The sequence below is a fragment of the Leopardus geoffroyi genome, chromosome C1, assembly GCF_018350155.1.
Source record: "Leopardus geoffroyi isolate Oge1 chromosome C1, O.geoffroyi_Oge1_pat1.0, whole genome shotgun sequence".
Classification (NCBI taxonomy): domain Eukaryota; kingdom Metazoa; phylum Chordata; class Mammalia; order Carnivora; family Felidae; genus Leopardus; species Leopardus geoffroyi.
In genome coordinates, this window is record NC_059328.1 from 155,069,831 (window position 1) to 155,141,919 (window position 72,089).

General features: G+C 37.1%; 1 protein-coding gene and 1 long non-coding RNA gene across 5 annotated transcripts; one reads left to right on the forward strand and one right to left on the reverse strand.

Moving 5' to 3' along the window:
* The first annotated feature begins 6,889 nt into the window (after positions 1 to 6,889).
* Positions 6,890 to 7,423, forward strand: LOC123599013. Its single transcript, XR_006712932.1, has 2 exons — positions 6,890 to 7,001; positions 7,258 to 7,423. It is a non-coding gene; the product is annotated as an uncharacterized LOC123599013 (long non-coding RNA).
* A 51-nt stretch (positions 7,424 to 7,474) lies between these two features.
* GALNT3 (polypeptide N-acetylgalactosaminyltransferase 3) lies at positions 7,475 to 51,606 on the reverse strand. Of its 4 annotated transcripts, none has more exons than XM_045480065.1 (12): positions 51,382 to 51,606; positions 37,232 to 37,310; positions 31,586 to 32,209; positions 27,073 to 27,245; positions 22,323 to 22,472; positions 20,444 to 20,678; positions 19,841 to 19,958; positions 18,141 to 18,341; positions 15,756 to 15,887; positions 15,444 to 15,545; positions 9,919 to 10,071; positions 7,475 to 8,817 (listed from the first exon to the last, which is right to left on the reverse strand). In XM_045480065.1, the coding sequence occupies exons 3-12, from the start codon at positions 32,098 to 32,100 to the stop codon at positions 8,695 to 8,697; spliced, it is 1,902 nt and encodes a 633-aa protein (XP_045336021.1). In that variant the 5' UTR covers positions 32,101 to 32,209; positions 37,232 to 37,310; positions 51,382 to 51,606; the 3' UTR covers positions 7,475 to 8,694. The 4 variants fall into 4 exon arrangements, with proteins under 4 accessions (XP_045336021.1, XP_045336020.1, XP_045336019.1 ...); XM_045480064.1 differs by lacking the exon at positions 37,232 to 37,310 and adding an exon at positions 40,903 to 40,993; XM_045480063.1 differs by lacking the exon at positions 37,232 to 37,310.
* Between the last annotated feature and the right edge of the window lie 20,483 nt (positions 51,607 to 72,089).

Sequence of the window (72,089 nt, forward strand, 5' to 3'; positions counted from 1 at the left end):
TGAATTTCATTGCTCCCTACCTTGCCCTCAGGAAGGTTCCATTTTAGTGGAGACAAAAGACAAGTTCACACACAAAATAAGACAATAATTTCAGGTAGTGGTAAATGTTATTAAGGAAAAACACAGGGCGGTGCAATAGTGATTGAGTTACTTTATAAAGGGTGGTTTCTGAGAATATGTCATTTGAGCTGAGATCGGAAACATAAAAATACTGTTATGAAAAACATCCAAAGAAAACATAGGCTCTGAAGAAAGAACAAACTAAACTTAGGAGACAAATAGAAGAGACACCTGCTGTGTCTCACTCGAGTGCAATGAGCCAGAGAAAAAGCAGTTGTAGACAAGACAGGAGAAATAGGCAAGAACTGGATCATCTAGGGTCTTGTAGGCTGAAGCCAGGAGCACAGTTTTTTTTATTTTAAGAACATCTGGAAGCCCTTGGAAGAGTATAACGGCAGGGGAGCAATGTGTTTTTTATTTAAAAAGCAAACTTTAGTTGCTGTGAAAAAAATCGGCTACTGGAGTGAGAAAAAAAGCAGGGAAATTAGTTAAGAGATCATCTTGGTCTGTGTGAGAGATGATGGTCTGGAGAAGAGCAGGAGGGCTGGAGATAGAAGCTTGTGGACCATAGAAGCCCAGAGAGGAAAGAGTTTCAAAAAATTCAAAACTGAGGTTGTAGTCAATCATTTCAAATGCTGCTGAGCTTAGATATTTGAGAACAGAAAAAGAAATATTGGATTTGGCAACTTGCAAGTTGTTAGTGACAGAAGATAGATGGAAGTCATTGAAGAATGAATGAAGGCTTTTTTTTTTAATTCAGAATACCAGATTCAACCCTCTGGTCCCTTCCAAACTTCCATGAAAATGACAATAAAGATGTAACAAAAATTCATAAACCCATAGGGAGAAAGAGCAGGGGAGGTTCAACGACAAAATTTTGGAGTTTGCGAAACAAATCAATTCGTAGTAAGTGTCAACAGAATGGAGAAAGGTTAGTCCAAAGCTAGTAGGGGAGGAAACAGGGCAGCAATCAATCCATTTTTCAGTGCAAGACCACTAGAAGATCAACCACTGGTGGTACCAGGTGCCTCTGGAAGTGAGGGGAAACATGGAGTTGGGAGAGGAGGACTAGCTACGACTCTACCCATCCCATCCCTTGATCCTCTCTGATACCCAAGGGGAAGCCTAGAGAGTCACTCACTGGACAGTGCAAAACAGGAGGGTCTCTAGAATAGGGAACTTCAAGTGCAGTTGAGGACAGGAGTCTTATATTGAAAGCCCTCTTCTCCCAATGACAGTTAGGTTTACATCCTCCAGAAAGGTGATTGGAAGATTCTACTCTATGAATCTAACTAGTCATTTTGTTTCCCAGTATAAAAGTCCCATCAGGTCACCCTGTAAGAAAGACCACAGTCAACAAGTCCTCTCCATATACAGATCTTTCCAGTAAGCATTCGATATTCCTTTGTTAAAGATAAACAGGCAAGAAACACCAGACATTTGAGGAAAATATCTATTATGAAATTCAGAGAGTAAAACAGATAAGAAAAAACTGCAGGTCAGAAGAAACAGTTATGCAAATTGATGAAAACTTTAAAATAAAATAAAAAAAAACTACCATTAATATCCATACAAAGATGAAGGAAAAAAATTACATTCATATAGTATAACAAAATCTTATACAGGAAGCTTTCAGAGAACAAGAATGTGTTCATGGGAATTATAAATGATAAAAATTTTAAAATTCAATGGAAGGCTTAGAATACTATATCAAGAATACCCCCTAAGAAATAGAATAGGCAAAGACATGGAATAAAGTGAGCAAAGGACCCTTCCAATTATATTAGAAGATCGATATATTAGAAGTCTGATATAATAAGATTTCCAGAAGGGAGGAGTTAAGATGGCAGAGCAGCATGGAGATCCTGAGCTTGTCTCATTCCTGAAATGCAACTAGATCAGCACCAAACCATTTTGCACACCTAGGAAAGTGATGTAACAAAAAGCCACAGAACTTGGCAGGTATGCAGTGCAGAGGTGTGAACTGGGAAAACTGGGGGAGAGAAAAGCCACAGAGGAAGGGAGCTGCTTTCGCAGACAGAAAAGAGAGAAAAAGAAAAGAAGAGAGTGCAGCACATCGGGACCTTGCAAGAAAAACACTCCACACTGACAGTAGCTGGGAAAGAGTGAAAACACTCGCAGGGGACTGAACAAGAAATCTGTTTCCCAAAACCATTGATGGGGAGAAAGGAGAGGGTTTCAATGCCACCAGGATTCTATAAATAGTGGAGTGCAGAGTCTGAAGTTTCGGAGCTCAGTGCCTGGTGGTGCTCTGATGAAAAGTAGGGCAAATCTCCAGAAGCAGTGAGTCTGATGGATCCGGATCCATATAGCACACAGGGAGAAGCCAGTCTGCTGCTTAGAGTACATTTGGTAGAGGCCATACGGCCTCAAAAGATATAAGGTGACAGAATGGATAAGAAAATAAGACCCATCTATATGTTCCTTACAAGAGACTCATTTTAGACCTAAAGACACCTGCAGATTGACAGTAAGGGGATGGAGAACCATCTGTCATGGCAATGGTCATCAGAAGTAAGCTGGAGTAGCCATACTTCTATCAGACAAACTAGATTAAAAAAAAAAAAAAAGACTGTTAATAAAAGATGAAGAAGGGCATTGTATCATGATTAAGGGATCTATCCACCAAGAAGATCTAACAATTGTAAATATTTATTCTCCCAATGTGGGAGAACCCAAATATATAAATCAATGATCAAAACACAAAGAAACTCATTGATAATAATGCCATAATGGTAGGGGACTTCGATACCCCACTTACAACAATGGACAGACCATGTAAGCAGAAAATCAACAAGGGAACAATGGCTTTGAAAGACACACTGGACCAGATGGACTTAACAGGTGTATTCAGATTATTTCATCCTAAAGCAGTAGTATACACATTCTTCTTGAGCGCACATGGAACATTCTCCAGAATAGATCACATACTGGGACACAAATCAGCCCTCAACAAGTACAACAAGATTGAGACCATACCTGACATATATTTTCAGACCACAACACTATGAAACTCGAAATCAACAACAAGAAAAAATTTGGAAAGACCATGAATACTTGCAGATTAAAGAACATCCTACTAAAGAATGAAAGGGTTAACCAAGAAATTAAAGAGGAAATTAAAAAGTACATGGAAGGGGCGCCTGGGTGGCTCAGTCGGTTAAGCGTCCGACTTCAGCTCAGGTCACGATCTCACGATCCGGGAGTTTGAGCCCCGCGTCGGGCTCTGGGCTGATGGTTCAGAGCCTGGAGCCTGCTTCCGATTCTGTGTCTCCCTCTCTCTCTGCCCCTCCCCCGTTCATGCTCTGTCTCTCTCTGTCTCAAAAATAAATAAATGTTAAAAAAAAAAATTAAAAAAAAAAAAGTACATGGAAGCCAATGAAAATAAAAACACGACAGCCCCAAACCTCCGGGATGCAGCAAAGGAGGTCATAAGAAGGAAATATATAGCCATCCAGGCCTTCCTAAAGAGGGAAGAAGAGTCTCAAATATACAACCTAACCTTACACCTAAAAGAGTTGGAAAAAGAACAGCAAATAAAGCCCAAAACCAGCAGAAGGGAAATAATAAAGATTAGAGCAGAAATCAATGATACTGAAATTTTAAAAAGAGTAGAACAGATCAATGAAACCAGGAGCTGATTCTTTGAAAGAATTAACAAAACTGATAAACCCCTAGCCAGGCTGGTCAAAAAGAAAAAGGGCCCAAATAAATAAAACCAAGAATGAAAGAGGAGAGATCACAACCAACACTGTAGAAATAAAACAAAAATAAAAGAATATTATGAGCAATTACATGCCAACAAATTTGGCAACCTGGAAGAAATAGACAAATTCCTAGAAACATACAAACTACAAAAACTGAAACAGGAAGAAATAGAAAATCTGAAATGACCCATAACCAGTAAAGAAATTGAATCAGTAATCAAAAATCTCCCAATAAACAAGAGTCCAGGGCTGGATGGCTTTCCAGGAGAATTCTACCAAACATTTAAAAAGTTAACACCTATTTTGAATCTGTTCGAAAAAATAGAAATGGAAGGAAAACTTCCAAACTCATTCTACGAGGCCAGCATTACCCTGATTCTAAAACCAAAGACCCAACTAAAAAGGAAAACTACAGAGCAATTTTCCTGAAGAACAAGGATGCAAAAATTTTCAACAAAATACTAGCAAACTGGATCCAACAATACATTAAAAGGATTATTCACCATGATCAAGTGGGATTTATTCCTGGGATGCAGGGCTGGTTCAATATCCATAAATCAATCAATGTGATACATTAATAAAAGAAAGAATAAGAAACACATGATCCTCTCAATAGATGCAGAAAAAGCATTTGACAAAATACAGCATGCTTTCTTGATTAAATCCCTCAAGAAAGTAGGGATAGAAGGAATATACCTCAAGATCATGAAGGCCATATATGAAAAGCCCACTGCTAATATCATCCTCAATAGGGAAAAACTGAAAGCTTTCCCCCTAAGGTCAGGAACACATGACAGGGATGCCCATTATCACAACTGTTAATCAACATAGTGTTGGAAGTTCTGGCCTCAGCAATCAGGCAACACAAAGAACTAAAAGGCATCCAAATTGGCAAGGAGGAAGTCAAAACTTCACTCTTCATATACGACATGATACTCCATGTGCAAAACCCCAAAACTACTAGAACTGATACATGAATTCAGCAAAGTCACAGGATATAAAATCAATGTACAGAAATCGGTTGCATTTCTATACACCACTAGTGAAGTAGCAGAAAGAGAAATCAAGGAATCGATCCCATTTACAATTGCACCAAAACCCATAAAATACCTAGGAATAAAGCTCACCAAAGAGGTGAAAAATATATACACTGAAAACTATAGAAACCTTATGAAAGAAATTGAAGAAGACACACAAAAAAATGGAAAAATATTCCATGCTCATGGATTGGAAGAACAAATATTGTTAAAATGTTGATACTACCCAAAGCAATCTACATATTCAATGCAATCCCTATCAAAGTTTCTCTCCAAAATATCATTGGTACAATACCTCATTTCTAGCCTGTAAACTTCTTGAAGATAGGGACCATTTTGTGTATCATTAGTCCCTGGTGCCTACTACAATCACATAAACACACAAAACAATTCCTAAATATTGTTGAATATTAGAGAGCAATAGTGTCTACATATGTGTGCAGGAAAAAAAACTCTTCTCCAATGCAGTTAGACTGATAAGTGATGGATAATTTGAAAAATGTAGTTAAAATAGAAAACCATAAAAAAGATATGTATCAAATATTTTTAATTTAAAACACATACGTTCATTCCTACATTTGTATGCATATTAGTTTCTTCACAAACATTCTATTGTAAGGCCTTTTGTGTATATTAATTTCTTCACAAACATTCCATTGTAAGGTCAAGGCCTTTTATTTAAGTATGAACTGGCTTATGAGAATTATGCAACATCTTTCATGCACAAACCACACTAAAAACGCATCATTTGAAGATGCTTTGTTTTTTTAAAAGTAAATTGGAAGCAATTTGAGTAGACTCTTCTGAGATTTTTGTTTTCTCTAATTCTCATCCAAACATAATGTAGCAGCATTTTTAAAATAATTTTATTATTTTTTAGTTTTCCCATTCAATCTTGTTTTCTTAGAAACAACAGTTCCCTATATTTTCGGATGGTGTACACAGTATTTATAATTAAACTGCCTATCAACAGTAAGGCCAATTCTCTGGCAATCTAGTGTCTTAAAAATTCATCGTTAATGGGGCGCCTGGGTGGCACAGTCGGTTAAGCGTCCGACTTCAGCCAGGTCACGATCTCGCGGTCCGTGAGTTCCAGCCCCGCGTCGGGCTCTGGGCTGATGGCTCAGAGCCTGGAGCCTGTTTCCGATTCTGTGTCTCCCTCTCTCTCTGCCCCTCCCCCATTCATGCTCTGTCTCTCTCTGTCCCAAAAATAAACGTTGAAAAAAAAAATTAAAAAAAAAAAATAAATTCATCCTTATTGATTGTAGTAATAGGCAAGTTTAGTATGTTGCTTATTTTCTCTCGTGGCTAGTCACATCCAGTTGTAAGTCAGCCCACCCAACAGGTTAACCCTGGCAGGTTTGGCAGTGTAGAGTTCTTGGGACTTGGTCCTCTGGAAAAAAGGCAGCATGCCAGGTTTTGTAAAGCAACTATACCATTTGCCACGGTCACTTGAAACTGAACAAAAGCTCCACAATTTCACACTTGTGTATATTCAAATATCTCAGGTAGATGGCAACCAGACTCCATAAATAAATGCTTGTTACCACTGTTTCAAAACTGAGACTTTTAAAAGCAACTACCTCTATCTTGAAGGGTAAATCCCTAGTGAAATTTGTTATGTGACACCTGAACAACAGTCTAAGGCTTCCAAATTAGGTAAGAAGGACTCTCCTTTGATGCATTTAATACAGCCATAATAAAATCAACTAAATAGATTTTGGGTGAGTCTTGACATGACAACACATGACTAATACACAGAGTGCACTCAGATTTTTTTTTTTTTAATTTCAGACTTGTTTTGTGAGATATAACAAAATAAGAGCAGTATTTCTTACTCTAGAATAACAAATTGAGAAATTGTGCATTTAAGTGGGCATCAGTGTGTATTTCACAACACATATTAGTTGTATTTAGCTACAGTAATAAAAATACCTTTACTTTTTAAAGAAATATCAGATATGAATGGCAAGCTGTCACATCATGAAATATAAGAAACAATGTCACTATGCTATTTCAAAATTATTTGTCTGTCTTTCTGCTCCACAAGATCTAAGCTCAAAGGCAACATAAGATTCATTCTGCCTACCTTAACTTTGGGTACAAAGTTAGATACATGATAAATATTAGTTGAATTGAAATATAAGTTGCCATTGTAATACATTAAAGAATGCAGGTCTTTTTTTTTTTTTTTTTTTTTTTTTAAATTTTTTTTTTTTCAACGTTTATTTATTTTTGGGACAGAGAGAGACAGAGCATGAACGGGGGAGGGGCAGAGAGAGAGGGAGACACAGAATCGGAAACAGGCTCCAGGCTCTGAGCCATCAGCCCAGAGCCTGACACGGGGCTCGAACTCACGGGCCGCGAGATCGTGACCTGGCTGAAGTCGGACGCTTAACCGACTGCGCCACCCAGGCGCCCCAAGAATGCAGGTCTTTTAATGTAAGTTCAAAGTCACAATGAGGTGATGGGACCAATAATTTTAAAACATTTTCTTTTGTACAATTGAGGCTCAGTAAGGCTTAAAATACGCAGCCAATCATACTTTACTTCTTAAATAAGAACATAGGAGATCTCTATATAAAATGACTGAAAGGGGAAAAAAAAGTGTTAAATCTCCTAAGCAGGCATCACATTTTTTTTTAAAAAAAATTACTCTATCAGATGCTCAAGGAAAGTTATCAGAAATTAGTACAAAATGTTCAAAATATCTAACATAGAATCTTCTCCATTCCCCATTTTTTATACGATTACCATGAAATATTTGAGTATTCCTTAAAAATATCTGATGGCTCTACGATAGGTACTTAGAAATTATATACAAAATTCATGCCCTCCCCCATCCAATATGAATTATATATTTTATCCAAAAGAGGAAAGAAATTTAAATCAAATAATTACAACAGTGATAAGGATTCATTTTATTGTGTTTTCCATATAGACAGAGGTTTTTTTGATGAAGAAAAATCTTTACAAAGATCATCTATAATTGAATCAGCACCAAATAAAATTTAGCTTTTAAATGAGTCAGGTATTCTACATTTGGAATTCAGTTTCACAAACATTCAAGGTTAGTGACTTTTGGTAAGAAAAAAAGACTAGCAGAAAGGAAAAAGACACCTTTTCAACAGATAGTAACATAGTTTTTTTTTTTTTTTAATTGCTCTGGGAAAACACAGTATAGTTATTTAAGAAATGTCTTTTAAGCAATATTTAAGTGCTTCAAGTCAAGAGGTCTTCAGACTAAAAAATATTTTAAAATTTGCCAAGATACTGCAGCATCAAAAATATTCTCCTTATTCACTTAATTTCATGTTGAAGGAAACATTTGACAGATAAGTAAACAAAAGGCAAAAAAGTTTACCTGCATTTTTATATAATAAATTTTAGATCTATAAAAATTTCCTGGTTTGTACACAAAGGCCAATGCTTGACCTTCATTGATCCATTTCTATGTAGTTAAAAAAATACAGTATCAAATCTTTCTCCCTCCCCCCAAAAAACTAGAAGAAATATTTTAAATTGTGAGCGTGTGAATGTAGCTATGCATATCTTTAAGTGCACAAAATACACAAATATCACTTTACTTGGAAAATTATTTTCATCATACTGTAAACATCTCTTTCCCTAAATCTGGACATTTCAAAATAGTCTTTGGTATTCTTAGCTATTGTGCTTTGAAATGGAAACTTAAAAGATTTCTTTAGCAGTGCTACATAGACATTTTAAGATATAAATAAGAAAAATGCACTTGGAATAAGTTATAATTAGCTGCTTTTGCATAATTTTCAACAACTACAGTGTATGCTTAGTCACAGTTTTATGAGAAAGAATATCTTCTTTTTCAACTCCTTAATTTTAAGGAACACTTAATCATTTTGGCTAAAAATCCATTTTTGCAGTGGATCTGACGGATTGCATGACACTAAGCTTGGATGCTCTCCATTTGCTGAAAGGCACATTTTTAAGAACGGATTATATAGAAGTTGATCCTACAATAAAAGGAAACACAATAGGCATTACATTTCAAGACTCATAGCTAACTGATAAATATGGAAACTACATTATGGTCTCATGGACGCTAAAGGGAGACTCACATACCAAATGTACATTGTTCTTAACTTTTAATCTTCCCCAGATCAACTATGTCATAAAATCTTGTTGGTTTTTGGCATTTTGGCATTTATGCCACTACTGTTCAATTCATAGAAGGTATTACATAAATAAAGAGATGTAGACAGAGTGAGGGCTGAATCAAGTTTTCAAACAAGAAACATTCCATTGGGATATCCATAAGTGACAAACTCTTTTAAAATATTATGTTATAAAAATCAGTCTCTTATAGTGTTCTGGTAGGGCACAAAACACTTTTTAGGTAAGAACTGCTATGTTCTAGCTAAGCCTTAAAACAAAAACAGAGGGGCACCTGGGTGGCTCAGTCGGTTGAGCATCCGACTTTGGCTCAGATCATGATCTCACAGTTTGTGAGTTTAAGCCCTGCATCAGGCTCTGTGCTGACAGCTCAGAGCCTAGAACCAGGAGCCTGCTTCGGATTCTGTGTCTCCCTCTCTCTCTGCCCCTCCCCCACTTGTGCTCTGTCTCTCTGCCTCTCAGAAATAAAAATTAAAAAAACAAACAGAAAAACAGAAAAGATATTTTATATATTCTTTCAATTCTAAATTCATAAAAAAGTTCTAAAATAGGTGAAAAGAATTAATTACTGTAGGTGAGGAAAATATAATGATTTTTTTTCTTTCTGTCAGGATAAAAAAAATGTGGCTGTTGTCAGAAGCCTTATAAGAAACTCTTAAAAAGACAGATATGGGCAACTATTATTAATAATTCACAAAAGTGTTGATCTGTATAAATCATGCTTTCACTAAGCAACTTTACTATTATTTTGCTTCTAAGAGTATTTAATTCCTAGATATATTCTCTTTATCACATTGGTAGATATACACAATAACAAAGTTAACAAAGAGAAATTCTGATGGATAACATTAATATGCCATGTTTCATTCATTTTCTCAGATAAGCAATTAGAGCTAATCAAAATAATTACATGGAGAGGTGAATTAATTGCACTCAGTTACCTTTTGGATCTCCCATATCTGTTCTCCACTGGCCACTGTCTTGTGACCTTTGTAGGCACATGCCCTCAACTGAACAAGACCTTGAGCAGCATGAAGACATAATTCCTTCTGGATATTATGGCGAATTTCACGTTGAGCCGAGTATTCAAAATACTGTGAAAAGAAGAATGCTATTACTGACTTGTATCCTCAGTTGCAAAATAATGGTCCAATGGTAATAATAATAATAATAATAATCATCACTGAATAATGAAGTCGTGTGTACTGAACAAAATAATACAATAAAAGTAGGCATTAGAAACATAAGCTGAGCTTTTATGACAGAAGATGCTAAATGCTTTTCCAGCGTATCAGCAATAGGTAGTTACTTAAGAATGTATTGTCTTCCTCTCATATCAGAAATAGGAGGTTATCAGGTGGGATGGAGGCTAGCTAGGACAGGTACAGCATGGAAAAGGATCTGGAAACTTCTAGCAAGCATATTAATTGCCTCTTCCTCTCTGCAAGTGTTCCTTTTCTCTTATTCCTCTCAATTAATGGCATTTTCATTTACATTAGGAACAATTCTCCATGTCTCAGTTTCCTTGCCTGTAAAATGGGTAATTTATTTATATTTTTTCTTTTTTCGTTTTGAGAGAGAGAGAGAGAGAGAGAGAGAGAGAGAGAGAGAATGAATCCCAAGCAGGCTTCACACTCAGCATGGAGCCTGACACAGGGCTCAATCTCACGATTCTGAGATCATCACCTGAACCCAAATCAAGAGTCGGATGCCTAGCTGACTGAGCCACCCAGGCACCCCTAAAATGGGTAATTTAATAGTTCCTACCCTACAGTGTTATGAGGATAAAAGGGATAATAAGTGTAAAACACTCAGAACAATAACTGGTACATGGTAAGCTTTTAATTCATTTTAGCTGTTATTACTAGGATTGATGTTTCTCTCTCCCCATATGTCCAGTTACATAGCTTCTTAGCTCTACCAAATTTCCTTCTCAGACGTCACCATCCCACTTTCCTTGGTGCATCACTTCTCTTATTCAGGCACTCAGAGTCTTTACTGTAATACCTCCAGAGACCTGCAGTCTCTGCCCCCAATAATCCAATTCACCCTGCTGCCAGTCTTTCATAACACTGATTCAATCTCCTACCTCCCTTACTTGAGTGAGTCACTAATGTTGCTAAGAGAAGTCTACACTCCTTATCTGGTACGTGAATTCTTCCGTTTTCAATCTTATATCAACCAATGCCTGAACTGTATGCTATATTCTTTCCGCACAATTCTACCAATGCAGAGCATATGCATCCATAACTCTAAGACTGCTTTACTGTGCTGTGCCTGAAATATCCTTCTGGATCCTTCTCTGCCTAGCTAATTCCTTTTTAGCCTCAAAAAGCCAATTCAAATGTTACTTTGCTTCTTTAGTTTCCCTGAACTTGTCCTACTGAACAAAATTACACCCGTTTCAGGGTTCCCGTGGCATATCAGAAATAACTTTTATTGCACTCTGTCGGAATTGTGTGTGTAGCTAGCTGGCTTCATAGACCAAAGTCAGGCAGTGTATCTAATAATAACATCCATTACAAATCAAATATTTCACAATGTTGACATTCCAAAGATAAAATAAGTGAACATAATGGATTTTTAATAATGAAGTGATTAGTCTTAGCACTAATATTTATTGAGCCTTTATTATGTGCTAAGCAGGGGCTGTTTTAAACCCTTTATGTGTATTAGACTAGGCACTTCACAAACATTAGCTGAATTAACCTTGAGTTCCCCTGATCTTGGCCTCATGCTTAATTTAGCTCCTTCCATAAATATATCCATCATTTTTATAACTGATAGTTCTTCAGATGGAGACACTGAAAGAATAGGAGTATAGATCATGAAAATAGTACTTTGGTTAACATTCCTCAAGAAAGATAAATCTTAGAATTTCAAAGATGGTGTGAAAAGTTGGTCCAGTATCTTAGTTTACCCATGTTATATATTTTTTAATCATTAAAAGGTAGTTATAAAGAATAGGAAAGAGTTGAAGATACTTAAGCAACCAAAAGAATGTATAATTAGCTAGCTGGGGATAGTGGAGAGACATAAGTTGGAACCAGGACAAATGCCCTGGAGTAGAAAGTAGCAGCAGCAAAGCATTACGTGTTACAAAGCCAATGACTTACACGGCATTATTGCACCAATATATTTGATCAATATAGTCACATTATCAAATTACTTATTTTGTAAATTTTTTTTGAATGTTTATTTATTTTTGAGAGAGAGAGAGAGAGAGCATGAGTGGGACAGGGACAGAGAGAGAGGGAGACACAGAATCCTTAGCAGGCTCCAGGCTCTGAGCTGTCAGCACAGAGCCCAACGTGGGGCTTGAACCCACGAGCTGTAAGATCATGACCTGAGCCAAAGTTGGACGCTCAACCGACTGAGCTACTCAAGCGCCCCTCAAACTACTTATTTTTACTTGGCATACACAAATACTGTTATAATGAAGTTTTAATGTTATAAAATTGTCATTATCTGGTCAAAACAGTAGAAGGGAGCATGAAGAAATGATTAAGTTGGATGACAGATCAAAAACACTTAGCACTAAAGGAACTAAAATTTGCAATGTAGTTTAAATGCAATGCTTGACTTAAAATAAAATTTAAAGGAAAGAAACCAAAATAAAATCGACCACTGTATTACAGTGCTAGAAACCAGAGTTATCTTCTTAATATTTAAACCAGGACCCACACCTGGGTGGTTCAGCCGGTTGAGCATCCAACTTTGGCTCAGGTCATGATCTCACAGTTTGTGAGCTCATGGGGCTCACTGCTGTCAGCAGAGAGCCAGGTTAGATCCTCTGTCCCCCTCTCTGCCCCTCCCCCACTTGCATGTTTTTTTTTCTCTCTCTCTCTCACACACACACAAATAAACATTTAAAAAAATGAAACCAGGAAATATTATTCTCCTTCTCAAAACTCTCAGATGGCCTCTGTCATATTCAGAACTAAATCCAAGTTCCTAGGGGAGGTCTGCAAAACCTTCAATGACCAGGCCCTTTATCGGAGGTCTTCCTGAACCTCTGAAAACAAATCCCCCCTCCACCCTGCTCCTCACATTCAAATCACCCATCTACCTCACTTCATTTTTCTTTATGCCCCAAATTACATATGTTTATTTCTTCTCCTTCAAGAACACAAGCTCCACAAGGTAGGATTTTTCAATACAACAGTGCTAGTTACATTACATGCTCTAAACAAATATTTATTGAAAGAACATGTGAACTACTTCTCCATCCCCCAAGTTTTATTATTTTTTAATTTATTTTTATTTTGTTAAGATTATTTATTTTGAGAGACAGAGACAGTATGAGTGGGGGAGGGGCAGAGAGAGGGACAGAGAGAAACCCAAATAGGCTCTGTGCTGCCAGTGCAGAGCCCAATGTGAGGCTCAACTTGGGAAACTGTGGGATCATGGCCTGAGATCATGGCCAAGAGTCTTATGCTTAACCAACTGAGCCACCCAGGCACCATGCCTTCCATCTAAATTTTTAAAAGACATCTATACTGTATTTATAATTTACAAGTTATTTCAGAGAAAAGACTATAAAAACATCTTTATGGCAAGGACAAGAGAAAAACAGATAAACAATGTATAAGATATTTTCAACTCTTATGATAAAATAAATGTAATGGTAGAGGAAGCTTAGGAAAATTTGTAAGTATTTACATTTAGTGATAAGGTTTTTACAAATGACTAAATACTTCTTATTGTCCAAAAACTTAATTTTAACTAGCATGGTCCAGTATTATTTCCAAAAAAAAAGTACAATTATTTATTTTTCTTCTAATATATAGAAGGCAATGTTATTTTAAAACGTGTGTGTGTGTATAATATATATATATATATATATATATATATGCACATATGTAGATATATGTGTGTATAGGTATATATGCATGTGTCTATACCTGTGTGTATGTGTGTATGTGAATCTCCATCACATTCTGTAATTATATCTCAATCACTAGCTATGGATTCCGGGCTTCTGTGTTCTCTACCCTCAGTAGATTAGTTGGTTTGATGAAAAGGGATTAGAACTAGAGTAAGCTGAGGTTAATGACTAGGAAGAAACATGGTAGAGGATGGACCAGGAGATAAACTGATACTTTCTTAAAGCTGACATCACCAAAGTTCCATCCACTTAAAATAGGACATCGTGAGTATTTAATAGTACGAAAATCCTCCACACACATCTTGAACTCTACACCAAAATGCCTGCAATTCACAGAAGAAAGACATACCAGCTCTCCTCCTTAGAACCCCCCTTCACATTCTTCCCATCCTGTTCTCACTCCCACCAGCCATCTCATAACTCCTATGTACCTTTCAAAAAATGTTTTCAAATGTCATCTTTCCAAGGAAAATGTATGGCAGCCAGTCTAATTCATTCAGATGCCCTCCCCCATACTCTGGAAGCACTCTGAATGCTTTATCCCAGACCTTATCATACTGACGGTAACCATTGGTTTTGAAATATAGATTTCTTGAGGGAGACAGAATCTAAATTTCTTGAACCCAGCAGAATACCTTGCATGGAGGGGTCACTCAGTGAATTTGTTGAATGAACAAATGAGAAGAGTTCAATCTTTCCAGGAGTTAACTTGTAAAAGGCAAGGCAAAGAAGCTAAATGCTAAAATTGTATGTTAATAAGTTCTCTATCCATAGTAGGCCAAACAGTGACACTTGACATTTGTCTTAATTGCTAAAACAGTCAAAGTGTGGTAACAAGCAGATAAATCATCAGTCAAGGATAATCAAGAACATGCCTTTTTTCATTAAAAAAATTTTTTTTAATGTTTTTTTAAATTTATTTTTGAAGGAGAGAGAGACAGACCATGAGCAGGGGAGGAGCAGAGAGAGAGGGAGACATAGAATTTGAAGCAGGCTCCAGGCTCTAAGCTGTCAGCACAGAGCCTGATGTGGGGTTTGAACTCACGAACTGTGAGATCATGACCTGAGCCGAAGTCGGACGCTTAACCGACTGAGCCACCCAGGTGCCCCATAACATGCCTTTTTGTAAAGAACATATTGAAATAATATCATGATCCACAAAAGTAACTTATAATACTGCTCTTCTGGTATCACATTTAATATAATTTGCTATCAAATGCAGTTAAATATAGCCTTTATGTATAATTTTGCAAAAGCACCTTGCCAATAGTCCCAAAACATCAAAGACCCACATACAAGATCCTGTTTTTTTTTTTTTTTTTTAATTTCAGATGGCATGACTCTATTATTTTCTCATTTGCCTTTCTACTGAATGGGTAGGCAACTTCAAATTGTTTTCCGAGTCAGGATGAAAGTCAAAACAAAGTATGCAACAACTTTAATATTAATTGCCAAACATTATTAACCTAAAAGCATTTTAAATACCAATTTATACCAAAATATAAAGCTGATTTGGGACTTCTGACAACTTATTTGTAAGAGCCAACAAAAAGGGAGGACTTTTAGCACAGTGCTCACCTGGTTTCCCCCGAGTCCATGGCATGTATACAAAATTAATGGTTTGCCTCCTTGATTATTTTCTCCAACATCCAGACACAAAGGCTGACCAATGCTTTTAATCTAAAGGGAAATTTTCAAGTTAAAAGAATTTTTTTTAATCTATGTGGTTTATATATTTTTTTCAGTTAATTCCAGGAAGTAGTATTAATAAATACTAATGTAAAATCTCAAAAGCAATAAACCGGGAAGTATTTCAGCAATTTTCACTGAACCACATAAATGTTTGTGGCAAGGCATAAACCAAGTAAAAAGGAGGAGGAAAACACTCACATATCCAGATATAACAGGATTAAGGTCTGGCACATATGCTTCTGGATAAATAGTGTTCAGATACCACGTAAAATTTTTACATTGAAGGCGGTGCTTTATTTCAAATCTTTTTGAAAGATCACCAAATGATTTCTGGAGAAAGAGAAGAAGTAAAAAGAATGCTTAATCAAAACAGCACTGATAAAGTAGTTTAAATGCTACTATTTGTGTTTACATTTGGATCTTAAAGAAAAAAATTCTGGGCCAAAATGCAAGATGCAATTTAAAGTATCCACCATTTATTCAGGCAACAAGTATGCCTGCCCGCTTGTCTCTGCCTTCAAAGAGAGTCACGTTACCACTGTGGTGCTGACGTAATACTATTTTATTCTTTCTTTGTGGTACCAGAAGTCCCCCATGGGCAAAAGGTCTCTAGAGAAATGCTGTGGGCCAAGAAATGGTAGTGGGGGCATCCAAAATGGATCTTAATTTTATACCCAAAAATGATCTGTAAAGTGAGGTGTGAGGAAGCAGGTATAAAGAAACAGTTGCCAATACAATGTAATTTATATCTCTTCTCTAGTCAAGACTACAAAAACCAACACAGTTGGGAATATATTTTTTTTCTAGTTTTAAATGGGTTACTTACTCCTAGCAAAATCTTAAACATAATAATGTATTAGTAGAAAAAGGCAAGTTTTTAATAACTGCATTTTATTTTCCTTTATCGTGAAAGGACTAGGAAAAGAATTTTAAAGAACACTATTAAACTGAAAAGGTATTTGGTCTATAAGCAAAATTTTAAAGGAAAATTATATTTGGTACCTATTATATAGAAAGTTTAAATACTCAAGCTTATCATTTCAGTTAAGAAAATATTTTCTCTGCCAACTTTAATGTCTTGACCAGGGATTTTAGCAAAAAATATAAACTCTAAAGGACTTCTGACTAGCTTATTCATTTTATCACGAGATCTGTTTGCCTTGTGGTAAAAATAGGGGTTTACTGGCTCCCCTGCCCTATTGTGGGAGATAAGCAGTTAGCGCCCACTTGCCTGCTTAGCCAAGTACACAATCTGCCCAATTTGTCCTGGTGGCCTTAGATAAAAAGATAGCCATCTAACCCAGTAGTGCTCTGACTTTGCATGCCACTGGCATGTTACAGGAAGTTACTGGAGACCACAGAAAAGCTGGAAAGAGGTAACCAGACGTTTCTTTATGACAGTCAAAATGTTGATGCCCTTTAATCTCAATATATACCCTCTGCAAATCAGCACTGTTTCTTAAAAAGGGGGTTGGATGCCATTCACTGAAGCATGTTCTTAAAATGTTGAGCTTGTGAACCACACCCAATATTGAACCTGTTGGAGCTCGGTTCTAATGTCTTAAGCATTACAATTCTGCACAGCTTTTACTATGACGGGTCAGTAACAATAGTGCCATACATTTGTGAGCACTTACTTCTTTATTTCATAGCTACTCTGGGAGACAGGCAAGTGTTTCATCTCTGAAAACAGGGAAGCAGAGAGAAGCTTGGCTGAGCACACACCTCATGTTGGGCCAACTCTCAACCACCTTATGAAGTGTCATCCCATTTTACAGACTCAGAAGGGCTTTGCAAAGGTAACCCCTTCAGTGAGCAGTGGAACTAGAACTTGAAATAAAAAAGCCTTGATACTTCTGGTTTATTCTCCTACCACACTCTGACATTGTCTCCATCTCCAGTTCAAAGAGCCACTTAGCACCTTTATTTAGGTGTTAATCACATCACCTAAAACCAGTTAAAAGTGGTTCCACTTAACCATATTCTTTGGGTAAAATACTACACCAAAGCAGTTACAAAAACTAAATATCTTCCATACTTAAAGAGTAACATCAAGTGGAATGCCTAAATTTTTAAAAAGGCATTTTACTTGATTTTTCCTCAAGAAAAAAAAAGAAAACATTGGCATCAATCAGTTATGTGTGTGTGTATACACACACACACACACACACACAAATATATATAATATATATATTATATATTTATACATAATATATATATTATATATTTATATATAATATATATAAATATATAATATCTATATATATTTAATAAATATATATAATATTTATATATATAATATATAAATATTATATATATATATTTGAGAGAAAGAGCACGTGCATGTGCACACGAGGGAAAGGGGCAGAGGGAGAGAGAGGACCTGAGCCAAAATCAAGAGTCAGACACTCAACTGACTGGGCCACCAGGTGCTCCAATAAGTTATATATTCTGAGTTTAAAAACTCAATTTCAAAATTAACTTTTAAAAATGTTTTGCACTTGAACTGACACAAGTAAGTAAAAGAATATGTGAACTTGATGTGGATTTTTATTGTAATTTAATGATTTAGCTCTAACTTACTTGTTTAACAATTTTTGCTGCATCTGTGTTTCTCCTATAAAATATTTCCTTGTATTCATCCATCCAGACTTCTGCAAGGCGAACTTGGTTGCGAGCAATCACCTGAGTGCCTTTTGGAAAGGTATGAGGGCTTTTGCTGCGAAAGACATGTCCAACAACAGAGCAAGGCATAATCTCCAACTGCCCACCACATTGCCATACCTGATAATTAATGATATTTGTTTAAATTCACAGTATTTTTAAAATATAAAATGTTGCTTTTAAATTCACCTTTAAGATACTAATAAAAACAAAACAGAAAAGATTTATAATAACTTCACAAATAGTCTCTGTCCTCTGCCAGTTCAACTTAAATTCTTAAATATAAAAAAACAACTTTATGAAATGGTACAAATACTAAAGACAACATAAGTATACTTTCAGGAAATATTTCAACAAAATAGTGATTTCAGATCTCTCATAAAAATAAAGCCCCACATTTTTTTTTTTTTGCAAACAATATGTAAGCTCTCTAATATATATAAAAGACCAAAGACTCTTCTGTATTTGAATGCTATCTTCTTATACAAGTTATATGGCCACTTCACTTGAACCAGATTCTCTCTTCTCTGGCATGAACTAGCAGTCTTGGAGTAAGTGGACCCAGACTCTATTTACTCCTTGCATATTCAATTTTCTAATTTAGAAAACAATTCCAGATAATACCAAAGTACAATCTTTTAAGCTTGTGAAGTAGTCGGTCATTATTAAAGACTCATACCTATTTAGAGATAGAGGGACAAAAGAACTTATTTGCATTATCTCTAAATAAAATGAAAAATTATTAAATCAATACTTGCTCATTTAAAAATCTTAGCAATCAGTTCTGCCATAAACAGTCACTAAGCAAAAAATTGAAAATGAAGACATGCTTAATAATCTGTGCTAGCATTAGGGCAAGAGATCATATTCTCTTTTGTTTTTAAACAAATGAGAAAACGCAGTGGTATTTTTAATTCAACAAATTGTGCCTGAGATCTAACACGCGCTAGGGGTTGGGAATACTTAAATGGATATAATAAGACCTCTCCCTTGAGCAGTTCAAATTTGGCTAAGATCATCATTGCCATTATGTAATGGAGACAGAGCTAAAACTTAAATCTTCTAACTACTAGTTCAGTTCTTTTCCCAGTACCCTCCAGTCTAAAAAGGATGAAAGATGAATGATAGAGTCATTGCGGAAAATGAATCATGAAATGAAATAAGTGTATGTGGAGACCATCCAAAGTTTTTGTTTTGTTTCTCATATTAACTTTTAATATATATAGGGGGAAAAAAAGGTCATTTAATCCAAAGAGTTAAGGTCTTTTTAAAATTATACATAAATGTTTTTCCATTCTGACTCCCTTGATAATCAACTCATTTCCTGAAGCACTAGATTGAATTATATTTATCTTGGCTGGAATTCAGTAGCTACAAGTGCATTAATTGGTGCTATTGGCTGGACACAGAAGTTTGATTCCTCTTGTTACACTGGCCGCAACGAGTAAATATATTAAGTTAACATTTTGAAAAGAAATACCCGTATTCTAAAAGTTCTAGCAATTGAATTTTAGAAAGCACAAAAAGTAGAGACTGCACACATCTAGGATAATCATATCAGCCAATTAGAACAAAATGTGTATTTTATTGTCTAATATGCGTTATATTTATAAACTTACTCTGAAAGACATTTCTATATTTTCACCTCCCCAGATTTCCATTTCTTCATCATAAGTTCCAATATATTCAAAATATTCTTTTGATATGGAAAAAAGGCCTCCTGCAAAAGTGGGTGTTCTGAAAAAATAATCCATTGTCAAATTTTGTTATAAACATAAAATAAGGAAAAACAAGTTATTTAAAGAGTGACTAAATCAAATCACAAACAAATTAGATCACAATTTCAAGAAGTTTTATATTGGTTAATAGAAACTAAAAATGCTACCTTCAGAGTCAAGTTTTATGGGGAAGCGGGGAGGGAAGTACTTTAAATATATTTTCCCAGAGAAACAAAATTATTAAGTGTCTTCTAACCAACTCTAAAGATTCTTTACTAATGATTATGAGAAGACAAAAGGCCTCACTGATTCTACTTCCTATTTGGTAACATCATGTGTAAGTATATACATAAATGGCTTCTCTATTCCCAACATAGGATGTGTGTGTGTTTCTTTATTTCATTAGTGTGAATTACCTTGGAGGCAAAAACTGTAAAAAGCAAAGTGTGAATACATATTCAAATAACTGAACTGCATATAAGACTTTGGGAGCAATCGTCTTACTTAATTGGGTAGGTTTCATCTTTCCTTCTTTGCCTCTCGTGATCAGGAAGCGATTCCCAGCCAAAGGAAAGGCTCCAGTCAAAGTTTCCACGGTTGTGATTGCTTCCATAAGGAGAGGGTTTGTTGAATTCAAATGTGTTCAGATCTATGGATGCAATATCCGGACTCACCACGGCAGTGTAATTCTCAGCTATCCTGGCCAACAAAGGTTCTAACCAACCATAGAAACACTCACCTGGAAGGGAACACAATTCTAATTAACCCAAAGAAAACACTGAGGGTTTTCTCTTTTGTGGTTTGAAGACGATTTAGAGAAACAAGAATAACAGCCATTCGTGTTTTGAACATTTACATAGGGGAGATTTCTTAAAGGTTTCTGGTGATGAGGGTTGGATGAAAAAGGTAAGGCACAATTCAGCATAGTTAGGAAAATTTATCTACAGAGGATGATTTTTTTTTTTTAACGCTAGAGAGGAAATAAAATGATACTGGTGTATTTAAATTTCAGATGATGTGTTTTCCTCTAAAATGGCCTTGGATCAAAGGTAAGTTTTTGCTGATCCATGCCACCTAGCCCCAAAAGTGTTCTGATTTATATAAACTTGTCTCCCTCAGTAAGGTATAGTAACAAAATCTTCATTTCTCTGAGTCTTAGGAGAAAATAAGCCAACGAGTCAGAATATTCTGATGTCAGCAGTTGGAGAAGGACCAGCCCTAATGGAAAGTGGGGGCAAAGGAATGCCATACAAAGTCTGGGTCCTGGCTGGGGGCCAGGCTCACTTAATACACAGAGTTCAGGAGACTCAGTCCTACCCAGGTCTCCCCATTAGGCAGAATTTGGCAGTTATTACGAGGACCACTTGGCATCAAGGAGGATCATCAGATACATTTGCCTCAGGGGAAGAATGCCCAGTGTGACATAATTGGAATTTTGGACCAGGAGAGGAAATATTGGAGAATGAACCATTTCCTTTTCAAAACACTTCCCTTGGATTACCTATAGACCTCTCTTCATTTGAGGGCCAGGTATTAAGGGAGTACTGGATATGAAAACTCTAAAGAGACTCAAACAAATCCAAAAGTCCTCCTAGAAAAATTAGCATATGACCAAAACCATTTGCTGGGTCAAACATAATCTAAGGGCTAGTCAGTTCAATTCAAAACAAAACAGTCATACAAAGAGTATAATCCACTAAATCTAAAGCTGAAGGACTAAGGGACATTTTGGTGATCCCTAACATGCCCATTAAAATTTACTCTAAAAATACTTTCTAAATACTTTAAAATCATTGACACTAGAGAACAAAACCATTAAAAATAAAGGGCAAAAAAAGAAAAAAAAAAAGACAGTAGCAACAAAAACAAAAATTCATACTATTCGTAGAAAAGATACCAGAAAAAGTTGGAAGGGGACACCTCTAACTTAGCACAAGAGGAGTGTGCAAATCTTTGAAAAAAGAATGGAAATATAGAAATTGAAAAATATCAGTACCAGGACAAAGTTTAAAGATAAAATTGCTTACACTTAAAACTTTCATTCATTTTAAACTATAAGAATCAATAATAAGGAAAAACATTTGGGGGGGGGGGGGGTGGACACAATGAGTATCTGAAAAAAATCCCAAGCAAGGATAACTCACTGGGAAAGCTGGTCGCTGAAGGAAAGATACTGAAGTTAAGGAGCCTAACTCCATGTAAGTGAAAGGAGGCTCCTACCCAGAGCTATAACCTGCTTAGGCTGTCATTGCTATAAGCATCAGCTGAAAATGATGTTAAAGAAAATACAATTAGTTATTTCAAGAAAAGCTTTCTTCACTTTTTAAGTTAGAGGGAAGCAGAGGGGAAAATGTTACAACTACGTCTATACATATATACTTACAGTGAGCATCTAAAAATGTGAGGGTTTCAGCTGTTGCAACTGTTGCTCCTAGCAACCTGGCAGTGATCAGACCTTTTCTCTCTCTTTGTCTAACTATTTTTACTATAGAAAATTGTTTTATATATTCCTCTAGTTTATCATGTAAGTACTCTGTAAGAAAAAAAAAATATCAGGATTAACTCTTCCTAAGTTTATTTTCATATATGAACACATGAAAGCAAATGAAGAAACCACAGGGCAATGATATCTCCACATTCGTCATCTTAACAGTTGCACACATCCTTCCATTAAGACGAAATTTTATCTTTAACTCTTTAAACAAAAACAATAGCTATATATGCAAATCTTAACTTCTGAACAACTATAACACATACTGTGGTAACACTGACTTATCCTGTACATGCAATATCAATAAATATATTTTGTGGGGAGGGGAGAGACTTCAAATGGAGTAGACCCAGGAGTTAAGAAGGCTCATTTAAGGGTCTGAGAAAACTAGCTAAGGGAGTGAAGGAAACTGAATTTGGCCAAAAAGATATTTGACACATTTTAAAATTGGAATTTAAGTCTGGAAATTCAAAGAAAAATGCCAAGTATCAAAAGGATTCTCTGATACTTAGGCAGTGATCATAATAATTAAAAAAAAAAAAAAAATGATGAGGAAAATGGCAAATAGGAAAGCCCAAGGCTACAGCAGTTTAGGAATATTTTTACAAAGAGTCAGCATAAAATTTTTGAAAGCTTTGGAGTCTGCTGACACAGAATTTTTTCCAGTAAAAATATGAAAGAAGAAAGGAGCATGGGGCGCCTGGGTGGCGCAGTCGGTTAAGCGTCCGACTTCAGCCAGGTCACCATCTCGCGGTCCGTGAGTTCGAGCCCCGCGTCGGGCTCTGGGCTGATGGCTCAGAGCCTGGAGCCTGTTTCTGATTCTGTGTCTCCCTCTCTCTCTGCCCCTCCCCCGTTCATGCTCTGTCTCTCTCTGTCCCAAAAATAAATAAACGTTGAAAAAAAAAAAAATTTAAAAAAAAAAAAAAAAAGAAGAAAGGAGCATGTAGGTTAGGAATGGAGCTAAAAATAGGCTAAATCTTATTAATGGATATATAATTTAAGATATTCAACATTCCAATTTGGATGAGACATGATAAGCAAGAGTTAAAACAGTAGGTAAAAGAAAACACATTAATCATGTCAGTCAAGTATTGTTCATATTTTGAAACAACTTCTTAAGTCTGCTTTTTTTCACCAATAAATTCTTGATTCTTTGTTGAGTATACAATGTGTTTCCTCAGGTGGCCTTCTTGGGCCCATAGCACAGCCTCAAAAAGATCTGGGAATGCTGAGAACATCAGTAAATGTCCTATGGTAGATGTTTGCTTCTGCCTGATTCCAGAAGCAAACATAGATGACTTTATCTATGATTATATATATATTTTTCAGTTTTCCAGTGGTACAGATAAAAGAGTTGCTTATTCAAAGTTTAAACATTCATAAAGGAAGTGAGAGTTCAGGAACAACTTCTGTGGACAATAAATCTAAGCATTGCTGCCTCAAAATAATAGGCTAAATTTTTCATACCTTCTAAGAACCTCAGAATTAATTCTCTGAAAGACAAGCAGGATTGTAACTTGTCTTAAAATATAAATCATGGATATTTCTGCCTTAATCATAGATTTATAAAATAGAAACTTGTATAAAAACATTTCAAAGGCTTTAATGGGGATTGAATCTTTTTTAATGGAGTCACTATAGATTCCTTCAATAAACTGCCCCCTGTTTGAGTCATTAAAGAATTTTTTATTGACCCACAACTTCCAAACTTCCTATAAATTTTTATCTGCCCCTTAAATTCAAGCCCCATCCATACCTGTATTTTTGCAAGGTTAACAAGGTTAAGAGCACAAGGCTGTGAAATCAGACCTCCTGGGTTTATTTATTTATAGCACCATTACTTTTAGCTGAGTGACGTTTGGTAAGTTATTTTATTTTACTTGGACCTCAGTTTATCTATAAGATGGGGATAATAGCATTTACCCTTACAAGGGATTGCTGAGAGGATAAAAATGAAAGATTGCTGTGCATTTAAGACAAGGCTTACCACATGGCCCATGCTCTGAAAATGTTGACTGTCTTGTTTTACTGTGACTAGGACTTAACTATCTCTTTGTCACTTGATTATCCATATATTATGCTGCTCTTTCCTAAACCAATTGAAACTAGGGACTATAGTATCTACATCACAAGCTCCTTTACAACAACTAGGAACACATTTTCTATAGCGGGTACTCATTAAATCTTTGATTCAGTAAGACAAATTAATGACATTAGGATGCAAAAAGATTCCTCACCAAGAAAACTGTTGCAAATTCATTGCCAATGCTATAAAGAATTAAAATACTCAGACCCTTTGACCAAGCAGTCTAACTAACCCAAAGATACAATTCAAAAGAAAGGATATTCATCACAGTGTGATATATACTAACAGGGTGGGGTGAGTGAAGGTGAATGGTAAAATAAGTAAAATGCATCTAGTCCATCATGGTCATTAAAAATAAAGTTTTGAAGGTAAAAGAAATGGGCTAATAATAATACTATATGAAAATGTCAGATTTCAAAATTGGATTCCTGACATGGATGTAACTAGGTAAACATTCTATGTTTATTTAGACAGCGATCAAGAGAGAAAAAGCGAAATTAAAATTAAATAGGAAGATTATGATTGGATATCACTTTTCTTTCTGATTTCCTTTAATTCTATTAATTTTGTTTGAGCAATAATAGAAGTTACCTTCAACTGAAGGCTTATTACAAGTAGCCTTACTGTGACCCTAATTTCTCACTGCTTGAAAAATCAAACAAATAAAAACCATCTGAGAAGGAAGCTCAAAAAACCAAAGAGGGATTATTTTTTTCTTTTCTTTTTACAATGTAACATATGAGAGGCATGCAGAACTTAATCAAATGTCACTTAAAACTCTATGGATGCAGGGGCGCCTGGGTGATTCACTCAGTTAAGCGTCCCACTCTTGATCCCAGCTGAGTTCATGATCTCATGGTTCATGAGATTGAGCCCTGCATCGGGCTCTGTGCTGCCAGTGCAGAGCCTGCATGGGATTCTCTTTCTCTCTCGTTTTCTGTCTGCCCCTCTCTTGCTTGCGTTCTCTCTCTCTCTCTCTCTCTCTCTCTCAAAACAAATACATAAACATGGGGGGAAAAAACACACCTCTATGGACTACAGACCAAGAATTAAAAAAAATAAATAAATCATAACATTTCAAGCAGTAAATAAATCAGTTGGTTACAATTAAGTGGTGTTATAACCTGGGTAAGAGGACTGGAGATTCAAATCTCTGATCCAGTACTGTGTATCCATATGCAGGGAACTTGAATTATAAAACTTCCCCATTTAGTGAATACATTTCACATCCATGTCAAACATCTCTGGAGATAAGCAAACTTACTCCACCTGGATGATACTTAACTTGAAAACAATCTCAATTCACTCATGATATTTTATTTTGAAGTTAAAGGCATGTTTAGGATTGTATGTAGAAAATTAAATAAGCCAGGTTAGTAATTTTATGCTTTATTAACTTATTATCATTTCTTAAGTCTGGATACATCTTGTTATTGATGACATGTCACTTAAGAAGCAGTATTTTTTTCTTTTTGCATGGCACATAAAGTAATGGTTTATCTTAAAACAGAAGTTGCTTTTGGATAGATGAAAGAGTATCACTATCCCCATTTTACAGATGAGGAAACAGCTAGTTAGTATTGAAGTGAGAATTTGACCTTAAAGAATCAGGCTCCGAACTCAACTAATTCAGGAATAAATTTTGTGATCATTGAAAGAATCTATATCAGTTTGGTATTTAAAATACTCGTAATGTTTGAAAACTTAGCAAATTAGGGCATTTGTCTGATTAGCTTTGCAATTCCCATTTAAAATGTACAATTTAGTAACTGACCATTGATTTGTAATTTTAAGTAGAAATTCATTAAAGAATTCAGCTAACGTTGTAAACAATATTGAAATACTTAGCAGCCAAAATAAAACAGGATGTAGTGACTCTTTAATGATTTTTAACTACTCATTTATATTATTAATTAATGTATTATTTATATTAACTCATCTAATCTTCAAAACAATCCTAGGAGTTATGTATCATTTATGTATTTCCTCAATTCTAAGCTGCACCATTAGATACTTATTATAATCAATGGCATCTTAGTGTAATTGGTTGTGAGGGTTTTTTATTCTAGCGGTATATAAACTAATGATGAAAAAAAGATAAAAATTAAAAAAATAAACTAATGATGTATTGTGCAATAAATTCGATGAAATATGGCATTTTCCCCATTTTACAGAAAAAGAAACTGAGGCATAAAAAGGTTAAGTAATTTGTCCAAGTTACACAGCTGGATAGGACCAGAACTGGGATTCAAACCAAGGCAGCCTGACTCAAGGCTCAAGTTTGTGTTCTTAACCACTATGCCTTACAATAAAAGTCTCACATTGAGGACCACAAAGTTAGAAGTCATGGTACTTCAAACATTTCTGAACTTTAAAATATTTAAATATAGACATCTTTGAATTCTACTCTCATCCATCATACCCATCATCCAAGGTATTATATTCAAGCTGGGGGTGGTGGGGTGCATACAGAGAGTACAATACAATCAAATAGACTTTGGACAACATCACATGGATTTACTTGGAAAACAACCTAATTTGCATGTGCTTTCTTACCATCTACACTAGCATCATCCACCAAAATGATTTCCTTCAGCAGTATGGCAGGGGAAGAATAAAGCACACTGTGGACAGTTCTAAGCAGCGTGGACCAGGCTTCATTATGAAAAACTATTATGACACTGGTGGTAGGCAGGGGAGGACAGCGCTTAAATTTTTGTTCAATACATCTAGAAGAAGTCAAAGAAGTAGAACAATTATGAATTTTATTACTTTATTTCAGAGCTATGCCATTCTAAAATTATTATTTAACCATTATCACCATAGAAACAATAGCAGACCATTTTTTTTCTATGTAAGTTGATCTTAATGCTATGCAAATGCAAATCAAAACAAAATTTTTTACACAGAGATCATATCCACTGATACAGATTCCAGGTCAAGGATTAAAACGTGCTATTGTAAGTTTTCTCAACAATATAATTTCAAATACAAATAGCATTTTAAATAGAAAATATAACCTACAAGCGAGATAACCTATAACAATGGCAAACACTTGTAATCGCTCAAATAAAAACCAATTTTTCTCCCCCCCTTTGTAGAAATCATCCATTTTTCTTATTACCTCCAATTTTTTTTAACAGTGCAACTTCAGGGGCACCTGGGTGGCTCAGTCAGTTAAGTGTCCAACTCTTGCTTTCAGCTCATGATCTCGTGGTTTGTGGGATCAAGCTCCGCATTAGGCTCCATGCTGACAGCATGGAACCAGCTTGGGATTCTCTCTCTCCCACTCTGTCTGCCACTCTCTGTGCATGTGTGCACGCACACACTGTAGCTCTCAAAAATAAATAAACTTTAAACAGTGCAACTTTATTAAATGAATATTCATCTTCGTAGAGATTCTTACTTTCTTAAGTATGTAATATTTTTCAAGTTTTTAAATCAATTTACTTAATCTCTACTTGAACCAAAAGGGAAAAAAATGGCTTACTATAAAATCTATTTTTTTATGATGCTCACAATTCAGCAAGACTTACTAAGTTGCTACCATATACCAACCATGCTGTGTTAAAGATTTTGCTCCAGTAACCTGATCTATAGTTTAATAAGACCTAGCATTTTAAAATACTAAACTTAAAAATTTTACATAAAATCCTAAATCCCTGTTAAAAGTCATGTGATCTTTTTGCTGTACGAAACATTGATAGGCACAAGGAGATAGACCCTAAGTCGTTTTTGGCTGATTAATGGTACTAACCATTAGCTAAACACATTAGTTACAAATTGATCTTGAATTTATTTTTATAATATCTTCTTCAATGAAAATAATCTTCATAAGAAGCTGTTGGGTATGAGTGGATCTGTACAGTCCCCAGCCTTTGAGACTGAAGCTGACCACAGTCCCTCACCTACTGAGTTGAGGTGAGGATCCAAAGATATAACAGAGTAGAGGGTTTCAAAACACTGTAAAATCAGAGTAACCCTGGGACATAAAATATGTGTGGTCTATGGTAAAAATAAATAATCTTTAAGTTCACTTAAAAATCATAAATGGTTATACAATTTTAGACAGCAGAATATAAAATCCTCCCACTCAAAAGGCACTATAAATACAGCGTGTGAACAATCAAACAGTGCTGTTCAAACCCAAAGATAGGAAGTAAATCATTCACTTATGGAGATAAGAAACTAACACACTTCAAATGCTCTGTGAGGGAAACAGAGCCCCCAGTATGACCCTAGAGGCCTGGGAAAGCCACCCAAAGAAAGATATCCTGTATGTTCTCATTATTCACTTTTATAGCCATACCTCAGTTTGAATGTTTCAGATACTATTCTGAGAGGCTGTCTTTAGGGTGGAATATTAGTAGGGATAAACAAAGAATTAGGTTGAGGATAAAGTATTAATAGAGTGTGTCAACACTGTTGAGTAAGAAAAGGAAGCAAAGGTTATGAGTGAAAGTGATTTTGCTCTCTTTGTGCCTTCATGATTTCAAATATACATGCATAGTCAGAAGCAAATAATGACATTCATCCTCACTGACAGATGAAAGCAAATGATATATTTTAAAGTGAATTTTGGATAAACTACCAATTAGAAGTAAGGTCCAAACACAAACTACCTATTCACAATTAGTCTTGACTCACAATTACACAGAAATGTATGACTAAATATAAGCTTGTATTTTTAAGACATAAAGGTTTGCAAACCAACATAAATTAAAAGTAAAAATTATTTAAAAACTCCATGCTGTTTTTCTTAAAAAAAAAAAAAAAAACAACCCAAAAACCTTATGATTTATTGTCTTAGAAGCATTTGTATGGGGTGTTGGGATTAAAAAAAAAAAAAAAACCTCACATACATTTACTTGTCATGTGACTAATATTAATAATTACAAAAAGGGGGCGCCTGGGTGGCGCAGTCGGTTAAGCGTCCGACTTCAGCCAGGTCACGATCTCGCGGTCCGTGAGTTCGAGCCCCGCGTCGGGCTCTGGGCTGATGGCTCAGAGCCTGGAGCCTGTTTCCGATTCTGTGTCTCCCTCTCTCTCTGCCCCTCCCCCGTTCATGCTCTGTCTCTCTCTGTCCCAAAAATAAATAAAAACTTTGAAAAAAAAATTTTTAAAAAAAATAAAAAAAAATAAAAAAAAAAATAATTACAAAAAGGTTTCGAAATTTTAAATTCAAAAATTCACAAAAATTCACATTAATGAAATGTGATCACTTTAATCTTACAAAGCTTTCCTTAGTTCAAGCTAGGATTTCTTTGCTTAACTGATAACTGCTAACATCAAGTAAAGGTGTCCATGTTATAGCATTAATGCAAGTGATACAATTTCACAGTATGATTTCATAAACCTCATTTATTCTGAAACAATAAAAAAAATTAAACTTAGGCTTTAGATATTGTTTTACATGTCACTTAAAGTAGTGAAATTAAATAACTTGCCAAACTGACTGCTTATACTCAAACCATTTGTAAAATTTGGCATATAGATATGTACTTAAATTATCAATCACATGACCATCTGACTTTGAGAGACACTGGATCTATATTTTCAATGAGCATGGAAATGACCAGCAATTCTTCAGAAAATGTGTTCCTTGCTGATATAAGTTAAATTTAAAGTAAGAAAGTGTTAAATCTTCACCAATTCTTCACAGTTCTAGGTATCCAATTCTTATCCAAAAAAGGTTCTTTAAGTACCTCGTTGTTTTTCACTTACAATGATTTCATTATTGAATATTATTGTAGCTCCTCAATGCTATATTGGGGGGAAAAAAACTTGTCTTGAGCTGACATTGACTGTCATGTCAAAGAATAAAAATTATGCTTCTTGATTTGTGATGTGGATTGCTTTTCAGTCAAGACCTCTCCCCAAATCAGTCAAATGCAATACTGCATTTTAACTATTAACATAAGAAAAGAACTATTCTATGCCTTGTTATAAAGGTAGAATATTTTATAGACATTCATTTGTTTCTTCACACATTCACTTAAAAATGATTAGCACCTTAATCTTGAATCACACAGATTACAATAGAGAGACAGAAATCTAATCTACCCAACTTCAATATTAAGGGACTCTTAGTTAGAGCAAGTATTCATGATCATACATCTAGAAAAACAGGAGTGAAGCCATCGACCTAAGTCTATCAAAGTTCTTTTCTTCAGATGCATTTCCAAATGTAATTCTATTATAACCAGGAAGCAAAATATGTAGGCATTGCTTGCTTACGGTTTATCTTATACTTTCAACAAATCAACAAATAGTTTGAAAACTGCTGGAATTTATTTTAGTTATTTGAATTCAAATAGAACACTTGAACACTACCTCAAAGATAACAATGGACAGAGCATAGTTGGAACTGGAGGGAAACCAGAATAAAAATACTGTGTACTTGAGATACCATGTAAACAAAGGGACATAAAAGGCAATGTTGGCCTCTTAGAAGCTAAAGAGAGACAATTCTATACATATGATAACTTATTCAACAAAACTCTAGAGAAAGAAAATCATAATTGAATTAGCAATTTAACAATATTGTTCTTTAAAAGAAAGATTACAAAAGGTTACAAGGCATTCTGAAATACAATTACAGTACTGAAAGTAGCCACAAAGTCTGTGACTTAGTTCATAGAAAATTCTTATCTAACAGCTCCAAAATCTCGGCACTTTTTAAACATTTTTATTCTACAGCAACACACAGAGGAACAGAAACAGCTCCTCTGCCTCCCACATCTCCCATAAAATTGCCCAATATTCCCTTCTTAATAAATTAGAAAACTAAAGCATCTAAGAATTAAGAATTTCCTTGTGGTTCTACAGAAATCAGATCTAAAATTTAGTCTCCTAATTTGTAAGGTAACAACCTTCTACATCTGCAATGCCTCACCAAGCATAGATATGGAAAGCCTCAATAATAATAAGCAAACATAATTAAATTAAACAGCAATTGCTGATATTTTGCCTCAGAGAGTGACTACAGAACAAGCAAATTCCTTAGCTAATGCCCCTCCCCTGCAAACTCTAATGTTAAACAGTAAACAATGAATATTCTTTAACATACTCAGGAGGTCGAGTGTCTGGTCCAAGATCTCGGTGTAGAGAAATCCTGTCACTTGCAAAAGCATTAAAACAGTGTTTTGCTTCTCCACGTTCTTTTTCCTTCTGCTCTTCAATACTTAAATTGGTTGTCTTGAATGCTTTACCAGAAGCACCAGGTGCATTAGAATCCTGAGGTGGGCGGTCAAGAACAGGTTTCAATTCTGCTGCTGTATAATATCCTTGCAAACAGGGTCTCTCACCAGCATCAATGTTTTGCCTGACCGGTGCTCCTATTTGCATTTTTGGCATTGCATCTTTAATATTGTTTACAGCTTCTATCATTAAATCAAACATCTTGTTTTTGTTTTTTATGTTTCTTTCCATCCGTGATTCCTCTTTGGAATATTGAACACTTACTTCTCTTTGCATTAAAATCAAAAATATTATAAAGAAAAAAATTACTGCCCCAAGTTTCCAGAACTTTTTATGATAATGTCTTTTAAGATGTAATTTTACTAGTCGTTTTAGGTGAGCCATTCTGACATTAAAAGCTTCCCACTTGACAAATAACAGTTATAGTTTCCTCTGTTACTTATATTTTTTATCATAGATTTGCTGGCAAGAAGGTTTCATTAAATGGTAATACCTATAAACGGAAATGATAAATGGCATTAGTAGCTAATCATTCCTATAGGCATGGTTCAATTGATTCATTCAACCAACAACATAAGCTACAAACAACTGTACTCTTACGGTTAAGAAAAATACAAAGATATCTTGCCCTCAAGAAATTGACACTTTTGGAAGAACACATTTGCTATAATTAGCTATAATCTATTGAGGATATATTAGAGATTTCTCTCCAATAAAAAATACCTTGTAAACTGTGGCTAATATTTATTATATGATATGCATACAATTATTTTTATAAACATATTTAGAGTTTCTTTAAAAAAAAAAAAAAAAGGTACCTTAACTCAATGACCAAGGGGCCAAAGGACTTCATTGCATTGATTATAAAGAAAGGGGGAAATCCGTAAGAAAGCATAGGTATACTGATAGGTACTGTTAGGCATACATCTAAAATAGTGGCTTTTAGTTTATGGAGTTTGTCCTCAACTTATGCACCTCTATTCCAACTAAACCAGTTAAGATTATAAGTAGTTTTAACAAGTAAACTGGCACACTCTCAAATTTATTCACCTGATAATACTTGTGAATCCTGACAGAACCACTGAAGAGTAGAAAATTAAGAGTGTCTAAGGTGTTGTTATACCACAGCTATTTTCTATAGTTCACACAAATAATAAAATCTAATAACAAAAAGAAGATGGCACTAAGCTTTTTACTTAAAGTGACTCTAAAGAGGCAACAGTGTCTACCCTAAGAATAGACAACATGTTTACTAAACTCTAATATGGGTCACCAGAAGCAAAAGAAAGGAAAAGGAAAAAAGAGAACATCGATGACAGCCTGATTTTCTTCACGATGTTTTAAAAAATATAATATGAAGGGGTTTCAGTATATAATTACATACCATGCACCATTATACTCAGTCAAATTTGCAGGCACAAAGGGGAAGGAGAATGCCTGTTCTCCCTACATTCTAAACATATTTTAAGGAAAATTTAATTTATAGATGTGAAAACTAACTTTGACACTTTATTCAGTTTTTCTTCCAAAGATACCGCTAAATTTAAAATTAAAAAGCCAAGTTTTAAGATGGATTCTCTGGCCTTTAGTAAAAAATTTTAAGCTAAATAAACAGAAGAGGCAGAATTTGAATAGTTAGTTCTGTATACTACTTCTAATTGGAAAGATATGTATGTATGTATGGAATAGGCACTTTGGTTTCAAAAGATAATTCAATTATAAAGTATACTGCCCAGAAAAATGAGATTCTAATACATCTGAGTTTTGGTTGCTTTCAGAGCCTCATGTAAGGATTAAAATGACCTCGTAAACTTTTTACATTATTTGAAGACACAATGTAGTTTCAGAACCATACAATTCTTGCTGTGTATGTATGTAAGCTAGATTAGGCATCTGAGAAGGAATGTGCTGGTCTCCATAGGATGTTTTAATACAGCATAAAACAAGAAAGGGTCCAGGGAAAGCATACAGTAAAGGGAGATGACAAAACTAAATATTTCCATAGCAGTGATGGTTTTCCCAAGATACTATATGCCCAAAATCATATTAGAGGGTAGGCTGGGGAATGAGAAAGAAAAATGGAATTCTTCACCAATAGGGCAATAATCCTATCATTGTGTGTGTGTCTATCTGAAGAAGTCACTCAATTAGCAGGTTTTAGTTTAGGATGTCTCTAACGAGGAAGTCAAAGGAAGCTTATGAAGGACACAAATGATGTCTCCCTTACTCTTGGTTGTTTTTCTGGCACTCACGATGTCGGTGACACAGTGAGCACCCAATACATTTTTTTACCAGGAAAAGGAAAGAAGGACCAAGATTTAATTTATTAGAAATAATAAAATAATAATTTACTTTTGTTAAATACTGATTAGGTCCCTGATACTTTAATATTACACAGGTTCTCATGTAGTCTTCCAATAATCTTAAGAAGTCATTCCCATTTTGCCCACAAACACTGAGCGTCAAATAGATTCAGTGGCTTGGCCAACATGATTCAGTTTAAGTGGAAAAGCAGTACTCTCCCAACTGTGTTCAAACTCAGGTCTGATCTAAAATATTAAGCTTTTTGGGGTGCCTGGGTCGCTCAGTCGGTTGAGCGACCAACTTCGGCTCAGGTCATAATCTCAGTTTGTGAGTTTGAGCCCCGCGTCGGGCTCTGTGCTGACAGCTCAGTGCCTGGAGCCTGCTTCTGATTCTGTGTCTCCCTCTCTCTCTGCCCTTCCCCCACTCATGCTCTGTCTCTGTCTCAGAAATAAATAAACATTAAAATTTTTTTTTTAAATATTAAGTTTTTTACTCCTGAAACCAATATTGCACTGTATGTTAGCTAACTAAAATTTACGTTGAAAACAATACTAAGCTTTTAGTTGAAGTTATCTGAAATAAGATCTTCAAGGGTCAAGAAATGACACTCTAAATGTAAGGAGATAAGGGGAAACCCTAAGGAAAGAACTACAAATAGCTTCATACCACATAAGGTTTTCTGGACAAATGAGTCAAATAAACACACACACACACACACACACACACACACATTGGAGCGCTGGGGTGGCTCAGTCAGTTGAGGGTCCAACTCAATTTTGGCTCAGGTCATGATTCCAGGATCCTGGAATCAAGCCCCATGTCATGCTCCTCACTGAGAGTGGAACCTGCTTGACATTTTCTCTCTCTCTTTCTCTCTCTCTCTCCCCCTCCCTCTGCCCCTCTACCCCACTTGTGTGCGCTTTCTCTCTATATAAAATGAAAATAAAAATAAAAAAATAAAAATAAAAACCACACAACTGTTTTCAGAACGTGTTTTTGGAAATAAGGCTGAGGATGAGATTGTAGATTTTAACAATGGAGGATTAAGAGATTGAGACCTTTTAGTGGCAGAGTTTACTAGAGTAGGAACATGACGCTTTGCTCTTTTCAGATTATTTCAGAAGGGAATAGTCTTCTTTTATCAATTGCTGATCACTTGAAGATTCTGAAATGAATCTCCCAGGGATTTTTATATGACTTTTCTGTCCTTCGCTGCTAATGTGCAATATTAGGCTTCCATTAATGATAAATTACACTCAACATTAAGCATCTCTATTAGCGGTCTTCAACTCTGGATACACTTAGCAGAAAGCTCTTTAAAAAGAGTGCTTTAGGCCTCCCCTCTAGAGAGTTTGATATAATTGTTTTAGGGCCAGGGCCCAGGTCCTGCTTTTGTTGTTATTTTAGGCTCTCCAGATAATTCTAAAGGGCGGCAAGGGTTAAGAATCACTGGTGTAGGTCACGAGACTTTAGGCAAATCAAAACTAGCACTTATAGGGAAATGACTGCACCTAACCAAAAGCAACCACACTATTAATTTCTGATACTCCAAAGACAGGTTTTTCAAAATAGAATGCTGATATAAAATGAGCAAAAGTTATTTTGACATGGAGAGATAAGATGAAATCCAAAGCAAGAATGACCCAAAGTTTCCTGAAAAGGCTCAGAGATTAATGCTGATATAAATGACACATTGGGGTTTTACTACAAATTATGGCGTTGTAAAATTACTTTTAAAATATGTTATTCCCATCACAAAGATGGAAAAACTCAGATTCTGCACAATAAAACACATAATCCAAAAGCCACACAATAAATGAATGAGTTAAACAAAACCAGGATTCTTAACTCCTATTCCTGGAAATAACATCATGTTCCTAAGCCTCACTACTTACCAAATGTCAAGACCTATGTGAAAACAGCCAATGAAACAAAACAAATTTCTCTTAATTTCAACTTCCAATTAAACTCAGAAGTTTCAAAAATGAAAAAAAAAAAAAAAAACCCAGCACAACAGCAAATTCAGGATATAAAAATGATTAGCAGGTAGAGGTCTTATTGTACTTTCAAAAACCTTTAAACACACCTATCTAAAATGTCATTTGCTAATTATTAAAGGTCAGATTCACAGGAGGGATTAATATCATGAAATAGTTTTTTTAAACTAGAAAAAGAATTAATTTAAATTCAAAGATCTATTCAAAGATCTCTAAATTATTATAAATTTCTAAAATTAGAAAAAAGTTAATATTCAGAGGCCTTATCAATCTATATGCTAGAATATATGTAGACATTACAAAAAGGCATTAATAATAAATTAAAACATGCACAAAATAATGATACTTTAAAATGACTAAAACAATATGCATGATTCTAACAGTCTGTGAGATTGGGTTAAAAATCAATGGGTTATTCTCCAGGGTAAAAACATGTTGCTATCTGAACAGAAAAGACTGAGCTATCACAAATCAAAATAACTACAGAGCTGTGGCTTTCAGTTATGTAGACTCTAGTTTCTCAAACTTTAATGTGACAATGAGTCACCTGAGGATGTCGTTTACATGCAGATTCAAACTGGAAAAGATCCATCTTTAGTCCAGTTGTCCCTTCCAGGTGGAAAAGGACACATTGCAAAGACATTAGTTAAGTTGTTAGTTTAATTTAAATATTCCAACTGAAGCAATCTTCTAAAGCAGTGAAAAGCAGAACATTTCATAACCGCATGTGAAAGTAACATTTAATAAAATAAGAGGATAGTAGTTCTTTCCATTTCTTGTTCCTATATTTGTGACAATAAACCTTTACAGCTCCAGGGATTTAAGGTCTGGTTCCAGGTGACTTTAACTGGCACAAAACCTAATTGGTATATGAAACTTGCTTGCTACAGCATGAATTAAAGCATGCAATAAAAAATTAAGGGTAATCACAAAAAACAAAACATTACAAAATTATATATCCAAAATGTAGCATAGAGTGTAGATTAAGAAGAGTACACTACTGTAAATTAATTCATATTTGATCTTTGCCACACATTACCTAGATCTCCTAATCGAATCAAAACAACAACAAAACTTGCTCTAATAATAAACCTTACGTGCTTGGGCAGAAACTTTATTAAGCACCTCTCATCTACTAGTTAGGGAATGGAGGGGTGGCAGGAAGTCATTTCTGCTTGTATTTATCGGTAAAACTAAATTTCACGGTGACTTACTATTATGGTTGTTTAGTTTCGGTTATGATTAAATCCATTTCCACACCCTTGCCTGAAATTCTTCTAAGCAGGAAGTGACCTGTGGATGTATGACAAGGGACAAACACTGATACAAAGCAAACTGCCCTGAGATGGCTACATGCTCCCTCACAGGAGGAAGCAGCAGACATATCCCAAATATCCCAGCTGAAAAACAAACTGGGGTTGCTCTGGCTGGCTGGAAAATGCCACCAGTGAACAACTAACTGCATGTAACTGTCACAGAGTAAGATGACTTTCTGAACAAAAGTCATCTGCAGGTTATGTGACAAAAAGTCTAGTAACAGAGCTGAGCTCCAACAACTCAGAGGCACTGCTTTTATTTAATACTGAAAAGGGTGTGGTCACACATCCAACTTCTCAGCTAAACCTGGTCAGATAAGCATCTCTATTGACAATATTATCTTTGAAGGTGAAAGGTTATGAACAGGATCTTAATTTGTAGAGCAGCCAACTCTACACAATTTGGAGCATACAAGTAATTATGGAACTGCACTACCCTTTGCAGGGGAGGGTAATATGGTGGTGAAGGCAAGCTCACATATTCTCTCTCCTGCTACTGTGATTGAATCTGCACCTGTGAAAGGTATATACTGATTGGTTATGGCATAATTTTGAGGAGTGAATTGAGTGGTCCCACAGATTACCCACTTAACTAGTACTTCTCCTGGGTAGAAGTACTACCTTCTAAAAGACTTGTCTATTTACTTTGTAAACACAGTTGATGGCTCTTGGATTAGTAAGGAGACAGAAACTACATAGTGATTTGAAAAAGGAAAGTATAATATATTATTCTGAGAGGACTGGAGTAACAGGGAATTGGTTAGTGAGAGTTAAAAAGAATTCAAAATAATATAGGAGTAGTAGATATAAGGGGCAATCACTACCTACAAGGCTGAGATGAGAGCCCAAGGAAGAACCTTCCCCTCACCAGCACATAGATCCAGAGATCTCTACAGAAAGAGCAGTGTTGGCTCCTTGACAGTGGAAAAGTTACAGAGGTATCTCACTAGTGAAACTTGCCCAAAATCTGACCTGTGGAGTCCCAGAAGAAGCCATTCATAGGAAGATGTCCAACCCTGGAACTTGTTAGGTGCCGATGCTAACAGCTGGCTGCTGATGGCACCTGGAGTTAAGAAGCTGTGCTCTGCAGGAATGTAGTGCACTTTCATGTACAGCCTGGGCCAGTATGGTGCAGGTTGGTGCTTAGGATAAAATTTGGGTAGTTGGTGCCTTGGAAACCCAGTTTTGTGGGGTCCCCAATGTGCACATGTATAAGGCTAAACAAAGAGTGTATGGAGCAGTGACCTGGGCTGGGGAACAGGTCCATGATGTCTACGATTCCAGGGTACAACCCTGCTGTCCAAGTCAAGCTCTGGAGAAAGTGCAGGGGGCAGAGGTGTGCCAACTCTAGAGAAAGCTGTGCCATGCAGTTACCTAACACTAGAGAAAACTATGTGGAGGCCTAGAAGTAGAGAAAAAGGTATATGCTCAGTAAAAGCCTAGCCAGAAAGTCACCCTGAAACCAGGAAGGAAAAGTTTCTTCTACTTTCAGTATCCCTCCAGTGCCCTCTACTGACAAGGCTTAATTAACATCATGCCAGCCAGCAAAGGAGAAATATTTACAGATTTACAGAACCCCCCCCCCCGCCCCACTCCATTATTACAGAGCAGGAGAAGAGAATGAATTTACAGCTGAGAGACAATAAGCAGCATAGTCTACCCTTTTGACTGCTCAGTTTCCATACGCACACTTTCTCGCACATTTGAACTCCGGTGGAAAAACAAAACAAGCACCTAGCAAGATGCAAGCATCCTCCTTACAAGTGAAGAGGAACCCTGGAATGAGACACAGAATGCCAACAGCCATTGTCTCCAATGACAATGGGAATTACTTTTCAAATTCTGACACAGTCCCCACGTAATATTCAGTTACCTAAAGACTAAATTGTAAACTTAGTATCTAACAAATTCTATGCAATATTTTGTTAAAGAAAGAAAGAAAGAAAGAAAGAAAGAAAGAAAGAAAGAAAGAAAGGAAGGAAGGAAGAAAATGGGAAGGAGAGAAGAAAATATTGCCTCCAAAACACAAAAAACAAAAACCAAAAAAAAACAAAAGGCCTATTAAGTACAGTGACAACTGAATGCCCAGAAATGTTACTGAGGAGCCCCTAAATTTTTGTGAGTCTGATTACCCGCTGGTTCTCATATGCTTCACTAGGATACCTAAAGTAATTGCTACTTTCTGCTCATCAAATACAATCAGCATAATATTATCAACATAGTAAACCACTGTGATATCTTGTGGGATGTTGGGATAATTAAGATTTCTAGGACAGGAGAACTGACCTGGCCCTGAGACAAGACTGTGAAGATACAATGTTGGCCAAGCTAGATAAGAGTAAATTGCTTTGGGGTGCCTGGGTGGCTCAGTCCGTTGAGTGCCCGACTTCAGCTCAGGTCATGATCTCACGGTCCGTGAGTTCGAGCCCCGCATCGGGCTCTGTGCTGACAGCTCAGAGCCTGGAGCCTGTTTCGGATTCTGTGTCTCCCTCTCTCTCTGACCCTCCCCAGTTCATGTTCTGTCTCTCTCTGTCTCAAAAATAAATAAACGTTAAGAGAAAAAAAATAAAAAAAAAAAAGAGTAAATTGCTTTTGGTGGTCCTTGTAAATCGGTAAAGAGAAAAAGCAGTTAACCAAGTCGATAGCTACATACCAAATGCCAGAGGTAGTGTTGATTATATCAAGTAAAGACACCACATTCTGTTTCAGCAAGCACATTTGGAATCATCCAATGATTAAGTTTACAATAGTCCATTCATTAAGATCCATCCAACTTGGGCACAGGACAAATAAGTGAGTTAAATGAGATGTGATAGATAACTCAAGTCTTATTTCAAATCTTTGATGGTGGCACTGAGCTCAACAATTCCCTTCGATACAGTATTCTTTCTGATTTACCATCTTAGAAGGAGGGCAAGTTTTAAGGTCTTCCACTTAGCTTCTCTTATCACAACAGTCCTCAACCCATGACACTTAGAGAACCAATATAAGGATTTTGCCAGTTATCCAGGATGTCTACTCCAATTATATATTAAGGAAATGGGGAAATAGCACAGGGTAGATCTGCTGACCAGCTGGACCCTCCTGTGAGTCAGACTTTCGCTAAGACTCCACCTATTACCTAAATGCTATAACTCCACACGATGACTAGAGGGCCACAAGTGGTATTTTGGCTCCATAGGAATTGGTACAAAAGGTCTGAGTGTATTTTCTTTTCTCCAAAGCATAGCCTCTCTAATAAATGGTTATAGGTCCCTTTGGGGAAGGCTTTTGAGGAAAATTTGTGGTGTATGCTTGAAGCAATGGTGTAGCCTTCAAGACTGGCCTCAACTTCAATCAAAGGGCTCTGGGCCTGTAAATTGACTTAGGTTTGGAAACTGAGTGAGAAGTAATGATGCTCAACTGTGGCAACTAAAGCCAATGCTTTTTGCCACCAAGCCTAGAGTTTTTTCTGGCATCTACAACAAGTGATACTGTAGTACTGCCCATCTATTTCATTCATCACATTTGCAAAACAATGCCTTCTGATTATATCTATGTCCCAAATTTCCATTATGGTAGATACCTACTTTGTCCTTGGTGGTTAAATGCTGCCACTTGTCTTCTGCTACTATGGAATCCCATCATCTCCATTGAAACCAAGGAGCCAATCTTAATGGCCTACAAAGGAGAGCAACCACAGATTTTTTTTTTTTTTTTTCACTAATGCAGGGACTTCCCTCACTAATGTTTTTCTCAATATCTTAGTAAAAGGGAGAGTGTACTGGGCCTTGACATGGAATATAATTGGAGGATGGGCACTCAAGTTGCAAACAATTAAGTCCAGTGAACATTCCTTTTATGAAAGAATCCCAAATCTCATGAGTAGTAGACAATTTCTACTCATTCTCCCTTTTGAGGCCCCAGAATTTAAGGGATAGGGGAATAGGGGAGCAAGTGAGCAATTGCTCAATTGCTATCACTTTGCATTCACCTTTCTACAGGCTTAGCTATAACTCACTGGGTACATACTCATCCTCTACCTCTCAGCTTCCATTCTTCTCTAGAAAAAGTGTCAGCAAACTTTCCATAAAGGGCCAAATAATAAATATGTTTTGCTTTGTGAGCCATATGGTCTCTATTGCAACTACTCTTTTTGTGGTGCAAAACCAGTCATACACAATACACAAATGAATGGGCATAGCTAGTTCCAATAAAATTTTGTTTACAAAAACAGGTGGTGGATAGAATTTGGCCCAAGGTACTGTGCCAATCCCTAGAAATTCAAAATGGCTTCAATCTCAACATTTCTTTATTTCCCTGTGCTTACCTCTTCTCCATTAGCGTCCACATTCTCAGATGTAAAAGAACAAAACAGTTCTTCACAAATCCATAACATCATTTAAAAAAAGTAAGGCATAAAAGCAATGTCTGCCTTTATGATTAGGTTATTTTTGCACCTATTTTGAAACATGCAATATCCTTCCACTTATCTAGTCACCATCTGAAATACCTGCATTCCCCACTCCTCATGGTTAGAGTATGAAAAGATCTTATTAATACATGTTTCAGTTGGAAATAAACGAGTGTCAGACTGAACTTTTATTCTCCTTTCAAAAGCCAACTTCAAATAGGAAAATTTTCCTCATACATAGACAATTACCACACACTGAGGTCTATGAGAATACTGAATGCCCAGCTCCATATAGGGAAGGAAGGGGTACCTAACTCTGTGGGGTTTGTACTTAGTTCTTCTGGCAAAGGGGAGAAGCCCTGAGGGGTATTAAGCAGGGTGATGACCTAATTACAACTGAAATTTAATTAAATTTAATTAAATTTAATTTAATTCTTGGGGCCCTGGGTGGCTCAATCAGTTAAGTCCAGCTTTAGCTCAGGTCATGATCTCACAGTTCGTGAGTTCAACCCCCATATTGGGCTTTCTCCTGTCAGCACAGAGCCTGGATCCTCTGTCTCTATTTCTCTCTGCCCCTCTCTGACTGGCACTGCACACACACTCTTTCTCTCTCTCAAAAGTAAATAAACATTAGGGGTGCCTGGGTGGTTCAGTTGGTTGGGCACCTGACTTCGGCTCAGGTCTTGATCTCACAGCTCATGGGTTTGAGTCCCACGGTCAGGCTCTGTGCTGACAGCTCAGAGCCTAGAGCCTGCTTCAGATTCTGTGTCTCCCTCTCTCTCTGCTCCTCCCCTGCTTGTGCTCTGTCTCTATCTCTCTCAAAAATAAATATTTTTTTAAAAAGTAAACAAACATTAAAAAAATAAGATAAAATAAAATAAAATAAAACAAAATAAAATAAAATAAAATAAAATAAAATGATTATTCTTGAAACTGTTTTTAATATGGATTTGGTGGTGAGGGTGGTGAACCAGAGAGGAGACTGAAGGTGATTAGCAGACTATTAAAATTAATCCAGGTAAGAAATTGAGAAGGGGTGTGGAGGCTTGGGAAGAGATCCAGGAGGTAGAGTTGGCTAAATTCAGCAAATGAATCAATGTGGAGGCTGGAAAGGTTGTTAAATTGTGAATTGTGTAAGGATGGGTTCTTGACTTATTGAAAAAAGACCAGCTAATGAGTGCTCTCTGTTCTGGATTATCTGCAGTGGAAGAGCTGGAGTTAAAATAACAGGGCAAGGGGCTATGAATGCTAAAAGACTAATGACAGTGGGTAAAGGATATAAGAAGGAGACTGAGGTAATAACAGCAACAAGTCTTAACCAGTTCAAAAAGATGGGTCATATCTGAAAGCTCAAATAAAACAACGAAAACAATAATTTGCATTAGAAGCCCTCTCTGTACTATGAATTGCCCCTCACAAGGGTCCACTCTGCCATGAGGTATTTACTACCAGGTATTCTTCTACCCTTTACCCTATCCATCTGACTCAGAATTATCAAACTTGCATGGTCTCACACTACTCGCCTCCAACAAATTATCAATCAGGTATGAGGATAACTTCTAGAAATTTATCCCACAGATATGCTAATATGCAAGTAGAATGATAACCTGTAAGTCTGCACATTAAAGCATCATTTTAACATCAAGACACTAAAACAACCAATAACTCTACCAATAGGGAAATAAATTACAATAAATAAATTATGATACAGTCATATGATGGAATATTATGCCAGATTAAAAACAAAGAAGCTACTTTATATGCTGATATGAGGTTATCTCCACAATAAGTGAAAAATGAGATTCATTTGCATTTTTATGTATGCAATTTATATATATAACATATACTTTATTATATATACATATACACACACACATAGACACACACATGTATATATTATACATATACAATATATATATATATATATATATATATATGTAAAAGGAGCACTGTTTGCTCATAGGAAAACCAGGTATTAGAGGGCAACAGTTAAAAGAAGACTTATCATATATACGTCCTTAGTTTTTTTAAGTTTTGGACCATGTGGATAGAGTAACTACTAAAAAAATAAGCAGGGAAAAAATTGAGAGTAGAATAAAAATTTTCGGACAGGTAACATCTCAAATTTATTAAATTCCATTCATCATTTCTCAAGAAGCTACTAGGGGATGTGTTCCTACATGAGAAAGTAAACAACAAAATCATCGTATCTAAAAAATAGGGACTCCTTCAAAAATGTCAGCAAAGAAAAATCCCAAACAACTGCCATGAAACAGGCTTAGAAGGCAATAGGCCAAATTGGAACAAGAGAACAGAGAGCTTCAGAAGGGACCAATAAATCTGATAGGTTTGATTATGTGGAAGAATCATACTGAGAAGATATTGGAGTATATAGAAACAGAAATTGATACTCAAAAAACTAAGCTATTTTTTTTTCTTAAATGAATTATTAACTCTATGGTTCAAAAATTTTTACTCATACTCATAATACACTTGCTTGGCTCAGCAGTAAACAATATGTACACAATAATCATAAGTAAATACCAAAATGCAAACAAAAAATGTGAGAATTATATTCAGAGATGGAGGGAGAGCAAGAGGCATGTGTGCGCAAGAGCTAAATATTTATCTACTTTAATGGGAAGTCAGTTGATAATGTCAAACATTGATAAATTAAGAAATAGTAGTATAAGCACATTATTGCAAAAGGCAAATAGGAAGCAACACCTAAAAGAGGTTAAAGCATTCCTAGACGCAGCAGCACTGGGGGAAATGAGAGTTGACTGGATTTTTGTTGCTATCGCTGTTGTAAGGCTTTTAATAATTCTTTTTAGTTTTATTTACATTTAAGTAGGATAGAAGTACAGGACTTGGAATCAGACAGCTTGGATTGGAATATTGGCTCTGACATTTTACTGCCTCGTAGACAGAGGCAAATTACTTACTCTATTTTCCTGTCTCTAAAATAGGGAGAAAAATACCATGCACCTCATTGAGTGGCTTTGAAGATTAAATGTTTAATTCATGAAATTGTTTAAAATATGCCTGGCACATAAGTGCTTAATAGTAAAATAGTAAAGAAGGGGTAATACTTATTAAGACAACAAATATTATCTTCTGTTACTTGATAAAAATGTAAAGGCATTAATAACTGAAATCTAATTTTAAATATATGAGCCACATGTTAAAGTCTGCTCCCTTTCTCAGGAAACTTTAACTTTTTTAAAGTTAATACTCCCAGGTACTAAGTGGGAATTTGTTTCTTGAGGCTACAGTCTTCAATTTAAATCCATAGGCGGAAGCAGGAGGTCGGGGGGAGGCGAAGACTGGTGAAAAATTCTAGTTAGTCCTGGAAAAGGGGAGCTCAAACTGGAATCTGAAGGATGAGTTTTTAGCTAGATGGGCCAGAAGAGGAGGGAAGAGAGTTCCAGGCAGGGATGATGACACTTGCAAAGACCAGAGGCAGGAGGAGCGCATGGTCATAAAAAGGGCCAATAGAGCTGCAACAGAGTAACATGACACAGGTGTGTGCAGTAAGCAGAATCTCAATCGTGCCAGGCCTTTAGGCTGAGTGAAGGAGTCCGTCTAATCCTAAGGCAACGAAGGGCTTTAAGCAGTTTTGAATGTTTTGAAAAGATCCCTCTGGGAGCAGCATAGGGAACTAACCAGAAGGAATTCAGGTAATCAATAGGGAGGCCATTTGTAAAAATCCAGGCAAGAGATGTTGATAGTGACAAGAGTGGAGAAAAGTAGATGGATTCGAAAAATATTTATTTAAGAGGTAAAACTGACAGAATGACTTTTTTTTTTTTTTGGTCTAGTCTGATTAAATTACATTATTTAAGTAAAAGTTGCTCCTCAGGTAATTCCTCACCAATAGCAATATACTCAGTTGTACAACATTTATAAAGTAAAACTATAAGACATTTCAATCACAAAGTTAACTTTTCACTTGTAAATGGTAAAACCCAGATCTTGGAACAAAACCAAAAGCCACAATAATATGGAATTCAAAGGAAGAACATGGAAATATCAGCAATCTAAATTAAATAGACTAAGTACAGTGAAACAAGTTTCCTAAATCCTCAATTTCTGTGGTCGCTGCCCAATAGGAAAGCAAATATACTGCCTGCCCAATGCCTCTCCCCTCCCTGTGCCACTTTTACTCCAATATTTTTACTCCACAATAGACTTAGACGAAAGAAAAATATTACATGCTTTGCAAATATCTAAATGGGTGTGTATGTGTACACAGGCACAAAAGCAGACTATATTAAATCACATATGTAAAGTGCATGATAGGAGTATGCATAAGACATCGCTCCTAGCCCAGATGTATGTAAAGGGGGGGGGGATACAGTTTCCTAAGTGAAGTGAGGCCTCAATTGAGTCTTAAGAGCTAAAAAGAGGTATAGAGGTAACATCAATGGGGGGGGGGGGGGGGTTAAAAAAAAAAAAGCACATAAGAAAAAGCATTGAAATCTGTTGTTGGAACATAAAATTTGATTTATGGAGTAGAAATCCATAGGTAAGCACGGGTCAGATTCTGTGAGATCATTTTAAGGACCATGGGTTCTATCCTGAGTTATGTGAAGTTATTAATAGGTTTAAGCAGAGGAGAGAGACATCCAGGTTTACATTTTTACAGATCATTAGTGGAGGGGTTCTGCTGAGGATGGATTTGAGCATAACACCATCTGCTGAGATATTAGGTAGCAGGTAGCTATGGTACCCCATTTAAGAGTTGATGAGACCCTGAACTGGAGTGGAAGTAGAAGAATTTGTGGGGGAGGGGCAGAGGAAGAAGGGCAAAAAACGTTAACAGATTCAGTGATATGATAGTTGTGGAGGTTAAGAAAAGAGAGTTAAAAAATGACCTCTGGATTTCTGACATGACACCTGGATAGTGGGACAGATCCATAACCCATTCTCCAAAATACCTGGAGCCAAATATGTTTTAAAATTCAGAACATTTTGGATGTTAGAAAGGAGATATGGTTTACACACCCAATATAACAGTGTACCCCCAACAGGGCCTGGAACAGTACCATGTAATTAAACACATTCCACCAAGTGGAATAGATGATAAAGAGCTCCCTGACAGTAAATTTAGGTTTTGTAGCAAATTGAGTTCAAGTGTTGCTGACAAAAAAGTTATCAAAAACATTTGGTTTTCCAGGGTTTTTTTTTTTGTTTTTTGTTTTTGTTTTTCTTTGGTTCGGGTTGGCTTTGGAATTGTGGATAAGAAATGATAGATGTACTAACACCTGTAAATAAAACATAGGAAGTAAAACAGGCTGTTTTTGTTTTTGATGGAATGAAGGTTCTGGTTTACTCAGGTATGATCTCAGATAATTATGATATCTTAAAGATGTCTAGGAAGCAATGGGCTAAATGAACAAATTAGTTGGGACAGTTTGAAACGAAAACAATTACAAGGAAAATGTACACTCAGGGAAATATTCTCTATTTGGTGCCAAAACTATGAACCCAACTCAGAGAATGACTCAAGGAGACTTCATCTGTCAATAGACACTAATGACCTCGAATTGAGAGTCCTATTTGTCTTTGCTTTACCACATAAGTTAATGCATTTTGGTCTCTTGCCATTGTTGGCATTGATTTGAATTCAATGTTGCTATTAACAGTACATTAATTTTGTTAAAATTAATCAAATTATATAAAAGAATTATTCTGGTATTAACTAGACGCATAATTAGGTGATTGGAAATATGTCCTTCTCAATCAGATTTTCTAACCATAAAAGATCTGTCATAACAAATGCATTTCTACACTTTACGAACCAAAAAACTGACTATGTTCTGAAGACGATTTGGGGGTTGATCATTTCCAAAATATTAAATATACTAATTTTCTTTTAGAGAAAAATTCCTTCTACCAGGAATTAAAATTAAATTTTTCTATGGAAGGCTTAATCATCCCATGAGAGTTTCCAAGCCTACATCCCTACAGATCCTTAGAGATCTAATCTAATCTCTCAATCTCCCAATCTAATCTTTTTAGGGCATAGGGGTCTGATTCCTAGAATTTGTCTCCTGTTTCACAGTAAAAGAAAAATATATACAAAATCTTAACAGACTACAAACCAATAATAAACTGGCTTATGTTTACTCTAATAGTTTTTTAAGCCTCTGTCTAGCACTATTAACATAGCCATAAAATTTAGAATTTGGAATAGAGGTGGGCAGAATTATTATGTTTTTTTTTTTTTTAACGTTTATTTATTTTTGAGAGACAGAGAGAGCCAGAGCCTGAGCGGGGGAGGGGCAGAGAGAGAGACAGAGAGACAGACAGAATCCAAAACAGGCTCCAGGCTCTGAGCTGTCAGCACAGACCCTAACTCGAGGCCTGAACCCACAAACCGTGAAATCATGACCTGAGCCAAAGTCAGAGGCTTTGAGCCACCCAGGCACCCCAAATTATTTTTCACTTTCAAACTTTCACTTGATAATTGCTACCATCAAAAATTCTTCAGAAAAACCCTTCCAGTTTTCCCTGTCCCTAAACATACTGCATACACTATGCTGAGGATCCATTTAAAATACAATAATGTACAGTGAGGTTTCATGCAGTTCCTTGTTTGAGAAATTTAGTCTAGCACCAGATCCTAGAGTCTAAAGCCCTTCAATAAAAGTTTAATGAGGAATGATGGTATAATTCTACATTTTTAAAATATACAGTTTGTTTTTCTTTCTTTCAAGTATGTGTGTGTATATGACATAGTATGCTGATAGAAAAATCAGCCTTAAAAGTACAAATTCAATAGGATACTGCTATTTGCATTATAGGTTCTAGCCCAACTGTGGTCCTAAAAGTCAACCAGTGTGTTGAGATCAGTATTTTAAAAATAAGATAATAGAGAAAATCCACGTTATGAGCCTAAGTATTGTTTTGTGAGCCTTGTTTCATATATATACACAGAGAGTATACTGCATTGAGGCATAGAATTCATTTCTTATTGAGGATTGCAATCCAAAAAGAAGTTTTAAAAATACTAATGTTGAAGAAGTATGCTTGCCAGCCAAAACTCTAGAGTGTTGCCAATGGAGGGATGGCCCTGGGTTACTGCCTTATAAAATATATTTTAAGCCAATACAATAAAAGATCAGAAGACTAAATTGTGTTGTCCATGTTGACTCAAAAAATTAACTGTGGCTCTGAAAAACCAAGAAAGGATTAAAAATCTCAATCCACATGGCATCTTCAATACACATGTGAGAAGAGGAGTGACATCCTCACTCACTCTCCCTGGAGTCCGGCATCCTCTGGACAAGTAGAAATTAGGGTAAATCAGAGCTGGACAAAGAACAATGGAGTATTCTGTACTTACAAAGGCCTTACAAATTATACAAAAGACAAAAAGATAAACATCTTTTTTTTTTTTCAACGTTTATTTATTTTTGGGACAGAGAGAGACAGAGCATGAACGGGGGAGGGGCAGAGAGAGAGGGAGACACAGAATCGGAAACAGGCTCCAGGCTCTGGGCCATCAGCCCAGAGCCCGACGCGGGGCTCGAACTCACGGACCGCGAGATCGTGACCTGGCTGAAGTCGGACGCTTAACCGACTGCACCACCCAGGCGCCCCGATAAACATCTTATGATAAGTGAGAGTGAGGGTGGTGAAAAGTAAAGATAATACGACTCTTGAGTCAAGTCTTTGGAATAATAATAATGCCACTAACTTGCTGGGTGAACTGAAATTAGAATCTCTCCCTCAGCCTTGGTTTGTCATGAACTGGATGGATTGACTATCCAAACTGAGAAGAGGATCCTGAGGTGGGTAGGGGTAGAGGAGATTCCTGATTTAAGGCCTCATTACCTTAATCTAGGGAAGTATATTTTTTTTCTACTTTACAGATAATTTAACTGAGGCACACTGTTACTCTAATGCAAACATGTCACATTTCTCCCTTAAGAGTAAAGGTAGTCTAGAAACATCTGGCTCAATAATCAATGAGGTTTAAATTAATACTCTAAACTCAGGGAACAACACCTACACCTAATTTGTAAAGAATATTTAGCATAGGTATTTCTCTGTATGGAGATGAGATTAAGAGGGCAGGCCAGGATCTTTTGACATAAGCAGAAGGCACTGGTTGAAAATATCATTAATAATCATGTCCTGTTTGTGTGGTTGTCATGTATCTTTAATTGCACCTCTATGAGTTGTTAAGGCATTTTGTTAAGTGTGCAGTTTGAAATACATTTTTAAACCTCAGTGAAGATAGAAGTAAAATGCAGGCAATGGAATTGCCATTCATTATGAGAAACTTCTATGTAAAAATACTAGTTAAAGCGATATAAAAAGAAAGATGCTTGGTACAAATAAACTGTTCAGAATGTTTAGTGCATATGCTAGACTTCAGATATTAAAAGTAAAAGTTAAGTTTAAAGAATTCTAATTGTAGGGTATGACTTTAACCTCATGTGTTTTAACCACAGACTCAAAGAAAACGTACACAGTAAATGAAGCAACACATTCTCCCACAAGCAGAAATTCTCAAATGAAAACGCAGCAACTTTCTTATTTTTCCACAACAGTATTTGAACGCAAGTGTCTTCATTATATGTATTATAACTTTTATAACAAGTTACGTTGGCTTCATAACATTTTCTAAAAATCAGAAAAGCTGTTAACCTACGGGGTTCTAAAAACAGAAATAGTTATTTGAAGAGTTTGAAGTGAAGTGTTTTTGAGGAGTTTTGAGGGAGAAGGAAGCAAAAGGCTATAAGGTAAGCACCAGTTTCACCCTCAATTCTTAAGCTTTAGAAAAGCCTAATTAGGCAGGGAAAGGAATTTGGGCCTGGCACACCCAGGTTCAGACGTGGCAGGATCCTGAAACAAAGTTTTTCTGAACCTTTGAGTCATATGCCACAGGCAAACCAGAGCCGCGATATGCAGGTCGTTAAGTCAACAGGTCCTTTAACGAGATGGTGTGCGGTTGGTGAGTGGCAGTTGGATTTCTTCCTGCCACGAAGAAAATAACTCTACTCGATCAAACCGGAAAGTGGGCGCAGCTCTGGCTTAGGGAGTGCACCCGGAAAAGTGCAGAGAGAGAGAAACAGACAGAGACAGAGGGATGTCCGCGTCCCGACCACAGAGCGCTTTCCAAACCACTCGGAAACCATTTAAATGGCTCGGGCGGCCGCGGTTTCCAGCCCAGGACTGTCTGGGGTCCGGCTGGGAAAGTTGCCTGGCAAAGCCATGCCCTTTCCCGTCGCGGGTTTGCTCCCCCCACCCGGCACGGGGGCGAGAGGAGACCAGCAACCTGTTAGCCCGCGTGCAAACGCGGCCACCTTGCGCCTGGCCCGGCCCCTCCGACCCCGCACTCCGGGAGACTCTCCCAGGGTCAAGCTGCGGGCCACCAGGACTCGGGCCCCGGTCCGAATCCTCTGGAGCCTCCCTACAGAGACTGTCAGGGGCGACAGGGCTACCCCCGGAGCGCCACCTGCCCCGACCTCGGGCGCCCCTTTCGGCCTCTCCGGAGGGGCAACTGAAACACCGCTCTCGAGACCACCCCCAACCGGCCACCGGGACCGTACCCCTCTCCCCACCACGTGAACCTCGGCGTCCGTCTGCCCAGGGTCTCCCGGCCCCCGCCCCCGGCCCCAGCGCCGGCCCGCCCGCTTACCTGGCGGGTGGGCACAGCAGGGCGGCGGGAAGCAGCGGCCGGGCGGGCGCTGGACGTGGGCCGGGCGCCAGGTGCAGGTGGCGGCGGCGGCGGCGCCTCCGGTTGCTGTCGCTACTGTTGCCGCTCAGTCCAGCTCCTCCTCCGCCGCCGCCGCCTCCTGCCTTCCCGCTGGGCCTCCTGCGTTGCCAGGAGAGGCCGAACCGAGGCTCCGCTTCCTCCTGGAGTCTCCCAGGTGAGCTCCAGCCTGCGACGTCGGCAGGGGCGAGGCCCCCGTCCCGCGCCTGCGCGCCAGCCTCCTGCCCCGCCCAAGCCCTACCTGAGCGCTCCAGGTGAGGACCGAGCACCGCGCGCGCAGGGTGGGGGAGCCGTCCGGGCGGAGCGCAGCCGCCGCGCGGCTTCCCTCTCCGCAGACGGCGAAGCTGGTTCTCCTAGAGGGGCGCGTGCCTCCGCCCGTCTACATTTGAGGAGTCCCGCACCGACCTGGTGCCAGTGGGCACCTTGTAACCAGAACACGGTCTGGGTCCTTGGGGAACCAGAGGGTCTAGATTGCCCTCACACACGTCTTCCCTTCTCTAAGGTTCGCCAAAATGAAGGGGTGCACCGCCCGGAGACCGGGGGGTGGGGGGGCCAGTGCCCCCCGAGAGCCACCTCATGACGGCTGCAACTGTTGTCTCGTATGGTTTCCTCGAGCAAGGTTCAGCAGCTTCTGTCACCAGTTAGGTTCGTGAGCTATTGGGTGAGCTTCCTTCCCATGTACTAGTCTTGATTTCATCACTTGACTCACTTCAGCGCAGCTAGTGGTTTCCGTTTCTGTAAGCGCGCGCTCTGGTAGGGGCGCCTCCCGTCCAAAGGAGGAGCCTCCCTCTTCCAAAGAAGAGCCTCTGGTATTTGGCAGAGCCTTGCTAACTTGGGGCGCACCACCCCTTCCTGGGCTGCTATAGAAAGGCAAACCGATTCCCAGATGGGAGAGCGAGCAGCAACAGTACAGAGAAACCTGCTGTCCTTGTTTGCAAAGACACGGGTTTCCTGGAGAGGTTTTGCTTCTCCTGGAGGTTTGCTTGAAAGCTCATCTACTGGGAGGGTGACGATGCAGACTCTAGGGAGATAGGGGATTTTGCCGTTGTTTTTAAAGACATCTTTTTTTTTTTTAGACAGTATTTTTTTTTTCCTTTTATGATATTTACAACTTTGTTTCAGCCTGCCTTCTTCTGTTATGACAAACATTGACACACCCAAAACCAGAACTTAAAAATGACCCCTAGGGGCACCTGGGTGGCTCAGTCGGTTAGGCCTCAGACTTCGGCTCAGGTCATGAACTCACAGTTTGTGGGTTCGAGCCCCGCGTCGGGCTCTGTGCTGACAGCTCAGAGCCTGGAGCCTGCTTCAGATGCTGTGTCTCCCTCTCTCTGCCTCTCCCCTGTTCGCACTCTGCCTCTCTCTCTCTCTCTCTCTCAGGGAAAAATATTTAAAAAAAAAAAAAAAAAAAAACAACTTTAAAAAATGACCTCTATACCTTCTTATAAACTCATCCAGTATTTGGCTCTAATCTTCAATGTACATAGGAATAGAAATAGAAATAGCCGAAAATGTTTTAGTGGCATGCTTAATTACATGGTGGCAGGTTTTTGTGTAGTTTAGTTCTGGCCTTCCTCCTGTATTTTGACACATACACTTATGGTTTCTATTTATTGGCATATTAGTGTTACATATGACCTAAAATTAAAATTTAGAAATACTGGTTAGTATAGTATCAGTAGGTGTAACTTTAGAACGTGGCTAGTCTGACACTGGGCTTAGCATCCATGGTACTATTTTATACCACAGCTATGAATCTGATTTAACACTTTAGTTTTTTGTCTTGTATATTGTAGTTATTTTGCAAGCATCAAGGAACCTTTCTGTGCTTGTGATATTTTAATATCAGTACCTGCAAGCAGTTTTTAAGCTTTCCCTCTCTCCCCCGCAAAACATTCAGGAACTGCTTATGTGTATTACCATATTAACTTGATAATATTTGTCTTTAGATCCAGAGCTGAAAATACTACCTACCCAAATCCACCCTACCCCCCCCCCTTTTTTTGAGGTTCTGCCATTTTCTTTGTTGTTTGCTTCTAGATGGAGATTAAAGTCTCAGTCTTTGGGAAATTTGGGAGAAATCCTAAATGTATAACCACGGAGTCTGTATCTCTTGTCTTGCACCACCCATCTCTGAATGAGGGAGGAGCCAAAGACTATGAGAGTTTCGATGTCCCACCAGGCAAAGAGCAACAATTTTCACCAACAAGAGCAGAACGGAGCAAATGGATATAGAAAAGCAATTTGGAATCCAAGGACTGAGATTCATTGACAGCAAGACTAGTACAGTCAAATAATAACTGTAAAGAGAAGCTAGAGCAGATCTACAAAAAGAGAGAGCAAGCAAATAGGACCAAAATACTGCATGAGGGGTAAAAAAAGAACAGAACAAATATAAAAATCAGGAGTTACTAAAAATTGACTGCCAGCTTTACAATGGAGACAGATAATTTAAACAAGGAAAGCAGTGTTGTTTGGGTCTGGCATATCTACTAGCATTGCACATAGTATTTCATTTCATTCTGAAAGCAAAGTCTTAAAACTAATAAAAGTTTTTTACTTTACAATAAAATTCAAATGCTGCAGGCCCAGAAAAAAAAGCATGATGCTGCAACGTTTAATGCCCTAAATCCAGTGAGATGAAGGGTTTTTGAAAGTATCATCCCATTTAAAGATTATGAAATAAAGAATTTGTTTTATAAAGGAGAAATTAGTATTTCTTTATAAAATAAAACCCAGGAAACTTAGTGTAGACATGCTTCTCAGAAACAAGGTTGTTGTAATTCTACATGTTTGGCATGTAATGGCAGCTAAAATAGAAAATTAAGATGATTCATACAGGAAAGAGAAACATTTCTCTCTCTCTCCACACACACACACACACACACACACACACACACACACACGGAGAATTAGCTGTAAAATTCTTATGTATATAGATTTAAAATAATACTGTTTAATAATTTTTGTCAACATTTAAATTAATGCCAAGACTGGTATGTAACACTTAGTAGGTACTCAATAAATATTTGTTAAATTAATAAATTGATCCATTAAATACCATGAAAAACCCATTATGCCTAATGTCTTACACAGAGTACAAGTCCAAAGAATGGTTTAACCAAACAGTATGGAGAAATAATCTAGGGCAAGTAAGAATGATAGACTAAGAATTTGAGGGACAGCATCTAGTAACAATAGCTATCAGTTATTTATCATCCTTTCAAAAGGCACTACACAAAGCAACTTATACTCGTACAAGTTACTTTACTTCTGGGCTTAAATTTTCTCTTTCTCAAAATGGTACAAGGTGATCACCAAGTGCCTTTACACACTGATGCATGTAAATTCCATGATAATTGTCATGCAAAAAAATCCTCTGGATATAAGAATAACAATTAATGGAAAACAAAGATGAAAGAATGGGAATCACTTAACTGAGAAATTTTAATTCATAAAATTAGTTATAATATACAGTGTAACTAGTAAAAGTATTAAGATTCACTAAGTCCAACTTTAAATGTTTTTAGTTTGTTAATTGTTTAATTGTTGGTTACCCTGGGCTTAGCGACTTGAGCTTGAAACATATTGCCTGCCTGATTTAGCCTTTAAAAACAATTTTGCCTTATGTGGAAACTGGAGTCTCCAGTCAGGATCTCAAAGTCAAATTGAGAGTTTTGGCTCAAAGACTAAACAGATTGAAATAATTTCTACTAAAAGAATTGAAAGGCTATTGATTTAAAAGGAGAATAGTGTTGGTATCATAGTGAAGAGCCACAAATATGTGGGTTTTTTTTATAACTGTTCAGCATAATTCTGCATTGAGTTTAAAATAAGAGTTAAAACAGTAAAAACATGAAGAGATTATTTTTAGTACGAACTTTTTGAGACAGTATCTTGTATGAAGATGACCTATGAGGGTCCCCCCGCCTCAAGAATAGCAACAGAACAACCATCTGGGACTTTCGAAGAGGTACACATTTCTGTGAGTGTGCTTATTGACTTAAATTGCAACAGAACTATGTCTTGTTAATCTTGTATCCTTAATGCTTGGCACATAGTAGGTGCTCAATAAATATTTGATGAAATGGATTGGGTAGAGTGCAGAGTTTCAAGCTTTTAAGCATTAGCATAAGAGCAAAAAGAAATACCATGCTGAGTCAGGCTAATATTCAATCTAGCTAGCTCAAATTCTGACAGTGGCATCAAAGGATTTTTTCTGGGAAAAGATAGTGATAGTCCTGCATGATGTTGACCTTAGATATGTACTCCAGGTGTCCCTGACTCACTCTTTCCTAATTGATCTTTGTCTGTAAAATGACTTTTTAAATTATAAATCAATTCATATTTATTTTAGAAAAATGAGAAAATACAGATAAACTAAAAGGAGCCAGTTGGAAACATCCCCAAATTCCTCCCATGTAGATGAATCAGTGCTAACTGCCAGACCCTTTTTTTTTCTTCTGTTTATCTCTCCAGATACTTTTGAAAAACTAGGGAGAGTGGAATGGAAGATATAGGGGGAGACAGAAACATGTTTTTAAAATAAAAACTAGGTCATATTGGGATCTTGTTTGGTAGACAGTTTTCTACTTATCTTTTCATGTCAATAAATTCATTTTTTGCAACATGCTTTCTTTTTGTATGAATGTATTTATTCAGTCACTTATTGGATGATGAAGATTGTTTTCTAATTTTGCTATTGCAAACCATGCTGTGATGATCACATTCTTTAGTGTTCTCGCTCTTCATCTGTTGAAACATTTACAATGATATTCTTCTGGCTCTATTAAACTACTTTGTATCAGCCATCCAAGATCCTAAACAATGATGATAGCAGAAGAATCATATCACAAAGACAAATCATAGGAAATATATTAATGATTTAACATTTCCTATTTGTAAAAATATTAATCCTTGTTACCAAAACATGCTTTATGTAAAGCATGCTTATTTTGATTAAAATCTTGACACTTTAGAAATAGGGAAGTAGAATGTGCCCTTACTATGGAAAAGTCAGATCTCTTACCTTCTCCTGATGATACCACATTCAGATTCCTACTTCTGAAAATCTGTGTGTCTCACTTCACTTCTCCAAATCCCATCCAGCCCAGCTGAAGGCCCTAGCCTCCCATGGAACCTCCTAAATCAGCCCAGATAGCCTTGATATTTCTTAATTCCAGTGCACTGTCATAAAATAAACTTCCCTCCTCCCTTGGTCCTTGCCCCCCTCCTTACTCCAATATTGTGAAGAGAGAACTATGGAGAGACACTACCTGCACGTGATATCATTTGTTGCCCAATAAGTTATGATAAACTGGTAAATAACTTATATCATAGAAGCTAGGGATGTTCTTGTAGCATAATAGGTCTAAAGCATTAGACCAAAAGAAATAGCATCATTGTAATTACAGAGAAATGTTGATTTTTCATGCATATTAGAAGGAGAATTTTGAAGGAAATTATGTTTTTTCAGTGTCTTTGATTTTTAATTTATTAACAGAAAACTAATTTGCTACCCGAGATAGGATCTCATCAACATACCTCCTTCTCTACATCTAGTCACAAAATCAGAATGTACCTGTTCTCCATTCCCAACAGTTTCAGCAGACTCTAAGACCACATCACACTTTGTGCCTCTGCAAAGTTTTAGGGACAGGGGTTCCTGATCTGTAACGACATTTGGGGTTGACACAAAAAAATCACTGCTAGGGAAGGAAGTTTGTTTATTTCAATTGGAACAGTTGGTGAATAAAAGAGAAAAGGGGAATGGGAATGGAGATACCATAGAAAGAGGTTAAAGGGCTTAGAAATGACAGAGAAGGAGAAGAGTAGAGGACAGAGGAATCACCTGTGTGGAACATCTTCTCAAGGATTAAGGAGAATCTTTGGGGACACATCCCCCCAAGGTCTGGTAATGTGGCTTCACTTCTGAGAGTGAAAAGGGAGAGGAGGTAAACCAGGAACAACATCCAAATTCTTTCCCTTTCCCCTTCTCCCCACCTCCCCCCCACCCCTGACCCCCACTGAAAACTCTGTACAGCTTTGGAATGATTAGCTAACTTCTGTGATAAAGATTTTAGCATTCATTGAGATACGGTATATATTTGATTCACAGTAAGATCATATCCAACAGGACCTCTCTTAGCAGCCTAAACAGTATTTTGTGTAAATTAGAAAATTTCATCTATGGGCAGGAAGAGTCCACAGGTACCTGGGTTGGCAAGTGGATGACCCCTTCCTCATAGTAGATGCAAATCTACACCAGAGCATCCATGAGCTGAATGGATCCCAGTCTACATTTCAGATCTACTTGTCTTTTGGCAGGATACTTTTATGCAGGGCACAGCGTTCACAACCTGGTGTCCAATCAGGTGAAATCTGTTTTCTGGAGTATCTGGGGTAACTGTGCCACTTGTACTGACCGATAGAATGTAGTGGAAGTAATGTTATGTCCCTTCCAAGGCTATGCTTCTTCTGTGAAGAAGCCTGCAGTGAAAGACCATGTAGAAAGAGACACCTAGCTGTCCCAGATGTTTCAGCTGAGCTGAGCACAGACACCAGCCAACAACCAGCTAAATGCAACTTTATGACTGATCTTAGGCCAATACCAGCAGAAGGGCCACCTGGTCAACCACCAAAACCATTAGAAATATTAATTCATTGTTGTTTTAAGCCACTAAGTTAAGGGGAAGTTTATTTATTTGTTTATTTATTTATTTATTTATTTAACTATTTCCTCTAAACTTGGTGTCTCAACAAGAGTAAGGACATAAGCACCTTTTACATTTGTGCACCCTCTGTATTCTCCCTGTTCATACAGAGAAAGCTTTGAGATGCAAAAGCTTGGATTTATTGGAATTTTGCAAGTCTAAGCCTTGAATGATTCTGCACAAAGCATGTATTATTAACTATATATTTTAAAGGATATGTGCTCAGTCTGAATCCATTTTCTATCCCCACCCCAAATCTTGATAAAATTTGTGCAGAATGGGGAAAAAGAAGAAGAGTCAGGGTGGATTAGAGACAGGGGCATTGGCAGCATGCCTGAGCCAGAAGCCCTATAACCTCACCATGCAGGAATGCTATATTGCACAACTACTTGGTCTACCATTCATAGAAGAAGAGGTACAGGAAGGCAAACTTGACCCTAAAAAACAGGCTGTGAAGGGACTCTGAGAGCAAAAAACAAAAAAACTCCCCTGGAGAGCAGTAAGACCCCAGGGTTATTTCTTGCCCAATGTTGAAGAATGGTAAGAATAGAAAACATTTCTAAATGGGGTATTGAACAGCTCCATAGCCCTCTTGTGCCCCAGGAAGATTTAGACAGTCCCCAAAATGTTTTCCAATGCAGGAGAGAATGATTTCGATCTGGGTGTTTTTATAAATTAAATTTTATTGGAAGAGAGGCATTCCCATTCTTTTACCTATTGTCTATGACTGCTTTGATGCTACAAGGCAGAGTTGAGTAGCTGTGTCAGAAACTGCATGATCTACAAAGCCTAAGGTACTTATTATATGGCTTTTTATAGGAAAAAAAAAAAAGCCAATCCTTATTTTAGATGAAGCACAGAGAACTGGGAAAACCTAAATTTTGTGGGATAATGCAGACCAAAAATGAAATGTGTAGACCATGACTAAAAGGTGCATTGGAACCAGGATGTAGTATCAGTAGATCACAGCCTGGATACCTGTGATGGCCTAATGCCAATTGTCTCGCACAAATATATTTCCCAACTCCCATCCCGTACTTGGAACCTCCTAGGAAGGACCTATGGAATGCAGCGTGTTCCTCGTGAAACAGGGGAAATCCCAGACTTACTGATAATTATTACTACCTGGTGGAATAGGGGCTTGAAAGAAAATAAGCTTAGGTATAAACATAAAAAATAATTTTACATTGAGTTTCTTATATATCTGATTCTGTCTTCAAAAACTAGCACCCTCTACAAAGGCTTCCATAGTTATAAGCATAAAATGGATGCAAAAGAAATCCATGTTGAATGTTTAGCCTCAGTGGGGTTTCCTTTGGTCTCTTACCTTGTAAAACTGCATGATGGCACTGCCTTTTCATATAGGAAGTATGTATTCACAACTCATGTCTTATATAAGCTTTCTCTGACGGTGATGATGTACATTCCTTTTTAGTTCCATTGCTTCCCTCCATTGTAAGTTTTTGTTTTTTAATGTTTTTTTTCCGAGACAACCATTCTCTTGTTCCAAAAGTAAAAGAGAATAGTGGTTGGAAATCATGTATGAAGTGAGTAGGAGGAGATGGTGGGGCGGGGATCCTGAGGTCTGTGGTTTATGTTACAAAAAAGACTGGTAAGATCTTTGGATGAAAAGGAAGTTGCTTATAATCTGTTGCGATCACTTTATGTTCCTGCACTGAGAAAATGTTACTTCCTGCTTTGAGCTGGGATGTGGAGCAGGGAGAACATTTACTGCGTACTAACTTCATCCCAGCAATTATTCCTACGTTATCTCATTTAGTCTCCACAAAACTCCTGTATAATCTTTCGGGTGAGGAGCTCAAAGATGTACAGCTAGTAGAGTGGGACTGGGTAAACAGGTCTGTCAGACCCCAAACCCATGCTCTGTCAACTACATCATGTCATAGAAGTTTTAAGATTCTTTTATCCTGAATCGAAGGGTAAACGATTTTGTGTCTTCAGCTTGTCTTGAAGGCATTCATTGACAATTTCTATTTTCACAGTTTCTATTTCACTCGTAAATGATAACATATGGAAAAGTTAAGCAATATATGTTTTTTTTCTTCTACATATAAATCTTACATCTTCAAGTATATTAAAACCAAAGTTGTTAATTTTGTTTCATATAAAGACTCCCTTAAATATAAGATGCTATGAAACCAAAACGCAAACACACTGATTTCTACAATCAAAACATTGAGGATCATGGGAATCCCTAGACAACAAAAGAGGATAAAAGAGAGCATGAAGCTATTTTAATACAGTTCTCTTTTTTAACAATAGATACAAGAATTGTTCATTTAGACACTTTATGTACAACTTTCAGTGTAACAAAGATTCCCCCCAAAATGGTTAAAATTATGCTATAATTGTATAACAACTGGTAATGTTATATTTAAAACTGTAAAATCCTCCAAAGTACTGCTTTGTACTATTTAATACTATAATTTTGTCCATTTAGTTATAACTAGAAAAATGTAAATAAAATATCTCCAAATTGGTATTTTGACGTAAAAAATAAGAGTCTGTTTCTTTCATGTAATACACAAACTTCCATTGAAAGTGAAATACTTGTGGGGCGCCTGGGTGGCTCAGTCGGTTGAGCATCCAACTTTGGCTCAGGTCATGATCTTGGCGTTTGTGAGTTCGAGCCCCACGTCGGGTCTGTGCTGACAGCTCAGAGCCTGGAGCCTGCTTCGGATTCTGTGTCCCCCCCCCTCTCTGCCCCTCTCCGACTCACACTCTGTCTCTCTCTCCTTCAAAAATAAAAAACATTAAAAAAAAAATTTTTTTAAAGAAGAAAGTGAAATACTTGTGAAGAATTTGGGACCAATAGTTCTTAATTAAATCAATCTCTTGACAGAAGCAAAACTGTGAATTGAGAAGATACAACAAAACTCAGTAATATAAAAAATGGAATTATGAGTTTTGTAGTTGTATTGTATTGTAATTTTGTAATTGTATTGTATCGGAGGCCACCAAAACACACTAGATAGATGTATGGAATTGCAGTGCGTGGGCTGTATTTAAGAAATCATTCTAGGGCGCCTGGGTGGCCTGTTAGGCATCTGACTTCGGTCCAGGTCATGATCTCACAGTTTGTGAGCTCAAGCCCCGCTTCAGGTGAGACAATCTCTCCCTCTCTCCCCCTCGCTCACTTACACCCTCTTTCTCTCTCCGAGAGAGAGAGATCATTCTAGAGGTCCATAATATAAAGATATTCAGTAAAAAGGTAGACCAAAATAAGAATCATCATGTATGAATAATGTTTTACAACATCTGAGTGAGAGAGTTTTCAAAATAACTCTTCATTTCTAAAGATCGTCAAATACATAAGACTTGAGAGAAGCTGTCAATTTGTTATGGAATTTGACCTTTGGTAGCATCACTGACCGTAATGAACTGGACTGACCAGTTTTGCCATATTTTTCCTAACAGCAGTTAAACACTACCATAATCTCACAGAAATCAGGAAATTATGTCCCAGACCACACACAAGTAGCTGAGTTTTAAAGGACTGAAAGATTATGTTTTTAAAATATTTTGCTTAAATACAATAATGGCAATGGTTGTGTAGTAGTCTTTGCTTTTTACTGGTTTTACCAAATACTGAGGAGTTTCAAAAGAACATTTATTGAATATATACTATATATAAAGAATGATTATGCCAGAAACAGCTGTGTACCTACCACCTATTAAAGAGAAACAATATTATTCTGATGCCTTCTGTGGGACCCTCTCGGATCCAACTTTTCCTAACCTTGAATTTTGTATTCATCATACCTTTGCTTTTCTTTAGAGTTTGCCACACACACTTGTATGCCTAAATAAAATACTGGCTAATTTTATACATTTTTTCCCCTCAGGTCAGTTCCTTTTTTTTTAATTGAAGTATAGTTAACATTCAGTATTACATTTGTTTCAGATATACAATAATTCAACAGTTCTATACATTACATTGTCCTCATCACAATAAATGTGCTTAGTCCCCTCTATCTATTTCATCCATCTCCCCACCCCCCTCCTTTCATACATTTTTACATTTTATATATGATAAAAATATATGTATAATATTCTGCTACTTGATTTTTTTTTTTTTTTGCTCACGATGTAGATGAGATTTATACATGTTTTCTCAGGTAGCTGTTACTAATTAATTTCACACTATATTGACTTTATCCATTCTGCTCTTGATCAACATTTGAAAAATCTCCAGGTGCACGTATGAGAGAGAAAGACATCACAAACAATATTGCTAAGAATGTTCTTATACTTGCCTCTGGTACATGTGAAAGAGGTTTTCTTGGATAAATATCTAGGAGTGAAATTGCTAGGTTATAACAAATTTACCAGATAATGCCCAGTTATTTTCCAGAGTGGTTATGTAACACATCCTTATGGTTTTGATGGCATGCTCCTTTACTGACCTGTAGTATATATGTGTATAGATGTACACATAGATCTGTACATGCATATAATTATATATGTATTACTCTTTTTAATATAATTTTCTGAAAATAATTTTATATACTAGAAATCTAAGTCATAGTATTAGTGCTGCCTTTTCAAAAGAACCAAGAATTGTAAAAGATGTGGTTGATTGGGAATTTTTGTTATTTGTTGCCAGGAAACAAAATATTAAGGAAAAAATGGGAAGAATGTTTTAGTTATGTCTTAACAGATGGAAAAACAAATGTATTTATCTTTCACTTGCCTTCCATTACACTACTGATGTCTTCATTTCTAGGACTGAAATAGGCATTCACTCCATTCTCAACCTTGGTCTTTGGTCTTCTAAAGAAGTTCAAGGGCTGATTGCTGACATTCGAAATAATGTGTTATGCAAGAAACCAGTTTCAGGGATGGAAGGAAAACTATGCTTCTTTAGCTAGAACTCCTAAAAATCATCAGAATGGGAGTACTGAAAAAGATTTCAATGTCTTTTTGTCTCCTCCGTAATTTTTTTTGGACTTTTTTTCTGCTTGTAACAATCCTCCACTTTAAGTTGAAGAGGGTTCATTAACTGCCCAACTGGGTATATTTCAAATATTCTAAAAGTTTAGACTTAACTAAAATCCTCTGGGTACAATACCACCAGAAGCACATGCTTCTCATTTATATCTAATAAGATTTCTTTAATCAGCGCAGGCCTATAAAAACGTGCTGTTCTTTGGAAGAAACATTTTGTAAAATGTCCCAAAAAAAGGTGTTGTTTTTTTTTTAACTCCGTTTGTGTAAACACTACTTTTCAAAGCTTCCTAATGTTATAGGAATTCCAAATTATTTAAATTAGAATCAAACAAATGATAATATTATCTTGAAAACTCCTTGAGTGGTATCTCCCAGCTCTTGTGTTCAACTGATTAATGTTTGTGCCCTGATGATCTCTTGCACTAGGACCAGAAACCTATAAAACCCTATCTTGCAATTAAGGTTCAGTTGCTTATATATTTCATAATGTGTCCATTCCAGTGGGGTAGTGGACTCCCTAATATACTTTATAAATACTAAATGAGTAGCCTGAGTTATTTATAAGAAATCATTACTATGAACCTAGCGAGAAATTTATTGAAATTTCTGCTAAAGATTAAATGGAGAACTGCAGAAATTTTCTAAGATTTCCAAACAAAATATATATGGGCCCTAAATGATTTGGTCATTCTTCTAGCTTTGTTGATGGAGAGCTATTCAGTGCTGAGATGCTTTCTAATCTACAATCCAATATTGCAAAGCAAATTAATGTATCGGTCACTGAAAAAATCCAACATAAGGGGCACCTGAGTGGCTCAGTCGGTTAGGCATCTGATTCTTGATCTCAGCTTAGGCCATGATCTCACAGTTCATGAGATCAAGCCCCACATCAGGCTCTGTGCTGACAGCGTGGAGCCTGCTTTGGATTCTCTCTTTCCCTCCTGCTCGTGCTCTCCCTCTCTCTCTCAAAATAAATAAACTTAAAAAAAATCAAACATCTTAAGCTCAAGTAACAATGATATTAAGAGTGAATATTAATGAGTGCTTATTACGTGTACTAAGCATTTTACATACCTATTTCATTTAATTTCCACAAAAGCTCTATAAGGTGTGTAATAGTATTACCACGTTAAAGATGAGGAAAGTGAGACTTCAAAGATAATGTAAATTACTCCAGTCTAGAAAGCTACTAAACAGCCAAGTGAGGATTCAGCCCATGTGAGCGGATATAGAAGCTTGTGTCCTTAATCATACTGTGCAATTCTAGATAATAGTATGAGTTTCCTATTGGTAGCTTCCTTCTCTCATCTAAGAATTCTGATGGTTCAGGGGCGCCTGGATGGCTCAGGTCATGATCTCACGGTCTGTGAGTTCGAGCCCCATGTCGGGCTCTGTGCTGACAGCTCAGAGCCTGGAGCCTGTTTTGGATTCTGTGTGTGTGTGTGTCTCTCTCTCTGCCCCTCCCCAGATCATGCTCTGTCTCTCTCTCTGTCAAAAATAAATAAACAGTAAAAAATTAAAAAAAAAAAAGAATTCTGATGGTTCAAAAACTATATATATATATACATATATATATATACACACACACTTACGTGTGAATGAAATGACTACTGTGTACATTGTGCTGTAGGGAGTAATACAAGGACCCATTCACAGTCCCTCCCCATAAGAAGCTTACAGTATAGATGGGGGGATAAAACATAAACACGAATACATATAATCAAAAGCAAAATATGACACGTGCCATATGAGACATACTGTGGTGATGCCCAAAGAAAAGAAGTCCTGGAGCGCCTCGGAGGCTCAGTTAAACAGCGGACTTCAGCTCAGGGCATGATCTCAAGGCTCATGACTTACAGACCCGTATCAGGCTCTGTGCTGACAGCTCAGAGCCTGGAGACTGCTTCGGATTCTGTCTTCCTCTCTCTGTCTCTCCCCTGCTCACTCTCTGTCTCTCAAAAATAAATACACATTAACAAAATAAAAAAAAGAAATCTTTTTGGCTAGAGGGACATGAAGAGTCTTTGTAAAGCGGGTGATAGGAATCTTTTGAGGAGGGTGAAAGGGGAAGTCAGGATTTTGCACAAAGCATGCCCTGCAACCAAAGCTTAAAGCACGTTGTAGGCCAGACAACCTGGTTGAGCTAGGACAGCTTATGTAACCTAGATGCTGGGATGAAGATTTTGTGTGAAACTATTAGACAGAGGGGAGCCACTGAAGGTTTTGAAGTAGGGAGTGACCGCTTTCAGTATGAAGCGTCAGCGCATGTGCTAGATGCAGGGGTGAACAAGGCCAGGTCATTCCCTGCCCTCATTGCTCTTACAGGCTGATGGCAGAGAAAGAGGCCAATTTTCATCACCACTAACAGAGTGATGATTATGCACAGAACAAGGGCAGAGACTGAGTAGAAAAGCACTTCGATGTTTTGGTTTATTTCCTCTGAATACCTTTTTTTTTTTTTTTTAAGAAATAAACATTTTGTTTTAAAATAATTTGAATTCTATTGGAATTTATTTTAAGATAGTATTAAATAATGATGTTTTTCTATATAAAAAAAGTACATAGAGTCTGAACTTTACTGATTACATTTACAGATACACAAAACATTTTCTTTTGCTTAAGAGTAGTTTCTAGCACAGGTAATTTACAAAATTCATCTCAATCACTATTAAAATTGACATTTGATCATTTAAGGAATATCATTTGATATTAGAACTCTGTGGGGTAAGTCTCAGAAAGACTAAGGCTACTTTCACAGATTGGTTACTTGCACAATACAAATTACTACTGCAACTAGATATACATGTTGAAGGGATGTCTTTGGAACTTCTGAATTTGACTCGAATCTCTCTAAATATAGCAAATCACAAGGTTCTCTCTGAGTCGGAAAATTTTGTAATGACCAATTACAAATATAGGAAAGCCAACTTAAAAAGAGGTCGATAGGAAAGGTATATAAACTGTCCAACTATAATCTATCACCTTTATGAAAAAAAATTTTTGTGATAAGACCTGCTTGTATTAGAAGTTTTTATAGGCTTAGAAAACATAAAACTCAGAGATTTTTGAAAATGAAAAACTAAAGAAAATTACTGAATTTATTCTAAGATACTAATGTCTCAGTAGAAAATAGCAGTAAGGTAAGCCCTCCACAACAGTCTAATTTAAACTGATAATTGGTGGTGGTGGTGGTGGTGGTGAGGGAGGATTAGTTAGGAGTAAAAAAATCAGATTGTAGCCAAACTTTAAAAAGAATTTAAATATACTGATGTTTTGTTTCCTTTGAACAGCTCAATACCTGATACTGACAAATGTGGATACAGGTGATAAAACTGTGTGTGTTATTGTCAACATCACATAACTAACACTTACTAAAAACAAAACCAAAAAAAAAAAAAACCCAAAAACAAAAAAACCCACTTTCTTCCAAATAATTTGTTTTCATCGTCAGATATCCATATACATTTAGTATTTTTTATTTATGCTCTGAAATGTATGCGTATTATATTTTTCTTTCTCTTTTCGGGGTTAAAAAATAAAGTTTTATGCTTTCTACTATACTTTAAGAATATTCTAAATATTGAAGATTTTATTTGCTCAAATAAATTGTATTCTTGTGACGGAAAGGGCTCCTCATTGTTTCCATACCAGTGATATTTCACTCCAATGTTTCCTTGCTCTGAAATTTCATAGCAGCAGAAATTCTACTATATATTGTATTTTTATCTGGTATCTATTAAGAATGTGTTTGGCTGCAGTTGAAGGGGGAAAAAAAATCTAACTAATAGTGAGTTAACAAATACAAGTTTATTTTCTCACATAACATGTCTAGAGGTAGGTGGTTGCTGCCTTTGGTTTGGTTACTCAATAATATAATCAATAACATTTATTTTTCTGCCCCACTGTTGTCAACATGTTGGTTTTCCTTTCCCCTGGTTACCATCTCAGGGCCACAAAATGACTGTCACTGGCCAGCCATACATGCATGCTCAAGTTAGGACAGGATGGATGGTTGGGCTCCCAGCTACTTCTGTCTCTTTTCGTCAGGAAGACAAAAACTTTCCCAGGAGCCCCCTTAGCAACCTCTTACAGCTTAAGGACCCCACAAATTTCAAAAGAAGCTGGGAAAGCAGGAAACAAGGTTCCCATGATTGAGTTAGATTATTGTGAGACAGAGGCACCTCGGTGGCTCAGTTGGTTAAGTGGCCAACTTTCGCTCAGGGCGTGTGCTGACAGCTCAGAGCCTGGAGCCTGGTTAGGAATCTGCGTCTCCCCCTCTCTCTACCCCTGTCCTGCTCATGCTCTGTCTCTCTCTCCTTCAAAAACAAATAAACATTAAAAAGATTATTGTGGAATACTGCCCAGAGATGGCTATATTGACATTTCAAACAAAGCCATAAATTCTCAGGGAAGAAGGTGAAAGAACGGGTATTTGGTAAGGAGCATAAAAGGGTCTGTCTAAATGCCCTAATTACTTGGAATATAAAATTCTTAAATATGGGAATTGTGTCCAGTCCTTCCCTTACGTATAGGACTTAGGTCATAACGAAAGTTGTTGATGGTACAAATCCTGTATCAGATATAGGTATAAGAGTATATTCTATATATTAAGGCAATTATCACTAAATTTTACTCAGTTGTACCAGTGGGAGAGGTACTATGCAAAACTAGAGGGTTATATATATATATATATATATATATATATATAATCTTATATATGTATATAATATATATAATCTTAGCTCAGACTGCTAAATACATGCACTGGGTAGCTTAAATAGCAGACATTTACTTCTCACAGTTCTGGAGGTGAGAAGTCCAAGCCCAGGATGCTACCAGATTCAATTTCTGATGAAAGCATATATTCTGGCTTGCAGATAGCCTCGTGCCTTCTTGCCGTGTCCTCATATGATGGAAAGAGAGTGCTTTTCTTCTAAAAATACTATTCCCAATGAAGCCCAATTTCATAACCTCATCTAAACCTAATTACCTCTTTAGGGCCCTACTTCCAAATACCATCATATTCGGAGTTAGAGCTCAAAGTGGGGGTTTGGGGAGGGACAAAAATATACAAGCCATAGCATATATATGTAATATGCCATATTACATATATAAATATATAATAACACACATATATGTAGATTTTTATTCTAAGTCTTCAAGTATTTATTATACATTCCTAAGACCAAAAAATTGTAGACTCTGAAAAATACTAACAGCAAAGAGTTCCAGCTTTTAAAACGTTAAATGTAAGATATTGAAGCAATAAATACAGATCCAAGCTGAACTAAAACAGTATCAGCCTTTTACCTGATGGCTATTATGTATTAGTGATATAAGTATTTTATTTTATCAGAATTTCCCAACAATGCTGCTAGGTAGTCATTGACCTCATCTTGAGGATTAGGAAACTAACAGGCACCTGGCTGGCTCAGTCGGTAGAGCATGTAACTCTTGGTCTTAGGGTTGTGAGTTTGAGCCCCACATTGGGTGTAGAGATTACTTAATTAAAAAAAAAAAAAAAAACTTAAAAAAAAAACTAAAAACAAAAAAAAAAAGGATTAGAAAACCGAGAACACTGAGAGTTTAAGCACTTGTTCCTGATCACCCAAGTCTAAGCAATGGATCTGAAATTCGGAATGGTTCTCTTTTTTCCCAACGCTATGTCTACACATAGAACACACACCACCACAGGCTGCTTACTTCATTTTGTGAATAGAAGCTTCCCTCATAATGTTGCTTTGTTTTACCTTTTTTCTTTTCTAAAATTGTGTTTTTTATTTATTTTAAGAAAGAGAGAGAGCATTCATGAGCAGGGAAGAGGCAGAGAGAGGGAAGAGGGGGAGAGAGAGAATCCCAAGCAGGCTCTGCGCTGTCAGAGCAGAGCTCGATGCAGGATTCAGTCTCACAGTGAGATCATGACCTGAGCTGAGATCAAGAGCCATACCCCTAACCAAGTGGGCCACCTGGCACCCCTTACCCTTTTTCATTCCTAGCTTTCTCATGGGTGACTTAGGTAAATGGGCAGATGGAAAGAAGATCAGATTATGGAGATGATAAAGTGATGAGAGATGAGATTATAAAGAGAGAAAATGTGAAGAGTGAGCGGTGAACAAAAGGAGGGAAGAAGAGCCAAGTTAAACCCTTGGGATTCTGAAGGGAGCAAACAGGAAAGGGGAGAGAAGGGAATGAATACCGACGAGGTATTTCTCCAGGCTGTGGATCAGTGGAATGGCAGTATCCCACTCCGTGTCCCTGCTCTCTGATCTCGGGCCATGCATGTGGCTTGGCATTGTACCTCTAACAGTAGGATTCTGGGAGAGGCTTGTGGTAGTTACTGAATTACACTTTCCCTAGCTATTCTTGTGTTCCAATTCTCCCTTTAAGGTCTTTTATGGTTAATCTCAAACCACATAAATATTTAACTCTCCTTTTAGTTACATTCCAGAAGCCTGTTCTCAAACAAGCATAAGTTAATACTCTAAATTTCAGTAACCACAAGCTGAGATTAATCTGCCCTAATGTCACTGTGTTCCTCCTCTTCAAGTGAGTGTAAAGAATGATGTGCAAAAAGCCTTGACCAATTTGCAACTCCTTTTGCTTCACTATTAATGTAGCACAGAATCTCATATATGGAAAGGAGCTTAAGGTCCTAACCACTCAGCCAACATTTCAATCTACCTACCCTGTTTAAAATCCTCCAAAGTGGTCTTTTAGCCTTATTTGATGCTTCCAATTCAGGGAGCTCAGCGCTTCTGCAGCAGGTAGTCCTTTCCATCTTTGGACAACTCTTTTAGAGAGAGCTTTTTTTTTGTTTGTTTGTTTGCCAATTGGAATAACAGATATTCCACAATAACAAAGGCCATGAAATGTCAATGACTTTTTAACAGCAGACACTCATTTCTTGCTTACATTACATGCCTACCACAGGTCAGCTTGGCACTGCCCCACATTGACTTCTCTCTGGGGAAGGAGGAAAAGAGGAAAAGAGTTCATGGCAAATCCCACGCTGTACTTTAAGTATCTACATTTCATTAGCCAACAGAAGTCACACAAAATCCTAACCCTGGGTGGGACAAGAGGAGAAATATCTCAGAGAAAAAAATATTTTGAATAATAATACAATCTACCATGTGTTTATTGAGTCAAAATCCTTTTCCAACTATCATCCCACCCGTGGTCCATCCTCATCACCTTTGCCCTCTACCAGTTCTACAAGAGTTAGAAAATTGCGGTTCTTTGAGCTGTCTCCTTTCTAGTCTAATCTGCTCCAATTCTTTCATCGGCCTGATCTCTATATTTAGTGTTCTCACCTAACATCACTTTTAGAGCCTGTTCAGCCATCTTAGATCCCCAGGTGAGAAAATTGTTGGTTTATTCTCTAGAGGAGGGCATCCCTGACACACTCCTCTTTGGGATGATGGGTTTTGGCTGATGCTGAGTGTACAAGACAAAAAAAAAAAAAAAAAAAAAAAAAACTTTCCTTAAACAATACCTTATCTAATAGTCCCCATATTTTTTCATCAGCTCAGACCCTTAAGTTTTTTGTTTTGTTTTTTTTATTGGAAATTTATCCATTCATTTTTGACAGAGAGAGAAGGAGAGCACACAAGAGTGTGACTGGGGGAGGGGCGGAAAGAGAGGGAGACAGAGAATCCCAAGCAGGCTCTGCACTATCAGCATGAGTCTCACAGGGGGCTCAAACTCAGGTCATGACCTGAGCCAAAATCAAGATTGGATGCTTAACTGACTGAGCTGCCCAGGGACCCCAACTGTTAAGCCTTTCACAAACTTCCAGGTCCCTTAGCTATTACACCTCAGAATGTAGACTTCTTTGAGCACTTTTTTTTTTTTTAACGTTTATTTATTTTTGAGAGAGAGAGAGACAGAGTATGAGCAGGGGAGCGTTACAGAGAGGGGGAGACACAGAATCCGGAGCAGGCTCCAGGCTCTGAGCTGTCAACACAGAACCCAACACGGGGCTCCAACCCACAAACCATGAGATCATAACCTGAGCCGAAGTTGGATGCTCAACCAACTGAGCCACCCAGGCGCCCCATCTTTGAGCGCTTCTGAAAACAGATGTCATATCCCTGACTATAGTTAATTTAACAATTTGAAAAAGGATGTGAATGGAAAAAAGCAGTTGTATTGGCAAAATTGCCCAAACCTCCGCTTGTTGTATAGGACTGGTTCACAGTGTGGACTTTGGAAACAATTGGTCTTAGTTAAAACGTGACTCCACTAAATACTACCTATGTGACCTTGGGCAAGTTACTTAACCCTGAGCTTTTATTTCCTCATCTAGTGAGATACTTTATGTGGTTTTTGAGGGCACTAGACGACACAGCAGTAGAGCTCAATGAAGTATTCTCTTGCTACCATATTGGGGTCCTAACACTCAAACCTATCTCTGCTGTCATTTAACATGTGCTCTAGCATCTCATATGCTCTCCATAGCTATGCACACCTTCTCTCCCCAAGATGTCTTTCTAGCCATATGAAATCTTTCATTCCCAATGTTAAAAAGAAAAAAACGATAGGCCAAGATAGAGACTTACCCCCTGGACAGTAGACCAAGACTTAATTGCAGTTTTAACCTCTCCAGGAATGGAATTTTAAGACAACCAATCTCAAGTTTTCTGGTTAGAACCAATGAGGTAATCTATCACATCAGCCTCTCCACCTCCCAAAGGAAGATAAGGTAATCCACCTAATAAGACCACCTGTCCTTTCCTGGCAAAATTCTTTCTCTTTTGCTATTAACTTCCTTGACTCACCCTTGTTCCTTCCATTTTGTACAATTCCTCAGAGCCTCTTCTATTTGTTAGATGGGATGCTGCCTGACTCATGAAATGTTTAATAAAGGCAATTAGATCTTCAAATTTACTCAGCTGCATTTTTTGTTCTTTAGCACCAAGATGGCATTATCCAAGCTCAACCAGTATC

Bases quoted from the DNA above. Each gene is read 5' to 3' on its own strand.
- GALNT3 (XM_045480063.1), bottom strand. From the start codon at position 32,100: ATGGCTCACCTAAAACGACTAGTAAAATTACATCTTAAAAGACATTAT. The intron at 19,959-20,443 runs GTAAGACGATTG...TTATTTTTTCAG, and splicing joins GATGAAACCTACCCAATTAA to AACACCCACTTTTGCAGGAG. The intron at 10,072-15,443 runs GTGAGCACTGTG...TTCTTTTCACAG, and splicing joins ATGGACTCGGGGGAAACCAG to TATTTTGAATACTCGGCTCA.